Below are 72,089 nucleotides of genomic sequence, written 5' to 3'. Positions count from 1 at the left end.
AAGTGATATTAATTAGTCTTCTTTTCATCCCCAAAGAGATTTGCAATATTAGAGAGGGAAACACAGCCTTAAATAGTCTGATCACACAAAAGGAAAAATGCCTGATGACCTTTGCACATAAATCAAGGAAAAGATAGAAACTGCATCTCAGAAGGCAAATATTAATTTTCTCCTTGATCTCAGACTAGGTAAAATCTATAATACTACTTAAATCCTGTAGCAGAATAGCTACATGCATGCAACTGAACACTGTGAGAGTATTTTTAAAATACATGTACTGATTTCTTGGTTTGGTGAACATCAATATGTGTAAACCAAATAGTTACTGAGGCAACCTTTAGGCTGTTACTTACTGTGAAAGACAATCAATCTTAAAATCTGCCTTAATGTAGTAAACATTACATGGTTCCTAAGTTACTAAAAAATGTCCCAAGTACTAAATATTTCTCTAACTCCAAGTTCATTTGAGTGCTCAGTACTTATAGACCTTGTGCTGCACCAGGCATTTCACTCCCTTGCCTCTCTTTTATCTGTGCACTTGCTCAGTGAAACCAAACTTTACAAGTAGGCATTTCAGAATCCATTTCTCTGGAAGAGACATCTCAACCTCTTCTTCGGTGCTTAGCATTTGAAACAGATATACCAGTGCTGCTTTCTAATGCAAATCCAAATTCCCATAAGTGGAATGTGATTAGCCTGGGCCAGTCTCACCAGGCAGAAACTCTTTGGCCTCGAATGTTACAAAGCAGATACAGATGGCTTTTGACTGAGAAGACCAGGATGAATTTGTTAAAACGGAAAGTAGAGCACAATTAATGATGGGGTTCAAGATGTAAGACACAAAGCCAGGGCAAGGATACAGAAAAGCTCTGAAAAAGACAAACCTGTACCTGAACTTAATGGTGAGCCATGCTGTCACAGTACTGCTGCAGCAGAAGGAGAACAAAAAGTGTCTTTGCTTTCCACACAACCAGCTTCACAGAATAACTCCATCTCCAGAGTGCACTCAGTGCAGTGCAAAGCTACACCGGCAGGATACACATCAACTTTCTCCTGGGGGTTAGGAACACTGGAAGTGCAGCACGTTTTGCTCATCAGCCTATTAGCATGCCTGCTTCGAGCAAGAGCAAAAGTTTCCAGAGGCAGCTAGCCAGCCAAAGAGCTACATGCTCTGCAGCTGCCTTGCACTGGCAGCAGGTTTCCCATGCCAGCAATACAGCTGGCTAGCATGCTGCACTGGCATTTTGCTCTAAGGGTTGCATTTGTCCCTTACTTATGTTGCAGCATTTAAGTCTGTGGAAACCTGAGCAATTAGATGTAAAAGTATGGCAGTTATAAAGCCCTGAAATATAATCATACAATGAGACTGCAGGACTGACAGAACAGCCCCATTTATAACTTTGCATGTGAATGGTGCTTTGTACCATGAAACTGCTCCTCAGCCATACCGTGGCATCTGCCTAGAATGGTTTGAGGATACAGAAAACCTTTTTAATCCAAACTAAAGCAACTTTATTCATTATATAAATATATTCAGAATAAGCATGGTTCCACCAGGGCTTATGGGAGAGAGAATGGCTGCCTTGTATGGTTCCATCAAAACTACGTTATGGAAACAGAAGAGCACAAAGGGAACCAAACACATACGGTCTACAAAGAAACAGTAACAAAATAACATTATTAAGGCAGTGAATCCAAGTCCTGAAAACGTTAGGAAATACCAGATTCAGCTTGCTTGTGTGATAACAATTCATCACTGCCTCCTGAATATATGCAGTCCAGAAGAGTCTTCATGAAAGGAATATTCATTTTGTCCTAAAGGATTACTCTGTCTCCAAACAGGCAATGTTCCCTTAATAAGTAGCAATTCCATATTTTCACCTTCTGCTAGAGAGCCAGTGTGACACTCTGTGCCTTATTTACTGTGTGCTGCTCTGAAGACAAATTGTTCATTCTTTCAAAGGGTTTTCTCTGGTACTCACTATGTAGTATCTGAGAGTTTCTCAAACATTAATGACATCTGTTTGCACAACATGCCTATGAGATTATATGATGCTTGTTTTGGACTGGGCAGCAGTCAGCCTTTTAACAACCTTTCCAGCTCCAGAAAGAAAAACATGAGGTGTTCTCTATAAAGGGCTGAAAGTGTAACAGACGAGACTAGAACCTTTAGCTAGGAGAATGAGGGAAGAAGTGCCTGTACTAAGGGTGTAGAGCTGTGATAAGGAGGATGCTGCTTGAGACTTGAGTTTTGTGAAAAATTAACATTCAGCCAAAAGAAAGGAGAGTGTGAATCCTACCCGGAGCTGAGCAGGAGCCCATCTTGCTTTATAAGCAGACAGACAGGTTGTTACAGAGCACTGTCACCTCATTTTCCACATGTGGAAACCGAAACACACTGAAATAAGGACACATAGTAGCCACTGGTGTAGTGTACCCAGTTTGGCTCCTGGGTGTTGATTCTGGGGAACACCTGCTGCTTCACAAACCATTATAATATTCAGTTGTCACATCTAAACAGCTCATTTTCAACTATGAGAGTGTGGTGACTTCGCCAATCAGGCCCCAAGGTTTCAAGGCAGGCACCAGGTGGTCAGGGACAAGTGATTAAAGACCCTCTCTCAGATTTTTCATCTGATTTACATCTCTGGGAAAGGCTGGAAACTCACTCCACAGACAGCACTCAAGAACCTTGAACATCAGACAGCCCTCTAGCTGATATCCATCACTCACTACATCACCTCCAGTTCCAGCACCAGAAAAGCGCAACAATGCTGGAAAGTTTAGGCACAAATGAGGCAGGGTCCTGCCAAATAGAAGCCATGCCTACAGCATCATGTACCAGAAACTGGAGTATGTCACTAGCCAGTGTCAACAAGAAAGTCTGTCCTAAATTGTGTGCTTCAGTTGATTAACTGTCACCTTAGATTACTGTTATTTAAACTGATATTGAATTAATCCTTTAAATAAAAATATTTGATAGAGACTTGTCCCTCCAGTGTCCTGAAATGAAAACCTTTCCTAACAACGAAATGTCTTTTTATAGGAGCTCACTGTCATCATTTTCCACAGTATAGTAACAAATACCTTAGTTTGCTTCCATTTTCTTTAAAAATATAAATGTATCATTTTTTCAGTAATTATGCAGACATAATTATATCAACTAATTAGCACAGCCACCTTTGACATTTCTCATGAATAGGAGATCCCATTCTCTTGCTGAGACACAAACTACAGAAGCACCTCACCATACTCCATGAAACTGCTAAAATACTCCCAGTGTTACAAAGACCCCCAGCCTTTAAAGAAATAAAGGACGATTTCAGCCTCTGCTGCAGAACTGAAAGCCTTCTATCCTGGGGCAAACAAGTTTGATATTCAGTAGGTCACTGTATTTAGGAGGTTTTAACAGAATGGATTTAGGCTCTGCTTCCTTACATAAGTAAACAGACTGAGTACATGCAGAAGGAAAGGTATTAAAGAGAAATAGTTTGCAGCAGTCACAGCATCCCATGCTTTTCTTCATCTGTCTCAGAGACAAAGCCAGTTTCACTCTTCTGAAAAGCCACACACTCCTGCCTGGATTTGTGCTCCTCCAAGGGGAGGAATTCTCTCTGCTGCATGGGTAAATAGAGCCAGTCTGATCACATATTCATATAACTCTCTATTGAAATTTAGGAAATAGTCTTTCAGTATAAAGACAGCATAACTAATTAGAAGGTTATGTACTGTATGGTAAGGAGTAGATGTTTTTAGAGGAAGAGTGCACTTATATCAATGCTTAAACACCTGTAGCTGGGGGATGCTTTTTATATTTTTTTTATTTTTTAAAAATGAATGAGTTAAGACTGGTCACAAAAGCTGATGCATCCAGTTTTTCTCACATGGAGAAAACCAACTGAAATTAATGGGTGAGTGACCACTACTTAATTGACAAAATTCTTTTATGTACAGGGTAATATGTCAACATGAATTTCATTGCAGGTAATGGAAAATGGATGAATGAAATAATTTATAACATTATAGGGCTTTTTTCCTTTCTTAAATTTTCTTTTTTTTTAGGGATAATTTAATTTGCTTGTATTTACTTTAAATTCAGGGACCAGATTACTTATATTATGCACTCTAGTCCTCATAGTCTGGCAGGTTGCTGATTAGCAGATGTCTATATATAGTATGCAAATGTACACACACACTATACGTATAGTGTGAAAACAGATATATATTTATAGTGACAAATCTTGTATGGGAGAAGAGATGAAGAGTAGTCACTCAGGGACAAATCTGAAACTCAGAGAAGAGAACAAAATACAATAAAAAATAAACTTTACTATTGTAAAGTGTTTGTAAAAGCAGTTGAAGAACTTATTTGCATAAAAATCTTAAAGCAGCTGCTTGTAAGATGTACTCTGGATGAATAAGGACCAACAAAAGAGCCACTGAGGCAGGTTTAAGCAAGACATCACTGTTAAACTGTCTTGTTAAACAAAATACCTGTCCTGAAAGCCTTCAGCTTTGTTGACGAAAATGCTGAGAAAAATCAAAGCCCATTCGACTGGAATAATAAGCCAAGAGGACCCAGAGGAGTCCAAAGCTAGACAGGCTGATGAACAGATGCTTTGAAAAATTACATGTAGGAAATAGGTAAGTGAGAGCAAAAAGCTGTGTTGCAGTGTGAATTACAGGAACTCACCTGAACACCTTCATAAAAGCATTGCAGGCATGGTCAGTTCTGTTAATGAAGCTTTTCAGTGACCTGATATTTTAATTGTCTGTGCAAAGGCAATTTTGTTAAACAGTATAATTTGCAAGCAGATCTTGCATGCAGATTTTGCTTTTCTTTCCCATCTTTTAATTTTGTCTATAGAAGTGTTAACAGTTGTGTGACTCACTAAGTGGAAATGAATGAGAAGAGTGACCTTTTCTCCTCCAAAATGCAAACTTGGAGTAGTTATTTACGTTGGAGTAAAGAGTAGTGCTGTTTTGGACTAACCATCAGATATCAACTGTGAATTCCTTAAACAATGCTGAAGTACTGAACAATCAGGTCAGAACAGAAGCAAAGAACCGATAACCTCCCCCTTCCCCCCAAGCTTCCAAAGGTTGGGGGTACAAAGGAAAGAGATTATTTCTTATTGAAACCCTTTCTGTTGTTTTGGGGGGAATTTGGAAGGGAGTATTAGAAGTAAAATTAGGCCTCTTTTTTGTCTTATGAATGAGTGTTATCTATGCAGGTAACATTTAAAGAACTTTTTGTTCAAAAGAAAGCTATTAATCAAGAGGTTTTTCCTTCTCTGTGAAGACAAGAGAAATAAAAGATTTATCATTTCATAGCTCCCAGACATCTGAATAGGAATGCATACAGTGTTAAAAGTACCTGAAGCAGCTGGTTGGGTGCTGTGTTTCTTTATAGTCCAGCAGGATGTGAAACAGCTAATTATCCTAGGCATGAGACTTGCAATTCGGTATATTTTCAAAAGGAGAAAGCAGAAAGCATATACCCCTTTATGCTTGAAATGGTGGCATGAACTGGATCTTGAAGCATCTGGGGCTCCTAGGCTTTTGGGGTACATAATGCAGTAATCAGATAGTTTATTATGACAGGAATTACTGCTCAGGAGTTTAATGAAAAGTAATATTTTGGGCAGAATTTTTTAAAAGTAAGAATGGATGAAGAACAGTTCCCAGCTTCCCTGGTGCATCAATTTTTATTTTTTTTTGTTGTTGTTTTCTCTTCTAGAAGAGAGTGTCTTTAGGTATGGAATTATGAACAATCCCCCAGGAAGAACCATTCAGTTGAAGAGCCAAAATAGCCTTTCTCTGCATGTTAATTCCCTCTTTGAGAGGGAATGCAGGACAGGGAGAAACTTTTATTTACAAGTTCTAATAGCTTTTTACACTGATACTCAACTTGCTCAGTCTGTAAAGGGTTAATTTTTATGGACTAGGCTAAGCCTGGCAGACTGTGAACTGAGCTGTCTTCTATATATTCTGTGATGATCAATTTAGGTAACAGGAAATGTTTAACTAAGAGTAGAATAGGTGTCTGTGTAAGCAAGACAGAAAAAAGGGCTTCGGCCTAGGCCTTGTTGAAGCAAACTCTGGTAAAACACTAATAAAAGAGAAACGCTATTCATGAGTTCCAAGAAATGATTTAAATATATATATGACTTTTGCAGGAAATTCAATTAATATGTATGTATTACTGTAATATAATGCCTGCTTTTGAGAATGCCAGGCAGACACGTTTGGTGGAAGGATTCCCCTGTGTCTCCAGTGCTGCAATAAAGAATGCCTGCTTTCTAAGATCTCAACACAATCCTTAGAGAATTTTATTTGCCAACTTTTATATTATCAACATGAGGATTTCTTTCATGACACATCTCAACCAGTTCTAAAGCATCCTTACATTTTCAAATATCAAGCAAACATAGTGACAGATGCTGCAAAGAAGCTGAGGAGATAACTCCCTGTGATTGAGTTATTATGTATTCCATTAGATAGTGCAGCTCAGCTGAGCTTTTAAAGGTGGAAGGTAAGATTAACAGAGGAGGAAAGGCTTATTAATTAAAGTGATGCATTGCCAATTGTAAGGGTGATCATATATTGGTTCAGTCTTACCACTACTGCTTACTTTTAAAAGGTATATTTGCTAAAGATGACAGAACTGCCCAGAAGAGCAGAGGCTGTGTGTAAAATCTCTCACCTCATTTAAGATGAGATTTGTGCAGATTGACAAGACAAAGACTTATGAAGAAAACAGATCAACAAGTTCAAAGAGACCATGGTACGGAACCTGAAAAACAAAACTGTTACTTGAACAGTGTAACAAGGCAGTTTATAAGCACTATGCTTATTTATTGTAAATGTTGCAGCTAAGCTAATGATTTTTGTTCCAGTTGGAGTTCAGATTCTCACTTTCATCAGCGTTATCTTGCCAGATATGTTCCCAAGCTTATTTTAATTTAGGATTTGACACTAGTGATTGCCTTTTTTTCCCCTCAAAGGATGAATTAGTTCACAATAAAAAATACATATTAGGCAATTTATTATGCTAATGACTTGCAGGAAAAAGCCAAATTACCTTGATGGTGGATTATATTGAACAATAAAAAACCACAGTCATCACAATTCTCGGTGAACGCATAGTTTAGCTGTAGTTAGCTACAGGAAGTTTCCTGGTACTAGTATCTACATTAAAGATAAACAGACACGAATTAGCAGTAACTACATCCATAGTGAAACAACACAGACAGATCTCACCCAGATTTGTAATTATGTCTCATTACCCTTCAATAGTCATTTTTAGCTCAGCTCAAAAGCAAAGCTTGTCTGATCACGGCATATGGTGCATGCACTGGCATTTCCTACCTGATTATTTTAAAATCTATCATCTGATTTCAAACAAACTGAAAGAGAAGTTGAGATTCAAAAGACATTAAGGTTTTTACAAATTTTATGCGAATAGGGAGTCAGGCAGAAGAAAAAGCTGACATTATTTCTCATTATTGATATAGAAGCATGACCCAAGAATATGAATCCACAGGAAACACAGTGTCCTGCATTACTCCTGGAACCATTACTCACTTTGAAGTGTGAAACGTTTCCTATCCCATGCTGTGTGCCCAGCCACTTTTGCTGACCTCTCTCGGAACTGAGGACATAGGCATTTCAGGGCACAGGGCTGTTAGTCAACTGGAAAAGTAGGAGACAGTGTAGCTGCAGTGTAATGCAATATCTACACATGATTAAGCTTTCATCGTGATAAGGATAAAGGTGGAGAGAAGCATTTCCAATGCAACCTTGAAATGACAGATGGATTAGAATGCCTAACTTCACTAAAAGAAAAAAAATAAAATCAGATAAGACAATGAAAATTATTAAGTCGGATCAATAACAAGATTCAATCAGTCACAGAAAAAGGTGTTCTGTGATAATGGTGGGAAATAAAATAATCAGTTTTAGGTGAGGAAGAAAATAAGCAAATCAATTTAATTGGAGGAAAAATAGAAAGAGGCCCAAATACTAATGCTACAGCAACTCCATAAAACATCTGAGCAATCTAAGTGAGAGGGAGCAGCTCAAACACAGAGTCTCTCCCAGATCCAGGGCTGTTGAGCTTGGAGAGCAGAAGGCTCTGGGAGACATTAGAGCAGTCTTCCATACCTTAAGGAGGCCTACAAGAATGATGGAGGGGGACTTTTTACAAGGGTAAGCAGTGATAGGACAAGGGGGAATGGCTTTAAAACTAGAAGTAGGTTTATGACTCTGGCATAAATGCTGTGCTTGTTTTCAAATGAGTAATTACAACTCACTTTGTCTTCTGACTTCTGTAACCTGTACTTCTGAAATGAAGCTTTTATACTTTTATATATTTAATTGGCATTCATTTCCCTGTTTTCGGGGGGGGGGGGGGGGATTAAATAGGTCAAAGCCTTCATTTTCCTCCACCAGTTATTGTGCACAGATAAACCTTATCATGATGACATGGATAGGTAATGCCATCACACGAGAAGCAAGGACAGTGATCTAGAGTTGGGCTAATGACAAAGGTTTGTGTTAGCAGTGAAAGCTCATCATCACTGTAATGACATCAAAAGACGGAGCTGCAATTTACTGTTCTTGAACTAGTGTATTATGAAAATGAGCATTTTCAGTGTGTTCTGTAGCAGGAAATATTTTATCTGCTAGAAAAACAACAGCTTTTGTAAATTATTAAATTCTCAAGCTTCTTTTCAGAATTTAATAAGCTGTGAAAGTTGTTCAGTGTTGGATGTATAGCACCCTTGCTTTTATCCTCTAGTGTCGTGAAAAATATACAACTTCAATGAAACCCCCACTTCTTTTCCTGTATATCACTGTTCTGCACTTTGTTAAAGTATGCCATATGAAAAAAATAATAATAAATAAATAATTACCTAGGACCAATTTAAAGTTCAACATCAGCTTGTGAGAACAGCTACCTATTTCTTTCATGTTTATCAATGGAGAAAAGCTGAAAACACTTAGAAGAGTCGCTGCAGCATTAGCACAAGTAGGATCTGGGGAAAGCTGTTCCAAAATGCAGTCTCTGAGTAAAGCTAAGGTCTGGACTGCATGGAGTAGATACATTTTCCAACACAGAATGTGATTTAAGAGGAACAGCTTTTCATTGCCTGAACATTTTCACATCAACACAGCAGCATTCATATGGAAAGAACCTGGAGGTTTTGCTATTATGGAGAAAGTGCATCCAGTTTGGGTACACCCAAAGAAATATTTTCCAGTCTAGACAGGACCTCAGTTTTGACAAAGCTTAATTTTCTGTTTTATGATAAAAACCAATAACTGACATTTTCCTGATTTCCCTAAATCCTACTTTATCTGCCTGTTTCAATACATAATCTAGTTACTTGTGAAACAATGAGTCATTTTATTATTCATGGATGTGTGCGTATCATTCATATGGAAAACCACAACACAAGCTGAAGCAAATACTGCAAGGAAAAAACCCACAAATGATTAAATAATTCAATCAAAACCCACCCAGAAGCTGTGACTAAGACAACAGACAGAGATTCAAGCTCTCAGCTTCCTGATCTCAGTACTGCATGACACAAAGCATGTAATTTGAGAATGCTGTCCCTGGCTTCCCATCTCTAAAGCAATCACAAGCATTAAGATGTCACAATGTATGTGGAGAGATTATTGAAACCGGCTTCCTTTTCCAATGATTTCCATGGGAAATTAACTTCAAACTTGCTAATAGTGCTCACTTTGGTAAGACAAGCAAGCTCAGTGAAATAACCAAGAAAGTTTAGTCAACTGTCACTTTTCTATGCACAAAAAAAGCAGAGCATGTGGGGTTCACTCAACAAAGGGAAAAAGGCATTTCCCTGCGGCTCTGCCTTGCCCTGGGATGTGCCTGCAGGGGTGGAAAACCTCTATCACCCTTTCTCACTCATCTGCATTTTTACACCGTCTGACACTCAACTTTTCCTCATGTTGGATGAACTGCTTGCAACCCACAGCTCCTAACACTTCCTTAGATCCCTTGTTTCCAGCAGTGGAGGAGGCCAGATCCTTCTTTCGGGTACTTACAGAAAGTGCTAAGGTCTCCCCTGAGCCTTTTTTTCTTTAGACTAAACCACCCCAGTTTCCTCAGCTATTCCTCATAAGACTCATTCTCTGAACTTATTCTCCTGTCCCTCCAGTTTTCCGGCATGTGCTGTGATCTCACTCAGGATGACCTGCTCCATGACTTTCCCTGGCACTGAGATCAGTCTGACAGGCCTGTAATTACCAGGGTCCTCCTTCCTCCCCTTTTTGTAAAGAGATGTGATGCTGGCCAACCTCCAATCCTCTGGGACCTGCTCACTAGACCAGGGCTGCTGATAAATGATGAACAGTGGCTTGGTGAGCCCATCTGCCAGCTCCTTCAGCACTCTTGGGTGAAACCCATCTGGCCCCATAGACTTGTGTATATCTAAATGGAGCAGGAGGTCACTAGCCATTTCGTCCTGGATTATGAAGGCTTCAGTCAGCTCCTTATCTTTGTCACCCATTTAGTGAGGCTATGGGCCATCTAACCCAGTGGCACATTCATAAAGACCTTGAGGGATAAAAAAAAAAAAGACCACAGAGACATTTTAAGGAAATATGTGCCTGTCTTGCCTGTCCATCTGTATTTCCTCTCAGATTTTGCTTCATTCTCCTTTCAAAGGACTGGTCATTCAATTTAGGAATACCCATTAATGGTTTGATAGAGGTAGATCCATGTTAAGAAGTTCTAACTACAGCTAAAAATAGTAATATGCCACACTGTTAATTTAGTGTATCAAGTGTATGCCCTGATGGCCACTGATGAATTAGTACTTTTATTGTAAAACCAGCCCTTTATTTTACACATGCAGCAAGACTTTCTCAGGGCAGCATGCAGAGCAAGCAAGCATTTTGGAGGCAAAAGGCCTCAAAGACAGCCTTTGTCCAAGCATTTAGCCTACAGTTTAAATCATTATAACAACTACTGATAGTTTGAATTCTCTGAGCTTTCCCTCTGTCACTGCTAGGATCAGGGAAACATGAAGTTACCAACAGGAGACAAGGAGACTTTGCAAAGTGCCCCCTTCAGTAGCACTGATCTGTATGGCATATATTGCCACATGCAGAATACTGCCATATCCCCGTGGCTGCATAGCATGATTCCCCTCCCTGGCATTTAATTCAGAACAGAATCCACCTGAATCAGAGAGGTCTGTCTGCTTAAAATGAAAGATGACATTTTCATGGAACCAAATAAACCCAGGAGTGGCAGATGGTGTGTACATGCAGGGAGGGAGGTGGAGGAACGAGAGTGTGGTTTAAAAAAAGTACCTGCCCCAAATACAGTGCAAACTACAACCAAATTACAAGTACTGGTAGAGTGAAGGGAAGAGAAGGGAAAGAAATAATCCTCTGAGAAAGATATAGGGAGAATGCAGAAGTGTAATCAGTGTGATTAGGGTGTAACTCTGTGGATCCAGCAAGCAGAAAGGAATCAGATAACCAGGTGAAATGGAGTATCTAGGTATTATACACTTCATGGTTCATGTCCATCAGACAAAGCACACATGAACTGAGATCTCCAGAAAATCTCCCTTCAGATTTGCAGCAAAGTCTTCAGCAGTCCAAGTTACGCTTGATAAGCCCAGAGGCAGCAGTAAACATGACATGTATGCCTATTGAAAGCCTACACCAGACAGTTCACCTTCCTCTCTCTCTATTTAAATAACCAATTATATTTAAGCAGATGAAATCCATTGATTTACATAATGTCCAGGCTACACTCTGAAACACTGACAGTGTTCAAAGATCCTAGTAGTTGATTTTTTGGGAACATGTTATATAACCACAGCAAATCCATCACTGTCTTGGAGATCACCATAGAAACAGGCTGATAACTCTGTGCAGGAGGAAGAAGCCCTGGTCTCAGCTTGGAAAAGATGCTGATGTGACTGGTCAAACACATGTGTCTCCCTCCCATATTTCCAGCATCATGGACTTGCTCACTCTCAGTTTTTTGGCTGCAGGACTGGGTAGAAGGTTTCCTGCTCCATGTAAGGGATTTAGTAAGACAGTAAATGATTTTCTACCACAGACAGTAAGACACTGAGGCTCTATTCCAAATTAAAGATCAGAAACCAAAAATAACTAACTTGGTATTTCTGCAGGAAAAAAAAGACTGCTTTAACTATCTGAATTGCAAAACAGTGGGGTTCTTGCACACTTGAAGGTGCAATCGTAATGGATAATGGTTGCTGCCACTATCTCTTTTTTGTTGCTGCCTGGTACGTCTTCCCAATGACCTGGGCCACAAGAATAGAGGGAAATTATACAATCTACAAGGCCTGAGACTAGAAATGCTCTGCTAGAGGGGGAAGAAAGGGGCAAAAGAAGGGCTTCATCTTATTCAAGGGGAAATGTACTTACTACGGACTTCTTACGGTCTCTCCATGTCTTTATATTTGGTATCAATCTAGAAGTTTCCATGGGCTTTGTCCTTGGCTGAAGTATCTTCTTGGACAAGTACTCACTTTTCACTGGTCTTCACATAATGTGAAGTAGAAAAAGTGTGTATTTCCACATAATTCTTAAAATTGCTACACAATAAATTAATTGATTGAATTGAGAATTCACTTATACTCACTGTACTTGAATAGAGAAGTATCCAACCTTTCCCGTGTTTGTTGACCTGAAAATATGTTCCTCAGGTTAAAGTATTTCTGTAAATTTTTATTTGATGACAGTAAATCTTTTAATCACTCTTTAATAATATTATGACTTCAACTTAAGACCATTCCAATCCTTCAAAAAGAATTGACATTTAGTCAAAAAAAATGATTAATTTCTTTGCACCGCAGTAAGTGTTCATATGCTCAATTTATCTCAAGCTTAAAGATTACTTAACAAAAGCTTGTCCCAAAGTGAATTCAGTTTAAATATATATTTACACAGTTATTATGGCTCAGTACAATTTAAAATCTAGTGAAACACGGAAAAATATTGATGGATGGTGCTAACTGCTAAAACACAGTAAATTTAATTTTGTTTCATGTTGCTGTCCATGTTTCAGTGTGCTGTCGCAAGCTCAGTTTAATTATATTTCATACCACTATCCTTGCAATGTTTATTTTCTGTATATTTAGTTCCATCGTCTCAAACTTAAGCATGTTTTAGAATAGTTACTAATCCATGATAACTACAGCAGAGGTCCATAGAATTCTTCTGATTTGTTCTTTTTCCCCACATCTTTCTGTTAAATCCTATGATTTATTATCCTTTGATATTAAGAGAAAATTCTTTACCAAAAGGTTGGTTAAGCATTGGAACAGGCTGCTCAGGGAAGTGGTGGGTTCACCATCCCCGGAGGTATTTAAAAAATGTGTAGATGTAGCGCTTAGGGACATGCTTTAGTGGTGGATTTAGCAGTGCTAGGTTAATGGTTGGACTCAATCTGAAAAGTCTTTTCCAACCTAAATGATTCCATGACTCTGCGATTCTATGCTTATTGTACTTAATGATGAATTAGTGCTATAATGAAAAAACTGTGGCATATTTTACTTAAATATTTAGCTATGTTTGATTCATTTTAGTGAATTAAAGTCATTTGGGAGGGCATGCAGGTGCCAAGGGTTGAAAACCTAGTTTCTGTGGAAATGTCTGCTGAAGTGGTGGCTTTTACTGGATATACCTTTGGGGTAATCACAATATAAGTAGATGATTTTCAGTGTTTATATAATAATTCATTACTACAAAATAAGAATTCCTCTGATTCTTTCTCAAGAAAGATATGTTTTATGTGAAAATATATTAAAACCTATCCTTGTCATTGTTCCCTCACAGCTCAGAAAAACATGTCAGTATGGCAGCATATATTACTACTCTGAGCATTCATTACTGCAGTTAGGACAAAACCACATGGGCCATCTTGGCTGGATCCAATACAGCAGACCAGGTCATCTGGCCTAACCACTCATTCTTTGCTGGCTTTTTTTGTAATGGATGGCTCTGCCATAAATGAAGAACAGATAATAGGATTGACAGATCCTTTGGGGTCCTTTCTCAGGTGCTCTGTACCTCTTCCTTTCTGCATGACCAAGAAAGTGCATCTGGTAATAAAATTCAAATACTTCCTTAGAATCATAGAATCGTTAGGGTAGGAAAGGACCTTAAGATCATCTAGTTCCAACCCACCTGCCATGGGCAGGGACACCTAATGCTAAATCATATCACCCAAGGCCTCGTCCAACCTGGCCTTGAACACTGCCAGGGATGGAGCATTCACAACCTCCCTGGGCAACACATTCCAGTGCCTCACCACCCTAACAGGAAAGAATTTCCTCCTTATATCCAACCTGAACTTCCCCTGCTTAAGTTTTAACCCGTTACCCCTTGTCCTGTCACTACAGTCCCTAATGAAGAGTCCATCCCCAGCATCCCTATAGGCCCCCTTCAGATACTGGAAGGCTGCTATGAGGTCTCCACGCAGCCTTCTCTTCTCCAGCCTGAACAGCCCCAACTTCCTCAGCCTATCTTCATACGGGAGGTGCCCCAGTCCCCTGATCATCCTCGTAGCCCTCCTCTGGACTTGTTCCAATAGTTCCATGTCCTTTTTATGTTGAGGACACCAGAACTGCACACAATACTCCAGGTGAGGTCTCACAAGAGCAGAGTAGAGGGGCAGGATCACCTCCTTCGACCTGCTGGTCACAATCCTTTTGATGCAGCTCAGGATACGGTTGGCTTTCTGGGCTGTGAGCTCACACTGAACCCAGCTCATGTTCATTTTCTCATCGACCAACACCCCCAAGTCCTTCTCCACAGGGCTGCTCTGAATCTCTTCTCTGCCCAACCTGTAGCTGTGCCTGGGATTGCTCTGACCCAGGTGTAGGACCTTGCACTTGGCATGGTTAAACTTCATAAGGTTGGCATCAGCCCACCTCACAAGTGTGTCAATGTCCCTCTGGATGGCATTCCTTCCCTCCAGGGCATCAACCGAACCACACAGCTTGGTGTCATTGGCAAACTTGCTGAGGGTGCACTCAATCCCACTGTCCATGTCAGCGACAAAGATGTTAAACAAGACCGGTCCCAACACCGATCCCTGAGGAACACCACTCGTTACTGGTCTCCAGCTGGACATTGAGCCATTGATCACAACTCTTTGTGTGCGGCCATCCAGCCAGTCCTTGTCATAACAGAAAGTACACCTGTGCACATCTAGTTCATCAACAAGACACTTCTGTGTTCCATGACATGACCAGATGCAAGAGGAGATTTAGGCATTTTCGCCTAATGAAGGGCAATCCTTCTGCCATATGAACAGAACTGTCCTTTGTTGTATGACTGAACACATACTTCACAACTGGCAGGGAAGAACTGCATTTTTGTAGGACAAAACACTTACAATCACATGATACAGGAAAAACTTGCAGCTTCTTTGAGAAACAATCTCCTTTTCAGAGGGTATAGAGATGTGAAAAAAATGGTGAGAACAGAAAAAAATGGGGAATGTGTAATGTTTCCTATAGAAACAGATGGAAAAATGTATTTGATGGCAATTGCGGCAAGAAACTTATGGTATACTACATTCAATTTGATTCTCTATATGTCTTAATAGACAGGACTATGAATATCATTACTGGCCATAAAAATTACACTAGTCTTTTCCTAAGAAGAGCAATAATATCCAGCTATAATGTTCATCTTCCACCCTGTGTGGCTGTGAATTTTGCAAGTTGATTATACGTACTCTAATGAAACACTTTTTCAATTTGTCTTATTTTATTTGCCATCAATTACACTGAATTATAACTGATTCTTTTAATACAGGTTCGGGGGTTTTTTCTTTCATTCTGTTTAAGACTTGCAAGAAGTGCTCACAAGCAGTTCAAAACAAAACATTGGCCTTGCTGTCCTCTGGATCTTTTCAAAATTATTTCTGGTGGGTTTTTTTTTTAATTTTGGAATTCACATTCCAATCAAAGGTTCATGACTGTTACTGACAATAAAATCTTAACTTTCTCTGCATTGCTTTCTATTTCTGTAACGAATTGAAGATCTAATTTTTGCTTTTTCCTACTGTTGATGTATTCTGGAGAGATTTTTACTTTGCAACTGACAATGAGAATTCCTTTTTCTCAGAGGGATGGGAAAGTTTAAAACTCAGCAGCATGAGAGGTTTGGATTGTTTTTGCCAGCACACCTTACCCCTTTAAATTTATGCAAGCTGAACCTCATATGCCAAGGTTTTAAAATTAATCTGGAGTCTCTCACAAACCCCTATGGTTTTCACAAACAGAAAAATTTATGGACCAAAATGTTGAAAAATGCCACTGGATTTGTTTTCTGCTTTGGCACATGCTAAAAGCATCTGCAGATACCAACCATTTTGTTTCAAAATCAGTACGCTCACCTTCCTTTGTGTGCGGCAACTGTGAGAAGCCATGGAGTTTTAACTGAGCCAAGGAGTTTAAATACTGGCAAGTTATAATCCACCTCCAAACATGTCATCACTCTCTAAAGCAGAAGTATCTCACATAGTGTACTTGTTTCTTTGGTAGGGAGGTCAATGGCTGAAATATAAGTAGGGGGCCTGGCAGATTGATTACATCATGCTCCTAGAAACCTGCCAAGGCAAGTGCCATGTACTTACAATGGTAGAAGCAATCACTGGATGGCTGGAAACCCATGCACTATGCTACCACCCAGAACTATCTTGGGTCTTGAAAAATAAGTCATATGATGACCTGGTACCCCAGAAATAACTGAGACAAAGGGACTCATTTCCAGAATAACCTCATAGAAATCTGGGCCAAAGAGCATGGCATTGAGTGAGTATATCGCATCCCCAGTCATGCACCAACCTCCAGGAAAACTGAACAGTACAATGGACTGTTTCAAAAGTTTTAATGGACTACACCAAGAGCAATTGTGGTGGTACCTTCAAACATTTAGCTACAGCTACGTGGTTAACCAACACTAGGGGATCTGCCACCAGGGCTGGCCCAGCCCAATCAAACTTCTACATACCACAGAAGGGGATAAAGATCCTGTAGTACTTATGCTAAAGACTATGCTAGCGAAAACAGTCTGGGTTATTACTGCCTCAGGCAAAGGCAAACCCATTTTGCTCAAGAACCTGGGTGTACTTGGTGGGTAATGTTGGAGGATGGGGGAATTTGGTGTGTATCTCAAGGAGATTTGACTTTGGGTCAGAATAGCCAATTAATTAAATTGTACGTTGTTAACTGCTATGTAAAACTGCTGTGCCAACTAGATGCCCATCACCACACTGGGAACCTTGCGGCACCCATCTGTGCCACTCTGGATCAGGGGCCTGAACCTGACTGCCTTTCAATAATTATATTAACGAAGAAAGAACTTTGATGAAGTCATAAAAGTGGTGACGAATTCAGAACTGACTTCAGCATGCAACAATCCAAAACCACACAGCATCTCTCCTGCCCTAAAAGACTGTTAGGACAGATGATGCCCAAAGTCATGGGTTGAATGAACTCAACAATGGTGAGTTGGGATGGTCCAAAGACTAAGAAAATTATACCTGTATGTGTGTGTTCATACATGTGTATACACATCTAACAGGAAATTTGTAATTTGTCTAATGTAAGAATAACACTTTGCAGGGTACGATTTGCATAGATTTTTATGTAAATATCTGTAAGTGTTTAAGCCTTCAAAACACTCCCACATTCCAGGTTATCATTTTTTCACTTAATAAATACTCTCTGTTGGACTATTTAGAGATCCGCTACAAGCATCTTTGATTACAGAGTGAGTTAATTAATACAGTTAATACAGCAGGACACAGGGATGAAACTTTTTTTATGCTCTCCAAACACATACAAGAGTCAGTTGGTGTGAAATGGTGTGACGTGGCTGAAAACCAAGGCAACTTTGTTGACAAAGTAGCTAAGGTTCGTAATGAATCTCCAGCAAATTTTCAGTGAACTTGGGACGATATAATATTTCCTTCTAAGCAATATGAAAACAGCCACTTTGAATTCCTTTAAACTATGACTATGTGAATAAATGATTTTTACAGTTTACCTGTAGTGAAGAATATTCCAGGTTTACATTAAAAAAAACAGACCTACATTAGAAAGAGTAGATTAGCCAGTCCTCCCCTGTCTTGCTTCAAGACCTGTTTTATTTCAATTCCATGCATTTTAATCACAGAAATAAACATACTGAAAGAAAAGGCCTGATGGAAAGGAAACTTCAACATTTTCCATAGGACTAACGACATCTAGGTCATAAAACAAACTCCTGGTTCAAATGCCCTCTTAAGGCTTTGGAACAAGATTTTAAACACCATTCTTCTGCTTGTCAGGGCCCTAACTGTTTGGCTATAACTTACACTGGAGAAGGACTCTCAATTTGTCTTGTCAAAGTTGCTCCAAGATTAAGCTATGATAAACAGGCGCAGTAACGTTGTAACATAGTAATATAATAATGACTGTATGACAGTCAGTACACCCAATTAGGATAGTGATATCTTGATTATAGCCCCTGTTCCACTGACTAATCCTTTATAGGTAGTTAGAGCAATTGGTAAACAAAGAAAGAAATAAAATAATGATACTAGGGGAATTCACACTGAGTTATTTGTAGTTCAGCCTGATACAGCTAACAAAATTAGAGAAAACAGTATTGATCATCAATTCACTCAGGGCTTTATTCCATATACCAAACACAAAACCAATTCCAGACACCTTGAACTCATTAATGGCAATTTTCTTAAGGCTCTTTGGCCACTTGCTGCAGTGTAGCTTATTTGTAGTGTGAGTGTAATACATACCTGATATACACTTAGTTAATTAGTATAAGTTGGAAATGCAGTTTTGCATTTCTTCCTCTCCTGCCAGTCTGAACACTGGTACGTGTTAAGACTGGAGAACATTGTGATGAAGTACAAGGAAAATGACTGTGCAAGCAGTCTACAGTTCCAGCAATGCTACTTGACAGGGCAGCAACACCTCTTACAGTTTCAATCCATACAATCTCATTAGCTTCTCTGACAAAAACTATTAGAGGTAACATTTTCTTGGCCTCACAATACAATTAAGGTGGGAGGAGACCTCCAGAACAGTCCAAGAAACATTCTCTTTAAAGAGGCATAGGCAAAGAACCCATGGGAGTAATGCTCCCTGTAAAACCTCCCTTAATATGCAAAAAAGGAGAAATATTTCCATAATGCTGCAGGCCATACCAGTTTCTTCACAGTTAAGGGAAATTCACTTCGAAGGATATGGATTGTAGGCAGCCATCCAAAACCACATACAGAAACATTTGATATAAGTCTGAGCTGCAAGACCAAATATTCTTTTAAACTAAGAAAGCTCAACATTGTTTTGGTTGAGTACAGAAAGGAAAAAAAAACAAACAAACAACAATCAAAAAGTCCCCCAAAAACCCTCCCAACAAATTAGGTGCTGATACTGAAACTCAATAAATACCCTAATTTCACAGTATCACAGTATGTTAGAGATTGGAAGGGACCTCGAAAGATCATCTAGTCCAATCCCCCTGCCGGAGCAGGAACACCTAGATAATGTTACACAGGAATGCGTCCAGGCGGGTTTTGAATGTCTCCAGGGAAGGAGACTCCACAACCTCCCTGGGCAGCCTGTTCCAGTGTTCCGTCACCCTCACTGAGAAGAAGTTTCTTCTCAAGTTTAAGTGGAACCTCTTGTGTTCCAGTTTGTACCCATTACCCCTTGTCCTATCATTGTTTGCCACTGAGTAGAGCCTGGCTCCATCCTCGTGACACTCCCCCTTTATATATTTATAGACACTTATAAGGTCACCCCTCAGTCTCCTCTTCTCCAAACTATAGAGACCCAGCTCCCTCAGTCTTTCCTCATAAGGGAGATGCTCCACTCCCTTAATCATCTTCGTTGCCCTGCGCTGGACTCTCTCCAGCAGCTCCCTGTCCTTCTTGAACTGAGGGGCCCAGAACTGGACACAATACTCCAGATGCGGTCTCACCAGGGCAGAGTAGAGGGGAAGGAGGACCTCTCTCAACCTACTAACCACCCCCCTTCTAATACACCCCAGCATGCCATTGGCCTTCTTAGCCACAAGGGCACAGTGTTGGCTCACGGTCATCCTGTTGTCCACTAGGACCCCCAGGTCTCTCTCCCCTACACTGCTCTCTAACAGGTCGTTCCCCAACCTATACTGGAACCTGGGGTTGTTCCTGCCCAGATGCAGGACTCTACACTTTCCCTTGTTATATTTCATCAAGTTACTCCCTGCCCAACTCTCCAGCCTGTCCAGGTCTCGCTGGATGGCAGCACAGCCTTCTGGCGTGTCAGCCACTCCTCCCAGCTTAGTGTCATCAGCAAACTTGCTGACAGTACACTCAATTCCCTCATCTAAATCATTGATGAATATATTAAATAATACCGGTCCCAGTACTGACCTTGAGACACTCCACTAGTTACAGGCCTCCAACTAGACTCAGCCTCATAGACTACAACTCTCTGGCTTCTCTCCTTCAGCCAGTTCGCAGTCCACCTCACTACCTGATCATCCAGACCACACTTCCTCATTTTAGCCGTGAGGATGCTGTGGGAGACTGTGTCAAATGCTTTGCTGAAGTCAAGGTAGACCACATCCACCGCTCTGCCATCATCCATCCACCATGTTATTTCCTCATAAAAGGCTAAGAGATTGGTCAAACATGATTTCCCCCTGGTGAAGCCATGTTGACTGCCCCTCATAACCTTCTTATCCTTGATATGCCTTAAGATGGTACCAAGGATAAGGTGTTCCATCACTTTCCCAGGGATGGAGGTGAGGCTGACCGGTCTATAGTTACCCAGGTCCTCCTTCTTGCCCTTTTTGAAGACTGGAGTGACATTTGCTTTCCTCCAGTCCTCAGGCACCTCTCCCGTTTCCCAAGACTTGGCAAAGATGATGGAGAGTGGTCTAGCAATGACTTCCGCCAGTTCCCTCAGCACCCGCAGGTGCATCCCATCTGGACCCATGGATTTATGGATGTCCAGATTGATCAACTGTTCTCTAACCCATTCCTCATCGACTAAGGCAAACCGCTCCGTCAACCTGACTTCATCTAAGGTCTCAGGGGTACAGGGCTCTTCAGGACTGCCCGCAGCAGAGTAGACAGAGACAAAGAAGGCATTCAGTAACTCTGCCATCTCTTTATCTTCTGTCACCAGGGCACCCATCTCGTTCATCAGTGGGCCTACATTGCCTCTGGTGTTAGTTTTGTCTGCCATGTATTTGAAAAAGCTCTTTTTGCTGTCCTTGACCTTTCTTGCCAGGTTTAATTCTAAGGATGCCTTAGTCCTCCTAGCTGCCTTCCTACATCCTCTAGCAGCAGCCTTATATTCCTCCCAAGTGGCCAGCCCCTCCTTCCATGACCTGTAAACTCTCCTCTTCCACTTGAGCATACCCAGCAATTCCCTATTTAGCCACGCAGGTCTCTTGGCCCTCTTCCTTGACTTCCTACGTGTCGGGATGCTCCGATCTTGAGCACGGAAAAAGCAGTCCTTGAATGTCAACCAACTATCTTGGGCCCCTTTACCTTCAAGCAGCCCTGCCCATGGGATTTCCCCTAGCAATTGCTTGAAAAGGCCAAAGTTTGCCCTTCTAAAGTCCAGGGTTGCAATTCTACTTGGTATTCTACTAGTCCTGCCACACAAGATCCTGAACTCCACCATCTCGTGGTCGCTGCAACCAAGGCAGCCCTCAACCCTTACTGCTTCGACCAGATCCTCCTTGTTAGTGAGGATGAGATCCAGCAGCGCTCCTCTCCTGGTCGGTTCATCCACCATTTGCAGGAGGAAGTTATCATCCATACGCTGGAGGAACCTCCTGGACTGCGGCTGGGTTGCCGAGTGGTCCTTCCAGCAAACATCAGGGAAGTTAAAATCCCCCACGACGACCACGGCCTGTGACTGTGAGGCCGCTCTCAGCTGCCTGTAGAAGGCCTCGTCAACATCCTCACCCTGATCCGGTGGTCTGTAACAGACACCTACAACAGTATCCCCCCTGCCAGCCTGCCCCTTAATTCTCACCCACAGACTCTCAACTTGCTCATCATCTGTCCCTGGACAGAATTCGGTGCATTGTAGTTCCTCCCGCACATAAAGAGCAACCCCACCACCCCGCCTGGCTGGCCTGTCTTTCCTGAAAAGAACATAGCCCTCCATGACTATATTCCAGTCATGTGAGCTGTCCCACCACGTCTCTGTAATTGCCACCAGATCATAATCTCCTGACTTAACACAGGTTTCCAACTCCTCCTGCTTATTTCCCATGCTGCGCGCATTGGTGTACAGGCATTTCAGGGAGCGAGCTGAGCACACCGATTTCACCCTAGGATTATAGGAGGCCTCCCAGTCTTCATTAATTCTGGAGAGCTGCCCCACTGGGGCAAGCCCAGCTACAAGCCCATCCCCCTTCGAATCTAGTTTAAAGCTCTCCAAATGAGCCCTGCTAATTCGTGCCCCAGCATCCTTTTCCCTCTGTGAGACAAACCTTTCTCACTTGTCATTGTCCAGACTGGTGCCCTATAAAACCAACCGTTATCAAAGAATCCAAAGCCCTGCCTGTAGCACCAGTCTCGAAGCCAATTGTTCATGAACTGAATCTTCCCATTCCTTCCCACATCAGTTCATTTATAAAGTGAAATGGCATCTAAAAAACAACTCCATTACAATTTGCTGAGGATGTGGGAAACATTTTTTACTGTTTTGCCCAATGTGAACAAAGTTTTACCTGCTTCTGTCCTTATCTGTTATAAAGGGCTTTCATCTGCAGTGAGGTCAACACAAGGAATGGCTCCCTTGCAGTTTGTGGTGTTTGTTACCACTGAAACCTCTCATGAGAGTCCTTTGTAAAACAGGAAAGTGAGCAAAGGGAGCTCATAATAAATATAAAATAACAAAGCCCTTACATAAATAACAGAATGAACAAATAAGTGAACGACTTGTTATGGTAAATACAAAATATTTGAATACTGAATGCTTACACTGAAAACAATTCCAAAAGAAACAATTTATTTTACTGTTACAGTTCGTACTTACCTCAAAAAAAATCAAAAGGTTAGCATTGTTGGAAACTGGAAACACTTTTTGCAGATCCTCATAGATGTCTACATAAACCGACATATGAAAATTGAAAAACCAAGATTATTTTTTTCCTTTTTTTTTGACTGATTTTTCAAGTTGCGAGTGGGCATATCTTAATCCCATAATGGTTTCTGAGATAATGACTCACTAGATTGAATCTTTGTTTTCAGTGCACTAAAATGGCAAATATTTGGTCTAATGACTTTTAATCATACAGGGATCACTAGACATTCCTTCATGGTATCTGAATTATTGAACTCTATTTATCTAGAAAAAAACAGTATGAGTTCAGACTGTATTGCTGTTTCACTACCAAAAAACAAAACAAACAAAAAAAAAAGAAAAAAGTCATCAAAAAGCAAAATAATTGTTTTTGAACTAAAAGCCATGTAAGCCGAATCTGTCTGTGTTCCCCATCCTGCAGCCCTTTACACAGCAGCTGCTTTAGCTGTGGATGAGCACACACAGACCCACAGAGCACACAATGGGAGAGCACACCCAGATATAAACACACACACAAAAACATAATGTATCCCACAGAAGTATATTAAATCCTGACTTTACCAAAAAGGGGATCATTCTGTATCCTAACAACCACTGTCAAAATGGTTTAGGTGAAATAAAGACTTCTGAATTGCTCTAAAACCCATTCAGTGCCATTGCAGGCAGGACACCTTACCAGCTACTGAGGGCCACTGGGGCCGTGGGAAGGCAGGAAGCCCTTAAGGCTAGCAGCACTGAAGGTTAATTTTATTATCACCCTGAAAGCAGTTAGCTTTCCCAGGGAAATAATATAACTTTCCTTGTATTGAATATTTAAAATGTGATTTAAATGCTAATAATTAATGTCAGTTTATTTTTAATTTCTATCAGTGAAAGCATACGCTGCAGTCTATTCCATTTCCAGTGGGAAGAAAACTGTGGGAACTGTAATCTTTTGTTATTAAAGCATTACAGTAGCAGCGTGACTCTGCACAAACGTTAATTTGTCACAATTTTCTTGTAGCACAATATTTACAGTATTTCAGAGTGTGTGTACGTATGTGTTGAGCATTTTGTAGCCATTTGGCAGGTGTATCTGAAAATCTGCTTTCAGGGATTATATTCACAAAGGTCTGGGGTTTTTTTTGGTACTGATGTGGCATAAAGACTAAAAAAGCTGCAGCACAGTGCTAGTGTTATGGATGTGTCACATTTACTGTTCACAGTCACACAAGCAACTTCCACAATGTTTGTTCTTTATGACCTATATAACATTGCAACTCAGAGTGTAATAAAGTCCTTGGGCAAGCCAAGATCTTTAGTAATGATGGTCATCGCTGTTTTCTAAAAAACTTTTTAAGACATATCAAAGCTGAGGGGGAGAAAGATGAATGAAGAGAAATAGTCAAAAGAAAGTCTCAAAGAGCTGGGGCAAATGGCTATACTGCATCAGGCACTGGCTTTCTTCTTCTCCTTCCCTTCTCTGAAATCCAATGGAGTTGAAAACAGTGTGCATACCCATCAGAAGAAAAGAAAAGTTCACACATGGAAAAAAGAAACAAAAAAACCTTCCCAAATAAAGCTTCCAAAGAAAAATGATTAAAAATCCCACACCTTTTAGAAACACTTAGAAATTTTGATATAACATAAAAGAAACTGACAAAATACATTTCAAAGAGCACAGAAAAGAAAAAAGAACAACTCATCTTGCACTATCATAAAAAGTGAAAAAAAAATATTCACTCTAACAGACAAATTTATACTTTTACAAAAGAGAGATGAAAGGACATGATCATATGGATTTTAGAGTAAGATATATATAGTATATGCATATATATACACAGTATATATATATATTTGAAAATTAGTGTCTCTTCAACTAAAAGGGATAGGTGCTTGAACAGCCAATTGACTGTTTTGAGACTGGACTGATCGCAATCAAAATGACTCCTGGGGAATGTTTGTCTATCCTGTTCCTAAAAATCTTGATGAAGACATTTTTCTTAGTGAAGTAGTAAGGGAGATCTCACCAAGCCCTTTCAAGACTGCTCCAGTGTTACATTACTCTTTGTCTCTCAAAGTTTTTTCCTAATGTCAAACTTGTATTGACTTTGCTGCATTTTAAACTCTTGATTACTGATCTGATGTACTGTGGAAAGCGAGAACAGAGTATCATTTAGACTAAGATTTTACACAGTTGATGGCTTATAATGATGTTTGTCAGCCCACTCCTGACTAAACAAACTGCTTTTTCAAACTTGTTGCCTTTCTAGTCGTTCTCATCTGTGTTTTCCAAATGCCCCACTTTCCCTGGTGTGCAGCACCCAAAACAAAGTGCCACATTCCAGCTGTTGTCTTACGAACACTGAGCAACACAAAAAGATCATGTCACTTGTCTTGCAGATTATGCTGTCCTGTCTGGGCCTTCCATTGTGATGTTTGCCTTTCCTGAAAAAGGCTGACATTGCTGAGTTTATGATTCATAATACCTTCAAATTCTTTCTTGCGTGTTTGTAGCTTACTGTTTTTCCCCTTGCCTGAATTTGAGCAGATGATTACGCCTGCTCAAGTATAACAGCTTACACTTCTCACTGAATCCTATTCTCATTTAAGGTCAGACAGTTTTTCAAACTTGTCAACTTCATTCCGAATTTTCATCTTGTAGCCACCTTATAGCACTATCTTCAACTGCATAAATATGCTGTCTATTCTAGCATACTTATCATTCATGAAAATGATCCAAGGCTAAACCTGGGAGGAATCATGCTTATGAGAGGCCTTGAATTTCAGAAGAGAGCCACAGACAGTTGCTTCAAGTATAGACACTACATTCATCTCATGTTAACATATCTATGTTCTTTTATTTTCATTATGGGAATGCCATATGCAAAACTGCCAAAAGCTTCACCGTTACTGGAATTTAAGCATAGGGCTTTATCTGCTTTTTCTTGAAGAAGGTTTTCTGTGTTATCACCAAAAGAAAACAGATGCTGTGATTTAATTTGCTTTTGACAAAATGGTGCTGCTTCTTACTGATCACCCATCAGAGGTTAATTGCCTTAGATGTTCCCACAAATAGTTTATTTATGCCAATATTTTTTCAGTAATTGCAGTTAAGCAGACTGGCCTGAATTTTCTCCTGCTCACCCATCCCCTCTTTTTATGATGGTCACTAGACTACCAATGTATTTATTTACTGGGTCCCACTTATCCTTTTTAAGATTTCAAATAAATTTACTAATGGATCTGGGACTGCTTTAGTCATTTTAAGAAATTGTCTCTGATTAAAGCCTAAAGGCCCAATTAATTTCAGATCATTCAACCCAGCTACATTTTTTCCACCTCCATAGCTCAGCTCTGATAGTCAGCAATTAGGCCCTTTTGCAATGGTGTCCATATGTGTTTTTCTCTTTGAAGTAAAGATGTACATGCACAGGAGAATGACAATACTGCCTTTTTGTTTTTCCTCATCCTGAACAGACATCAAAGTAGCCTCTAAACAAACCAGCCTAGCAGAAGGTGAGAAAATCAGCATAATTTTTTTAAAAAGACCCTTTGATTTTGTCAGAGGGCTACACGTGCTCCAGCTAAGAGATTACAGCAGGATTTTTCAATTTGGAACCAAATTCATTTCTGAATTTGCCTTCAAATCAGTTAAGTTTACACAACCACATTCAGCTGAGATTTCAGAAATGTGTAGTAAGAAAACCTGTCCATCAGATGCTTTGAGAAAAGCAAAAAATCAAATAATCATTTACAGAAAACTTATGCTGCCCGAGACTTTTAACAAAAAATTAACCTGTACCAGTGGCCAGAAAAAAAGGAAGGAAGCAGCTGCAGGCAGCTGAAGAAAAATGCACTCCTGATGCTGCATTCATCAAAGTGATACTTGACAACACAAGTTGGAGCAAAAATCTGACCAATTTCCCAAAACTTTGACAAAATTATAGACTTGCTGTGAAACCAGCTAGCATGTACCAGGGGAGCCTGTGTGCTACTGAAAAGGATTTCCTTAGCTGATAGCTGGGAAATGAAATGTCCACCCTTAGACCCTGAGAACATAGACTGCAGACACACCAGAAACACAGCATCAAAAAGGAACCGGGTTCTGGCTAACTGATTATCTTTTTGTTGGAACTGACATGTGTGCTGGTAGGTGGTTTATCTCCTGTCATTTGTATTTCATAACACAGCCTTTAAACAAATCACCTTCCTCGCACATCCAGCAAGACGGAGTGCCAAAATAAGTTTTGGGAAAGCAGCTTCACAGCATTATTACACAGAACATGAAACCTTTTGAGACTGCTTTGTATGCAACTATGCCACACATCATAAAACAAATCAGTAATTCCCATCTCTGAGAAAAAAAAAAAAGTATCTCTAATCCAACATTTACCTCAATAAAGGATAATACTGCAACTACACAACTATGAAGTCAATGTGCTATAAATCACTACTAGAGCTTTCCCTTTTCAAAGAGAAAAAATAATTTATGTATGAATTAATTTAAGAGAAATACAGACTTAATGGGTGAATCATACTTATCTGTTGACTTAAAATAATTTCAAGTATGTCAGGGATCCCTGAGTATCTTAAGTAAGGTAAAATTTTACTTCATAATCTGCACAGAGTTATCTAATATTGACAGAAGGCTTGAAATACTTATATTTGAGTAAAAGGTTAGAAGGTTGGTTGAATTATCTGAAGTCAGATGTAATGCTCAGCCTTGTTAGAGGTTTTGAAGTTTTCTGCATGCTGAGGAACGCACTTTCCTCTGCAGCCTCTTGCTCAGTTGAAATAACTGGAAGAAGCTTAGACTAATTACCAGAGGTGAGCTTGGATCTCTGCTCCAGGAAAAATGTTAAGCCATCTCTACCACTGCTTATACATTATGCTTCACTTCTTCTAACATCAGTGAGAGATGTGCTGGACTCACATCTTTGGATGACAGACTGACAAGCCACAGGGAAACTTGCACTATAGTAACACCATGGGCTGGATTAAAAAGCTTTCTGAAATAGCAGCAGTAGCCTTCTATTCAATGCAATTTAACAGCAAAATCCACAAAGCATTTCATGCAGTCTCCAATACATGGAAATTCAGTATATAAATGACTATAAAATACCACCTGCTTCCTGCATGGTAGACTAATACAGACATGTAGTTTGAAAAGAAAAAAAAAATCATATTCAAATTTGTCTTTGGTGTTCTGAAACCTGTCATGGCACTTGAGGAAACAGCCTGCCTCCAATATTTTAGTTCAGCATATCACCTATACCACCAAATCTGAGACATGCACATATGAGGATACAGGATGGAACTATCAGGACAAACCATCCTATCTCTAGAAAGAAATGCACCATCATGACAAACACAGGTAATAAGGATAGATTTCTTCCTACAGCAACTTCCAGAGCATGACACTGATAAGAATAACAATGAAATATTTCAGCATTATACAGCTCCAATTCAATGTCATTTGAGCATGATGATAGATTTTTTTGCAAAAATTATGAAGCACTGAACCTGTATATGAGCCAGGCCAATTCCAGTTCTAAAACATTATTTTGGGCAGCTCTCTTACATGCAAGAAGAGGAATAAACTGGCTTTTGTAGCTAACGAAATGAAACAATAAATAGGGGCAGGAGAAAAAGAACAAATTTTCACATTGTTCATGTATACTGCAGAAAGAAAGGGCTGTGCAGAAACGATCTGTGCCCCCAGATGAGTGTTCTTTAAAGTCACAGGTAAGAATCAGCCACACAATGCAGGGTAGGGAGGGAGGAGGAATACATTAGAAATGTAGTCTTTAATGCATGAGTAAAAATGCCACCTTACATATGTCAGATTTATACTGTATTTTCATTATGACAAAGAATAAAAACAAATGCATTAAAGTCCTTAGCAAAGTCAAGTCTGCATAAGACTCAAAGATTGAATGCAAAGACTGCCTCAGAGAGTCCTCAAAATAGGAAGTAAATGCTGAAAATATCCAAAATACCTAGTGTTTTGGGGATGAATTCTTGGGTAAGATTGCAGGTTGGTGACTCAGTCTACTCCTTGTGGAGGAAAAAGTGTGGTTAGAGGACATAAGACAGACACAAATCAGAACAATTCTCTTGACTCAGCAGGTTTGACACCTGGGCACAGGCTCCTTGTACCGTCTCAGAGAATCCCAGCTCCCAAGGCCAAAGGCTTTCAGATTTTTCTTTGTATGAATGCTCAGTTTGCATAGCAAACGTCTCCCTCCTCCCTCTGGAACAGCAGTGTAACAATGATCTATGCCTTAACATTTTGTCATTTTAGTATCTTTGTTTCACATTTCCTCCTTTGACACCCAGTTTTTTTCTGGTTTAGTCATAGTAGTACCAACAGAGCAAGACAGCCTTAGTGGCATTCACAAAATCAACAGAGGGATGTTTAAAAGAATGTAATATACAAAGATGTTAGGGTTAGAGACCAGTTGAGCAATCTGGACATCCATAAATCCATGGGTCCAGATGGGATGCACCCGCGGGTGCTGAGGGAACTGGCGGAAGTCATTGCTAGACCACTCTCCATCATCTTTACCAAGTCTTGGGAAATGGGAGAGGTGCCTGAGGACTGGAGGAAAGCAAATGTCACTCCAGTCTTCAAAAAGGGCAAGAAGGAGGACCCGGGTAACTATAGACCGGTCAGCCTCACCTCCATCCCTGGGAAAGTGATGGAACACCTTATCCTTGGTACCATCTTAAGGCATATCAAGGATAAGAGGGTTATGAGGGGCAGTCAACATGGCTTCACCAAGAGGAAATCATGTTTGACCAATCTCTTAACCTTTTATGAGGAAATAACACGGTGGATGGATGATGGCAGAGCGGTGGATGTGGTCTACCTTGACTTCAGCAAAGCATTTGACACAGCCTCCCACAGCATCCTCACAGCTAAATTGAGGAAGTGTGGTCTGGATGATCAGGTAGTGAGGTGGACTGTGAACTGGCTGAAGGAGAGAAGCCAGAGTTGTAGTCTATGGGGCGGAGTCTAGTTGGAGGCCTGTAACTAGTGGAGTGCCTCAAGGGTCAGTACTGGGACCAGTATTATTTAATATATTCACCAACGATTTAGATGAGGGAATTGAGTGTACTATCAGCAAGTTTGCTGATGACACTAAGCTGGGAGGAGTGGCTGACACGCCAGAAGGCTGTGCTGCCATCCAGCGAGACCTGGACAGGCTGGAGAGTTGGGCAGGGAATAACTTGATGAAATATAACAAGGGAAAGTGTAGAGTCCTGCATCTGGGCAGGAACAAACCCAGGTTCCAGTATAGGTTGGGGAACGATCTGTTAGAGAGCAGTGTAGGGGAGAGGGACCTGGGGGTCCTAGTGGACGACAGGATGACCGTGAGCCAACACTGTGCCCTTGTGGCTAAGAAGGCCAATGGCATGCTGGGGTGTATTAGAAGGGGGGTGGTAACTAGGTTGAGAGAGGTCCTCCTTCCCCTCTACTCTGCCCTGGTGAGACCGCATCTGGAATATTGTGACCAGTTCTGGGCCCCTCAGTTCGAGAAGGACAGGGAGCTGCTGGAGAGAGTCCAGCGCAGGGCAACTAAGATGATTAAGGGAGTGGAGCATCTCCCTTATGAGGAAAGACTGAGGGAGCTGGGTCTCTATAGTTTGGAGAAGAGGAGACTGAGGGGTGACCTTATTAGTGTATATAAATATATAAAGGGGGAGTGTCACGAGGATGGAGCCAGGCTCTACTCAGTGGCAAACAATGATAGGACAAGGGGTAATGGGTACAAACTGGAACACAAGAGGTTCCACTTAAACTTGAGAAGAAACTTCTTCTCAGTGAGGGTGACGGAACACTGGAACAGGCTGCCCAGGGAGGTTGTGGAGTCTCCTTCCCTGGAGACATTCAAAACCCGCCTGGACACATTCCTGTGTAACATTATCTAGGTGTTCCCGCTCCGGCAGGGGGATTGGTCTAGATGACCTTTTGAGGTCCCTTCCAATCTCTAACATACTGTGATACTGTGATGTGTGTATCTATTCAGTGATTTATAATAACCATATATCATAAATGATGATCTTTTAGTCAGAAATCAATATGTCTCTCCCTCTTATCATTACTCAGGAGGCCTAGACTCAAGTTTAGGCTTCACGCCTTATTTCTGTATACATAAACTACAATTTCCCACCTATTTCAGAATGTCTAAACAGACTTTTCCATGTAGGAAGTACATGATCATTCTTCCTTCCTCTAGGAAAGCGCTCAATCCAGCGCGGAGTACTTCAAGGTAGGGGGTTTCTGCTGATCACAATCCAGCCAATGAAATTCTCCATTAAAGCATTTATGATGAGAAATTGTAGGCAAGAAAGAAAGTTATAAGATGAAGCACGACTTGCAGTCTTAGAGAATTCCACTTTTTTCGCTGGATCAATGGTTGATTTGGCTAGTTAGCAAACATGTAGATGTCTGATTACTACCCAGATATTCTGCGGTACGTCAGAAGCAGGCAGAATGTCAGGATGCTTGATGTTGACATTATCTATGTGTGACATCTTCAACAATGAGACATTAGCTGGGGAGGGAGACACCATGTACATCTGTTCGTCAATTCTGATTAAAACAGGAATCCTCAGAAATAGTAATGGAACTCATAAATAACCTGAGAACGAAACAGAAACCCATTCTGGATTTCCAAACTCTAAACAGGCCTACCAGATTTGACACCAGGTCTAGTACAAAAGAATACAAAGCTCATAAAAGCTCATGCATAGGTACTTAATTACAACTTAGATTTTTTTCTGACACCATCCACTTCAGCAGTACAGCATCATACTTGGTTGGAATTTGTCAATAAGTAAAGTGTAATGTTAAAAAGTTTGTTAGCTATTTTCTTCCTATTAAATCAAATTTCTCCCTGTCCCTCTTTTACCCCTTAATTATTTTCGCCTGTGAATCTTTTTTTTCAGTGTTATAACATGCTGAATTTGCATAATAAATTTTACATCACTCCTACTCCTTCTAGAATTTTTCTTGCCCTTAATAATACCATATAACAATGAAACAATTACATGCCTCAACCTTTGGAAAATGAATTTAAAGCATTTTGCGCAACTCACAAAATTTAAAGCATTCTGTACAGCTCCCTTGCGTACCTAAAAGCCTGAAATTAGAGGCCCCTCTCTGTGAGGGGCAGACACATTTGTTAGATAACTTTTTCCAGTAACTATAAGATTAGTTATTAACATCCCATGTAACTAGAAAAAGAGTAGGCTGGAAGATATTTGTGGGGCAAAGTATTTGTCTACTTATTTGTCTATCTTATATATGCATCTGAAAATACCGTGGGGGATTTGAATCATCTGCTAGCAGCAAGTATTCTGAATAAGAAAATGTTTTCCCCCTACCATATCTCACTATCTGCCATACCTTTTTATTGGCTTTTCCTCTTAACTAGGCTGCAGCTCAAAGTGTAAGGATAAATTTGGCACTACATTCTAGACAAATTTCAGAGGCTCTAATCTATTTTGGCAGCACATATGAAAACTTTTGTCTTAGTTCTGAAGGAAGCCCTATCTCCTGTTGTTCAGAGAACCTTTCCTAAAAGATTTGACTTCACCACTTCAACATAACTCAGGTGCTGAAGGGGAAGGGAGGAACAAGGACCAGAGAGATGCTACTGTTTCATTAGCACTGTGGAGTTTGGTGATAACCTGAAATGTGAAGGGTTTAACTTCATGCATTAACTAACTGGAGAGAAATGAAGCTGTCATGGACCGAGCACTACCCAAAATTCATGCTGCTGTTTCTGATTGCTTTCTCTCTTATGGAAATGAAGAACAAAGAAGAAAGATGTCTTAAAATAGATGAGGAGGGTTATGCAATCTCTGATGAGAAATCAAAAGGAAGATTGTGTTCATACTTTCTGTGGTATGGAGTCATGTAAAGCGTGACTCAAGTAATTTAATCTTGCTTTTGTAACAGTCAACAATACTTTGGTAATTAGATGAGGTTGTATCAAATATATGCACTGGAAAATTAAGTCTTAAGTTTAAAGTCTTCTATAAAAGGGCTTTTTAAATGTTCCCTCCTCCCTTACAAAGTGAATTTTTATCAGCTAAACAAACAACATGTAGCCGAGTGAAATTAGTGTGCTGCTCATTAAGAAAATCTAACCTGAAACAGCTTTTCAGCAATGTCTTAAAATCAATCCATTTAAATACACAATTCCCAAACTCTTAGATTGACTTTTTAGATCTCCATCTACACTGCACAAGCTACAGATATTTCCAGACACTTTGGCATTTTCTTAAACCTAAATGGCAAAACAAATGATCCACAAACATAGAATCATAGAGTAGTTAGGCTGGAAAGGACCTTAAACATCTGCAATGCCAGTGTTTCTCTCCTGTTCTACATACTCTGAAACAGCAAATTAAGCGGGAAAAATTCAGAATTCAGAAAACTCTAACAAATCCTAGGTCTGTACTTTTTGCGTGAGCTATGGCAAAAGCTGAATATTAGAGCTATGTACCTTCAACAAAAGTGGGTCAGTCTTTATGTGTAATATTAAAGGAAATTTTGAGCATATCAGCTGATTTCAGTTGTTTTTACAGAACACTAGGAAAGAGCCAATATTTGAAATAACCACACCAAAGCTGTGCGGTGCTTTAGAAAAAAAGGACATGTTAAATATATCCTGAAATGATGAGGAAACTACTATATTCTGTGGCCTCCACTCTGGATCAGGATTAAACTATTAATCTGGTTCTGAGGTGGCTGGCTGGGATATGAGGCAATTTTATGTTTTGTACTTAGAATAGATTTCCCAATGAGGTCTTCAACATACCTATATTAAACCACATTCAGTGGGTAAACAGTTTATTCTTCATAGCTGGCTGTCATGCTACTGCCATCATAACTAGATAGAGATATATTTAGTAAATGGAGGATGTCACAGAAAGAACACAAACTTTTATAATGTAAATTTTAAGGGTGACATTGGTATACTGAGAGTTTAAGTACCCTAGAGACATACGAACAATATTTACCAAAACCAAAACCTTGCACATGCTGGGTTTTGCCTCTGTTTTCTTGCATAAATCTATTGGAAATGGATAAGTCAAATTGCACAATACTTAATGCACCTCAGTATGGAAAGAAGATAAAACAATAAATAAGGATCAAGACCTACAGAAAGTTTGTGCACCTGAAGGAGAATGGCGTACTGACAGCTATTACATCTAGTACTCTAAAAGCAACAGCTCCAGGGACAACTGCAGTTCTGATGACCAGAAACTAGAAAGAAGCATCAGGAAAGCGCTGCTTCATACTTGCCCTACCCTTATATTCTTTAAGGCTCTTCAGAAGAGGTAGAGCCTCAGTTAAAGAAAACACCCCCAGCTCCACACAAGTTGGAATAAATGAAAACTTCATTCCCTATTGGTCTGCTCCCTTTTATGCAAATTACATTCATTTTAAAATTACAAAGGGGAAAAAAAATAAGTGAATTAAATCCCATCATATTACAAGAAGTTTAATTCTTTTTCAGATCAATGTTGTCACATACAAGAACAGAAAATGCACTCCTGGCACATGCTGGGAAACACTCAGATTTTCCAGTAGTGTATTGACTGGCAGATACATTATAATTAAATTAATCAAAATACAAGGTCCCAAAGTAATAAGAAACCTTTTCTCTATACAGCACCCATGACTTTTCAAAACATTTGTCAAGACTTTTCCACAAGCTGTGTTCCCCACACTTTTTGGATAATACCATAGTGCATGAGGGAAGTAGATATTCTTTTGTGTCTAATCTGAAGGGCAAGTTTCCCTCCCCCCCCACCTGACAACATCTATGAAAACTATACTGGCTTTGGGAGATTATATTTTCCCCCTTAAACAGTCAAGATAAACTGTATTCTTTCACAGGTGGTAGCTGAATCTCAGATTTCTATCTGCATTTAGTGTGTCTATTTTTAAGCCAAGAATGAATCACCAGCAGGAGGACAAGACAAAACACTGAAGCATGCATTCTAGGTAGCTGAACTATAGAACAATCTCTATTCTGTAATTTGGTTATTTCTGGAAGAAATGAACCACATAAGCAGCAGGTGCATATGCTAATCGAATGACTTTGTGTTTTAATTAAGCAGTATTTCCCTACAGACTAATTACATATGTAGTTTACTCAACTTTTTTAAAGACTGCTAAAAAAAACCCAACCTGTGAACTTTTTTCTTTCGCAGGCTACAAATTAAAGAACTCAAGAACCTTAAACAGGAAAAAAAAAGAAAAAAAAGAAAAAATTAGCAAGCATACTTAGTAGATCCTATACATCCACAATAAACACTTGCTGGGTACAATTTCATAAAGGAGCTTCCGTAACAGATGGTGTTATCTGAACTCCCATCAAAAACTGTTTAGACTCAGATAATGCCACTGATTCTACTGAGTGTAAAGAGTGATGAGAAATTTTACATTCACTGTCATGGCTGTAAGAAAACTAATCTAACCCAGTAAATATTGTAAAGTACAATTTGAAATAGAGACTACAGAGACTAAAGAAGAAAATAGATTTAATGAAACTTTGACTTCCTAAGCTTGAGCAACAACTACAAAATTTTCCTCAAAGGATTTACAGTCGCTAGACCCTCTGACTGCCATGCATCACGCTAAAGGTAGTCTAATAACAGATGAGATCTGCTGCTGCACAACTGGTCTCACTTCTGCCTTGGGTACCCCATAGCTACAACTGCTATTGCTGTTATTCAGTGATTGACCAATTATTCCACATTACTTGGTACTAGTTTCTGCTGCGAAAAAATGTTACTATGTTGGCAATATGAAGTTAATATTGCAGAAACGAAAATAATAATGCAGCTAAAATATATTTGCTATTTCTTTAAGTATATTCACATATTTATCATTGAGTTTTGCACATTCACTCCAGTTGAAGAGAAAGAACTGGAGGAGAAATAAATCAGTTCCCAGACAGTAGAGAAACCCTTTAGGCCTGAAGGCAGTTTAGGCAAATACAACACAGACTTTTAGAAATATAGACACAGAAACAAACAGCCACATTCAGAAACAATGAGTGTGGATGCAACTTTGTTAAGACCTCTTCTACAAACTGAGCTCAGGCAGTGCTTGGAGTTTCCTCCAAAGAACAAAATATGCTCTCTACAATAGATACTGCTATAAATTCCATGTTTGAAAAAGAGACTTGTTTTGTGCTTAAAAAGAATAATGCACACCAAGAGATGTTTAACAAAAGGAATTTTAAGCAGCCTTTTCAATCCTTTTTCATGCAAAATTACACAAATCGAGATTCTGTTGCATCTGTCATAAATGAAACTCCACTAGAAAGAAATATTACCCAGAAAATAAAGATGGGAAATCATCCTGTATTACAGGAGAGAGTTGTCAAATGCCTGTCACATAGCTATTAAATTGAAAGATGGTACTCACAGGAAAATTTGAGGATGTTTTTGAGTGCTAAAAGCCTCATTTTTACTTACTTCTCTTGTACAGGCATACATAATATTTTAATACAGATTTTATTTTTTTCAAGATTCTTTCTGTCCATCATCCATATGAAATTTGTGATTTTCTGTCCATGCAGCACTTCTACTTCATCCTGGAAAAGCTATTTCAGCAACTTTCTCAGAAATGAGGAGTTTGAATGAATCAAGGTTTGTAAAGAATAGCTAGCAAATACAGCTTACACTCCAGATGCTCAACTGTCTGTAATATTAAAAATAAATAAATAATATGGCCAAAGCACCTGGTTTATCCTGAAACAACTAGAAAGCAGGAAAACAGAGTAAGAAGTGGTTTGGGTGTTGGGCTTTTTGGTTTTCTTTTCCTTAAAGCAAAGATCTGGTTTTAGAGGGACACTTATAAAAGCCATTTACTTTGAATCTAACTTACCCAATGAATTTTCCCAGTTTTATTTGAATCTTAAACCTGAAGACTCAGAACACAGAAGACTTTGATAACAAACCTATTGAAATCACAATTGACTTCACAGGGCGCTTTCAGTCCAAGGAGCCTATAAATAGAGCAGGGAAGAAAAATTGTCACTTTTGAAAAGAATACTGTTTAGAAAGACCCTAACAATCACAATATACCATTTGAAACGTTAGCTAAACAGAAGATACACTACTCCAAGAGAATAACCACCATCAAATATCTGTGATCCAGCTGTGTAAGAGATGGAATATGAGCTTTTCAGAAAAGTATTACTTTTACTGCAGTACTACTTTTAGGTTTATCGCATATTTAATCAGTCAACTTCAAGCAAAATTGCTTGAACAATTTCAAATGTTTTGAATGCTATGATGGGATGTCATCTACATGGACTTGTGCAGAGCATCTGACACTGTCTCACATGACATTCTTTTTGCTAAACTGGAGAGACATGGATTTGATGGTTGGATCACTTCATGGATAAAGAATTGGATGGATGGTTATACTTGAAGAGTTGAGGTTAACAGCTCCATGTCCAAGTGGAGACCAATCATGAGTGGCGTTCCTCAGGGGTCAGTACTGGGACCAGCACTGTTCAGCATCTACGTCAACAACATAGACAGTGGACTTGAGTGCACCCTCAGCAAGTCTGCCAATGACACGAAGCTGTGTGGTGCAGTCAACGCACTAGAGGGAAGGGATGCCAGCCAGAGGGACCCTGACAGGCTTGAAAAGTGGGCCAGTGCAAACTTCATGAAGTTCAACAAGGCCAAGTGGAAGGTCCTGCACCTGGGTCAGAACAATTCCAAGCACAAATACAGGCTGGGAGAAGAATGGATTGAGAGCAGCCCTGAGGAGAAGGACTTGAGGGTTGTCCTGGGTTCAGCAGTAGCAGTTATGTTTCAGATTAGAAATTAGGAAAAAATTCTTTATTGAGAGTGCTGAGACACTGGCACGAGTTGTGCAGAGAAGCTGTGGCTGCCCCATCCCTGGCAGTGTTCAAGGCCAGGTTGGATGGAGCTAAAGGTTTCCCTGCCCATGGCAATGGGGCTGCAACTAGATGATCTTTAAGTTCCCTTCTAACCCTAACCATTCTGTGTTTCTCCCATATCCTTCTCTTTTTTTTCTATTTGATATTAATATATTTTTTACAGCTAATTCTCTTGTCAAGACTCCTCAAGATTTCTGATTTGAACTCAATAATTGATCATTTTGAATTTTATAAATTAAGTGATCCTCATATTCCATAATCAACACTGACAGCCAAAAGATGTAGAATATTAGTCAAGAGGAAGGCAGGCACAGTTTAGCACCTCTGACCACACAGACTTTCTCAGAAAATATATTCAGCAAGTCACAAATTTTGCCTACCATCAATTATTGTTTTGCATGAACTCTAAAGTCTAGTTATATAGAAGACTTAACAGGATTGTAACAAGAACTTTTTTTGTCTTTATAATCTCTCAGGAGAGTTACATGGCTAAATTACCCTTGGCACTGTGTAATTTTGCTCTGAGAGTTAAGTGAAAAACAAAACAACACAGATCTTAAATTCTAGCCAAAATCAACTTATTCTCAGCTGAAATGTTATTTCTGTTGAAACGTGAAATATGCAAACCACAACACAAGTATTATGCACTTTTGCTTGTTTCTTTCATATTCAGCCTTCCAGAGCAATGGCATCAGTTCTTAAGGGTATTTAGCTAGATGACAGTTGAAGAAATTATGACACTGACTTTTATTTCCTAACTGAGACAAAATTCTGCAAGAAAATAAAGATTGTAAAAGCAGGATTTCCAAAAAAATTTGAGAACTTACAAAATTAGCGAGTTTTTTTTGTTTGGGAAGACAAAAAAAAAAAATTAAAAGCAGCAGTATCAAGCTCCTTGGTAGCTTCAAGCAACCAAGACATTGAAGACTATGCCAGTAGAAGACAATTTTAGCTTTTAGTATAGAACCCTCAACTTACTACAACCTTAACATACACACATGTATACATGATGAGACATATGAAATACATATAAACTGAATTCCAAAGAAAAATTTAGTGAAAAAGAAACAGAACTGTGAAGTATGTCACTGAACATACACCTAAAGTGCTAGCTACTCAGGAAATGCTTCTGTGTGCAAGTTACCTAGTATCCTACCTTTGTAAGATTAACAGTTTTGCTTCCATATCAGAAAAGGAAGCTGTAAATCTGATAAAACTTACTGTGCAGCTTCTGTGGAAAAGCACCAAATTCAGTCTTCTTTTTTTCCCTCTCCCCTGGTATTTACTTGGAATATATGTCTGACAAGTTTGGTAGCTAATCCTCCTCCTCTTAGAATCATAGAATCGTTAGGGTTGGAAAGGATCTTAAGATCATCTCGTTCCAACCTCCCTGCCATGGGCAGGGACACCTCACACTAAACCATATCACCCAAGGCCTCGTCCAACCTGGTCTTGAACACTGACAGGGATGGAGCAAGTCACTTAAACATTACAAACTAATATATGATTATACATCCTAGTGAAAATATGCAGAATTTGAATGCTGTGCTGCTCAGTAGAAAATTCACTGTACACAGATTGGGGTTTTATGATCCTCTAAGTCCAAATTTACAAAGCCCAATGATGCCACTAAGAAATATATGAGCTTGCTGATGGCAGATTTTTATTTTATGAAACACAATTCCTTCCTTTTGCTATTTGGATGATATACAGTACACTGTAGATTTGTTTTTGCTGGAAAAAAATAATTCTTGAAATATACAGGATTTGTCATATCAGTCTCAGGATTTTCTTGCAATCATATTTTTTGCGAGTATTATTTTACCTGTGGTAAAATAACAGTCAGAATTTTTTTGGGAAGAAGGTTTGAAAAACCTTTCTAGGAGAAGTAGATATATTCCAGCTTAAGACATTTAGTATTACTCAGATATTCTGAATCAGACAGGTGTAATTTCATTTACTGTTTATGCTTTGCAGCAGGATAATGTCAAGCACAAAAAAAAAAAAGAGAAAAAGAAGGTTTATAATGTAATGCACATGGAAATAAAATGCATTTAGAAATCTGATTTTATTATTCCAGTCCAGGTAAATTCAGAAACATCAAGACACACAAGTAGGAACTGATTGCTGTGGTACATGGCAATATTTGATGATAAAAATCTACCTCAGGGACTATATAACTTCTTCTGGCTGACTTTTATGTGCATGCCCTGTTTTCAAAATCTGCAAGAAAACCCAGAGTGAGAAAAATCTCATCTGAGAATATTTGTCCCTCCTATGTGGTGAAAACAAATTACCTGAACAAACCTTCGAAACACAGTCTAGCAGAAACACAACTGATGTTTATCTTTTTCAATACTGATTTGGTTCACAACATTTACAGCAGGTCACTGAAAACAATTAACAATGTTCTAGTGGACACCTTACTGTGGGCAGAGACTATACCCTTCCAAGTTAACTCTCATGGACAGTGAAACATGAACGCTACGCTCTTTCACAAATCTTTTGGGAGCTGCATCAAAGAGAAGGATGACAGAAAATGTAAGGTACAGGGAACAAAACACCTTTTCATACCTCTTCCTTACTAGCCCCCACTACACTTCAGGCTGTAAGTTACTCAACATCAGTGGCTGCTCCAGCCTGTGGGAGTTTCCCCACAGATACTTGTGGTGTCCCTGTGATTTGGACAGAAGACAAAAAGCTACTTCCCTCAACCCTCTGCCCTGCACTTCACATGTCCTTATAAGAGCAGTGACAAAGGGTTCTGTATGGTCTGTTCCATCCTGAAGGATAAGCACAACACTCTCAACTCAATGACCATGCAAGAGGCGCTCAGCCAAACCAGCTTTCTACATAGGTGATAGGCTAACATGTCCAGCAAGGCAATGCAGACTATAACTTAGGCAGTTGAATGTCCTCTTGTGATAACTCTTCTGCTGATTCTCGTGGAATGCAGATTGCTGGTTTAGAACAAGCATCTAACTTTCAAACACCTACAATTAAGTGGGATAAATTCACCTGCAGTATTAGGGAAGAGGGTCAGTTTGATCCAAAAGCTGCAATAGTAGCTTTTAAACACAGTCCACTAGAAATGAAAGAGTCCAGGAGGAGGAAGAAAGAAGCAAATCACATCAACTGAAGCAGCAAAGCAGAGGCTGGCTGAGTGAAGACGTGAAGTTACACCGTAACTTGTTGACATGCAAAAGAAATCTATTCTAAAATTTAGGACTAATGAGGGGGAAGCTGATGCAACTGTGGAGCTTTGTGGTGGTGTCTGTTTTCTCTCTCTACCTCAGTATCTCAGGATTTGAACTGGAATATTGTATCCTCCCTTTTCATCCCCCCTGAAGGTCTGGGGAGCAGCTGCAACGATGCAGGGCCCTGCTTTCAGATCTCAAGTGAATGCTAACGCACAGTAAGCTCGAAGACCTGAGCAGAACCTGGCAGTACCCAGAGCTGGAAGCAGAAGACTAAAAGACTTATGCAAGAGGCCATTGGAACCCATTGGTGAGCTACAGAAAAGGTGATTTTTCCACAATGTGGAGAAATCAGACACTGTAGGAAGCAGACCTCTTGTAACATTACCTGAGAGCGGGATTCATCTCTTTAACCACCCATTTTAAGCCAGTCATTTGGACTCTTGCTATAATTGATGGAAAGAGATAAATACCACCAGAGGTGATTCAGCCCACCAATTTTAGATAATTACCTTAGGATGATATAAGCCATCCTCTGGAGGTGCTTATTCTTTTCTATTGATTATTGAGTGAACCCAGGGCACTTGGCAAGGCCAGCTGCTGGATGATAATTAGGTTAGGTGAGACTGAACAAGCAATTACAGAAAACACATTGGAGACTTATATAGTTTAGGAATTAGTCCCACTGCCTTTTCAGAGATGTAGGAAGTATTGACAAATATATTCCACACAGAGCTTTCTTCTTGCTGAAATAAGTCCCATATTTTCTTTTTCCTTGCAGCAAAGCAGAAGCAAGGTCATAGGAAATGCATGTCTATGTACTTCTTCAAAAGACAGAGAAAACCAGACTGATGGGAGAGGAATCATGACTCCAGAATATTTTTGAAAAACTTTTGCAGGGCCTTCCATATTGTGATGTTGTTTTCCTACATTCTCTGGTCAAGGTTTATGGATATGTCTGTACGTGTGTGTGTTGGGCTTGATTAACTAACCCATGGTTTTCAGCTATGAAGGTTAGCTTGTGCAGTGAATTTTCTCAAAGTGCAATCTAGAAATATCACATGGAGGCATTAAAAGCAACTTGGTTTGCTCTCTTACCCTGCGCTCACTTTGTACCAAATGTAACTGCTTCCTGCTTTTTGTGATAGTTGTGCCCGGAAAGCCTAACCCTTATCTCTTCCTGTAAATTCATCTTCCACATGCCTGTATCCAATATATGAGCAATGTGAAATTGTGAAATGTTTTGTTGGTTTTTTTTGCTTTTTTAGGCCTGATTACAAACATAGGGGCTAATATATTATTATGCTTAGGAAACCAAAAAACTAAAATGGGAAGAAGAGTCGTCATACAAGAGGTAAAAGAATGAAAGGCAACGAAAAAGGCAAAACAAAGGAAAAAGATCTATCCAACCAAATACGGCAGCATGCCAACAGCACAGCATAGTTTGAGCAGAACTTTAAATATTTGAGTTGCCAGAAGTCAAGAGCTTATATGATTTGCAGGACAGGGAGCTAAATAAACCAGGATATTATTTCATTTTAAAACAGATTTGTTCTATAAGGCATTCCTATGAAAGAGTCTAGATCTTGAGTCCATACAAGCCCAAATTGATTTTCCTATCAATGAAAACCAAGTGAGAAAATATGCAGTGAAATTAGAGAGATCATCCAAATGATTCATGACTTATGCAGTGATTTTAGTTATTTATAAACTATTTGAAAGTTTTTTCTGGAATGACTTTGTTCCTAGTTCTTACTGCAGGCTGCCCGACCAGTATGGACATCATAAAAAGTAATTTCAGTCTAAATCACTGGCAGAAGTCATGCCAGAGAACAGAAAGCATCATTATTTCACCACCACACTTCCTCCCATATTTTAATGATACCCTTTATTTTTCTACCCTGCTTCCATGAAGCATGTACACCTCATTCCTCTGTGCTGAGCATAGCAGACAATGGGCTGACAGCGTTCACCCTGTGAAAACCCCATTAAAAAAGCATTAAGATTGTGACACAGAACAATAAAAGCAATGGAGAGCTCAGTTCTTTGAGAAATGTACCGTATGTCATCTCACACTCAGCGAACACAAGAGATTATGCAGTTGGGGTGTCTAATTATGCTGAGGTGTTGGAAAACATAGATATGCAAGGATAGACTGGGAAGAGCAGAAATTAAAATAGGTATTATTCACACATTTGTTGCTATTATGTGTCAGCTGCACGAGTAAAGCAGGATAATCTGTGAAGCATTTAAAATTAAAAATACAAAACTTGTCTTTTGTAGTATTTAAACTACCTGTATAGTGAGACAATGTTTAACACTAGTAGTTCCCTGAGAAACAGATTTTTTTTGTTCGTATTTTCCCTTTCCTCTCCACTTTCCTACTTTTTATTAATTTCCCCCAAGAAGAGTGTGTGTTTGTGTGTATATATATATATATATATGAAATAAAGAATGCAACTGCCAACACAGGCTTTGGTGAAGTTGAAGGAACCTTAGTGGGTACTGACTCTTCAGATGCTGACTGACCTATCTGAAAAACTGCATCACTCTTGAAAATGCAAACACCACAACAGTTAGCGACCTACATCTTTCATCAAAATTCTGCCTTCCTGTGGCCTGCTTGCTGAGACAAGCAGCTTGTGACAGTGCTTACAGCAAACTTTTGAGAGCACTTAATCAGAAATTTGGGCTCTAATATTCAGTCTGAATTTCTCCTCCTTTTAGTATAATAGTTAGCAAAGTTGGAAAAATACATATTGTAAATAAATCTTGTAATGTAGATAGTCCTCTCTTTAGTCTTTGAGACGCCTTTAATCTACATTTTAATCTTAAGAAATTGCTAAAGCTATCAGAAAAATATTGTTAAGGCTATGCATTTGCTTCTGCTCCTGCTGTGTGCGAAGATTGTTCAATTCCAAATGGAACAAAGCTGATTTACTGAAGTAAAAATAGATAGGGCTTGAAAGCATCACCAGCACTCACTGCCACTGACCTCAGTGGGCTTGCAGCAGGCCATTAAAAAACCTCAGCTCTGCAAACATGAAAAAAGGTCTTAAGTCTCAACACAGAGCTCAGGAGGAAAAGCCACAAACCCAGACCATACTAGTGAACCAAGGAGCCTCACCTTATCAAGGTCCTACTTAAATAATCTTGATGTATCACTGCTTTTCATGTGGATGAAAGAAAGACTATGGCTGGCATTTTCTAACTCCCAATGTTTTGTCCTAAGAAATGCTTTAAAAAGTATGCCCTAACTACATAAAATAATAAGCCAGGAACACCTCAAAAATATACACCATGTGGATTGATTTGTACTTGTCACATTAAGTGATGTAAATTACAGACCCATGGTTTTGTAAGAGAAAAATTACAACATCTCAAAGTACATTTAATCTGTAGATTTCAGACTGTTCTAAGGAAGTCAGTAAGCGGGCATGTTGGCTCTGCAAAGGGAAACATGGTGTAGAGGCAAAGGAGCCAGCAGCAACTTTGCTGGTGTCATGACTTGGCACAGGGCTGCTGTGTGCTGCACAGCCCACCCTGCCATTCCAGCAAATGGGCACTGTCTGAGATCTGAGCCAGTGCCCACCAAGTAGGTGCCTGTCTCTGCCTCAGTCCAGAGCATCTGCATGGGCTCCCATCAGCTCACAACACTTCCCTGCTCCAAAAATAGCATCAAGCTGAGGAGTGTCATGTCTAAGGCTTCACAGTAGACCAGTAAGTCAAGTCATTCAAAGAGTGCCATGAGGAAAGCAAGAAGAATCAGTGAGCTAGAAATCATGAGCTAGAAGACTGAAGGTTATGTGATTTTTTTTAATTTAAAATGATGTGACCCCTCCATGATAAGCTTTCAACTATGCAAAAGGTTGCTGTCAAAGGAAAGGTATAAAATTATTCTTCACTGGATAGGACAAGAAGGGTTAAACTGCAGCAAAGGAAATTTAGTTTAGGCATTAGGGAAATCTTTCTAGCTGCCCAGATAGTTCAGCGCTGAAATCAGCCACCAAGGGAAAGTGGAATCTAAATCACAGGAGGGTTTTAAGAGCAGCTTAGCTAATTAACTGCCAGACATGGTTTAGGTATAATTGCTCCTGCTGTAGCAGGCAGCTGAGCCACTTGACCTCCTGAGGCTTCATCCAGCTTCACCTGCATTGATCATAGGATCTCCAGAGTATCAGAATAATCCATGTCCTCATAAATGAGATATAGGCAGAATATAAAAAAAAACAACAAGCTTAAAAGTTAATTACAGGTGCTTAAGACATCTAATGTTATGTTGCTGGTGTCTAATTATAGAATTAAATCCATAATATTACATCAGGAGCAATAATATACTACAAACATTTTAATCTTATACAACTATAGATTCTTGAGTCTTACACTGTAAAGCACATCAGACTTATTTTTATATTCCATACAGTATTCAAACCTTTCATTCACAGTATACTGTGATCATATTTTTGTAGCAACTCTAGCAGGACCTGTGTGCTGCACATGCACATTATCCATGTATGTATATATAACTGCATGAAAGCACAGAGGGGAAAAAAAAAATGATGAAAGACAGTAAGACTCCATTCTGCTAATCACACATGGAAAACATCTAGCTATAATGTGGTATCTCAGGGAGATAACTCCTGACCAAAGCACTCCTGAACAGCTTCAGCTCTGTTTCCAAGCAGCAGATTGAAAGAAATGTTCATGAAGGATACTTCTTCCATTACTCCATTGTTCTACATAAATGAAAGTTCAAATTCATGCAATTGAGACTAATTTGACACAATCCCCTTCTTTACTCCATCTGTAATTAGCATCACTGTCATGCTGCTACATTCCACTGCTTTTTGTCTTGCAGAAAACTGTTCAAATTTTTATTTCATTTATTCCTCATAGCTAAATGGTTAAGAGGCAAAAAGAAATTAGTGCCTTTACTTTAGGAAAACACATTCTCTTTGTTAATTGGAACTGCAAAGGAAAAACTATTTAATAAAATTAGTTTTAAAAACCTGTTTAAATTGAAGCATGCAAGAATGTCAATCTTTCTATGAGAACATGGAAAATATTTGTAAGACTTCTGCACAGATTTCTGTGGTTAATTCAACAACCAGAGGGGCCGATAAAAGTTCACAGTTTAGTGAAAGTGGGCATTATCGGAAGAACTGTTTAAACTCATTTTATAATTAGAAAACATTCAATATAAACAATAAAGTTGCAAGAAAATAAGTTACACAGCTGGAAATAACGGAGTGAATGGTAAAATTATGCTATGACTCAGGCCATAGTGAGGAACTTGCAATATTTTCACTGAGAATAAGAAAGTCCTTTAGTCCTGTCTAGAATACTACTTCTACTAATGAATCTCTCACTTCATTGAGAGCTTATGAAGCCAGCCCCTGCAGGGGGACTCAGACATTTTGCTAAAACCTGGATTACCATGTGCTATGGATCCAGTCAAACATCTACAATATTTTCTACAAAACAACCATTATTTGCAATCATGCCTTACACATGACTAGCATGTGGTACGCCCACATTTATCTCCATTCCCACATACCATGACCACCAGGGAAAGACAGGCAAATGATCATACAGATTAAACATAATTTATGGGAACATCAATAATTTTGCATACAACAAAGTATCTTTGAGTGTGGCCCCATAATTGTGTTATTATGTGTATCTGTATTGAAGGGGTTCATCATCACCAGTCAATGGTAGGCAGTGCTGCTGTACTCAGATACGGAGACATTTAGGAATGATGTTACACACAAGTGTAGATAAGTAGTAGCTAGATCTTAGGAAGCCTGAGTTCAATTGTGGCAGAGACAGACACACCATGGCGTTTACACAAACAGTACTTTGTGAGCTGCTAGACCCCACAGTCAAAGATACAAATGTACATATTTCCCCCCCTTATGACAGCCAATTTTGTTGACTGTCCCCACAGGACGAGCTGTGCTTGCGAGACTGAAGCTTCACCTTGTGGTGAGTCTCATGCCAAGTCACAGTGTCAATCTCAATGTGCTACCACACTCAGTGGCACCTAAGAAACCAGACTGGAAAAAAGTCAGGTCCCCACTTTTAAGCCTCTATTGAATCATCCTGCATAGCGGGGAGAGCCAGACCTCTCCAGGAGGGTTACACAGAGATCCAAGGCAAGTCTTTGCTAGGCTCCTAACTGGTTTCTTTAAATCATCTGGAAGCACCTGTTCCCATGAATTATAACAGGCTCTACAGAAAAGGCAGACTGATAACTTTGGGTAAACAAAGTTATGTAGCAGGAATGTCTTTCTACCCAGGGAATCCCTAAGTGCATAAAGAAATTATCCAGATTTCACATGCTTCAAATTATATGCATCTTGTAATACCATTACTTCTCTGCAGTTACTTTTTCATTTCCCTCATTATATTGGGTAATAACAGTTCATATTTTTTTTATCGCTTCCATTTAGTCCTTTAATATTACAGTCATAATGCTGAGCCCAAAATGATTTTGTATTGGGGTTCCCCCCCCGTTTTTCATTGTAAAATACCGATTACAGGATAAAACACTCTTTTGAGTAAAATAAAGCTCTTTGTTTTTCTTTTTACAATAAAATGAAGCATAGAGTAATACATCAACACACAAACTGTAAAATATTTGAATTGGGTATTGAAACTTGCAGAAAAATATACTTATACTACTAATATAGCAAAGTCTGGAAATTCAATAAAGTAACAAGGGAAAACTAGAATCAAATTTAGCCAAATCCCAAATCACTATAATCTTTAGTACATGCATTGCTAACCAGTGGCTGCATCTTTATTGTGTTATCTTTTCCGGTTGAGACTCTGGGTACCAAAACAGAATATTTCACAAACTCTGGATGCTGTTTTTCTTTTTACTGTACCACTCTGTTCTATATTGTTAATTTGTTAAAGCTACACAGCTTTTTTCTCGCATTACAACAGCAATTCTTCTGAAGGCTACTGATCACTCAGTGAATACCAGACGTGAAATATGCTGGAGAGCAACATGTGTCAGTGAAATCCCCATAGCCTTTTATTTATCTGAGAAAGATTTTTTTTTCAGTATTTCAAATAACAATATATGAAGACATTTTGAATATGGAATCCTTATGCCGTAAACAACATTTTTTAAAATTTGAAAGTAAATATTTGGTTTATTAACTAAATAATGTACTTTCAGAAATTGCTTTTCTTTCCCAGGTTGTTTTAAAAAAAAAAAACCACCAGATTTTCTTAGCTATTAATCTCCACCATTTTGCTCATAAGTTGTTGCCAAAACAGCAGTATCCATTAAATATGTACCTACCACTTACCATGTTAATATATAAACATGCACTTACTATACTTCTAAATGTGGACATTTCAGAACTTCTGTACCATTACAAATAAGGAAGATACAAAAACATCCATTTGGAGTTACAGGTTCCCAATATTATGACCAAAACATTTCATATTGTACACCACCATTATGTAATGGACACAATAAAAAGAACTTGAGTATTTACTACCTTACTAATGAAGGAAAAATTAACTGGCCAGTTGTTAAACCTAAGACAGCATTTATTAACTTGTTATTATGTGCTTCTATATGAAACACAGCAGTACTACTGCTGTACAGTACTGACATAAGATATTTTATCTAAGACTATGCTAAATTACCTCTGTGGGTTCTGTCCATGATAAATGTTTGTCATCTTAAGGGTGGGAGACCATAAAAAAATCATTCTTACTCAGTTTTTAAAGCTTCAGATATATTTATCTAAGTGCTACAATGGCAAGTCACTGGAAAAAGAGAATTTCAGACAGGAAATATACCATTTATTCTGCTCTTTTGTGACCATGAGGATAGATACAATGATCTGAATTAAATAAGAATAACTGTTTTCATTGAGACCTTGTATGTAACTGTGTAGTCAGTCTGGACTTTTATTTTCTTAGGTCTCTTAGATGTGGCTAGGTTAAACATGACAGAGAAGAGAGAAACCCTGCGAAAAGCCATTTCCACAGCATCCCTTAACCAGGAGCTACTGCAAGTAGTTGTAGGAAACGCTGTTCTTACAACCCAGCACATGGAGTCTTGCACGACACCACACTTGGGGAAAAAAAAAAAAAAAATCACTAAGCAACTTGTAAAAATTAGTAAATGCAGTCTTTTAGTTTCAGTAGTTACACACAGTATATTTGATGAAATGTTGATGAAAGCTTTCTAGACTAACAGAATGGCATGTCTCTAAATCCTTTAGTTTATAGCCTTTTAAACAATTTTAACAAGTTAGTCTGTCAATCCATTTGTTTCTCTGCAAAGCAGCACTAGCAAATTTACTAAATTTTCCTTTACATAAAGTATATTTGAGAAAAACAAATAAATTATATTTCTCACTTTCTCACTCACTTTTAATGAATGAGAGATTAACTTTCCAGAATCCAATATCTGACATAACAGAGTTCAATTCTGAGGGTTAAAAAAAAAAAGTACTGTAGAATTGGCAAAGCTTGAGCATCTGAAACTCACATTAGTGTCTTTATAAACCTAGAATTGAAATTATTTCTGGCAATAATTTTAAGACTTGGCAAGAAAAATATATCACTATACTAAATTGGGTTAGAAAAGCTAAAGCCCTGACAGAATTGTATGTGCCCAGGGACATTAACAGCAACAAGAAAAGCTTCTATAGGTACATCAGGCATAAAAGATAGACAAGGGAAAATGTGGCCCTCTTCAGAAGGAGATGGGAGAGCTGACTATCTGGGACATGGCAAAGGCTGAGATACTCAATAACTTTTTTGCTTCAGTCTTCACTGATGTCGTGGTTTAAGGCCAGCCGGCAACCCAGAAGCACACAGCCACTTGCTCACTCCCCCCGCTTCCTCCCAGAGGGATGGGCAGGAGAATCAAAAGAATGTAACTCCCACGGGTTGAGATAAGAACAGTCCAGTAACTAAGGTATAACACAAACCACTACTGCTACTACTGATAATAATAATAAGGGAAATAACAAAGGAAAAGAATACAGCCACTCACCATCCACCAACCGATACCCAGCCCTACCCGAGCAGTGATCTAGCCCTTCTGGGTATCTGCCTCCAGTTTATACACTGGGCATGATGTGCTGTGGTATGGAATACCTCTTTGGCTAGTTTGGGTCAGGTGTCCTGGCTCTGCTTCCTCCTGGCTTCTCCTCCTCCCTGGCACTGCATGAGACTCAGAAAGTCCTCGGTCAGAGTAAACATCACTTAGCAACAACTAAAACCATTGGTGTTATCAGTGCTGTTCCCAGGCTGAAAGTCAAAACCACAGCACTGCACCAGCTACTGAGTAGGAGAAAAATGACTGTTACTGCTGAACCCAGGACAACCGGCAAGAGCTCCAGCCACACCACTCATGGCAGGGGTGTTGGAAGTAGACAATCTTTAAGGTCCCTTCAACCTAAACCATTCTGTGATTCTATGAAATTGCCAAAACACTGAACTGAGGTCTATGAGATAAAATAGAACATGAAGAGTCTCTTGTCACATCAGCCTTGTTTGACTGAAGTCTATACTTTTTTTATTCCAAAAGTCTTGCTCAAAAGAGGGTTATTTGTTTATCTTTTTCCATCTTTAACTGATCTTTACTAAATGTGGTCAGGCTATGCTTCCCAACAATTTATGGTACTATGTCTCCTCCAGAAATTCAACTGTCCTGCTAAGCATTCTTCTATAAACTAAGCCTTGAGCAAGTCCACAATTATAATTTTTATCAAGTTCACAACCACTTTACCCAACATATGCTCATAACCTCAGAATAGTTTTGTCCTTTCTGGGCATTCCAGGTTACTGAGCATATCTTTAGCTTCTGGATTTGTAACCTTCAAAGTCTTACCATGTAGTTAGGGACTTTAAGTGCTACCATAATTACATATGTTCTCTAATCTCCAGTTAGCTCTACAAATATTTATTTCCCTATTCTTGCTGTGCCGCCAATGCTATGCACAACCGATAAGTGTTTGCTTTAAGAGAAAGCATGAAGCTCAGTGTCTAGTTTGTTAATCCAGATTAAGTACTAGACAAACACATACTGAAGAGCAATACTTCACCAGTGGCTAAAATAGCTCTCCCTGAGGGAAGAATCCTGCAGGATAGGGCTGCACTACATTCACTACCGCTGCCATAGGCTACCTGCCTGAAGTCAAAGGCTGATTACTTACATCAAAATGAAATTATTATTTTACAAAACGCTCAGTGAATATTCATATTGATAAAAATAAACACATGAATACACTGGACTCAGACATGATTAAATAAATGGTCTTTCACCTGGTGTTTCTTAACAGCTGATAGGCCAGCAGCTGCTTGTAGCTGCAGGATATTTATTTAAAATACAGAACACAGATTAGTTTATTATATCAAAATCAGTGTAGTTGAAAAGAATTTACTGAAATATGTTACAAACTTAGCAATTAAGATAGCTGTCTATTAGCTTCTGTTATAGAATCAAAACAAACAAAAAGGGTTTGATTCCATAAATATAAATCCCTGCCTTCCCCACTCACTCCAGCTGTGCTGAGATTATTTATTACAGGCATGTGCTATAAATCAGATAATAACTAAATTCATGGGAGCAGATGTCATATTCTGCAAAGACTAGTAGATGGATAAGCCTAAACTAAATGTATTAAGGTAGCTATCTGAAAGCCAGTCAACAGAAACTTGTATCTCCCACTGTTTAACACTGAATCAGCCACACAATAGAGAAACTACAGGTATCAGAAAAGACAGGAACATCTCTGAGCCCCAAACTGTGCACCATACTGGTGAGATGTGTAAAGAAAACAATAAATGGATGGGTAGCAGGGACTTACATTACTCTGAGCTGAGCATATAGCTGAGACAAAAAGCAGTCTGCAAATTATAAAGCTAAATTATCACTTATAGAACATATTAACTGCATAATGGCTTTTCCATAGAAGGAACAACCCTGAAAATTTTATAAATCAATATTTACTTGATTTATATTGATCACATCAGGGTGATATATTACTACAGCTCAAGATAAACTGAATGGTTATGACTGCAAATGGTTGTAAGATCCACTTAAAACCATTTAACAGACATTTAGTTCAGAAAAATTAGCAGAATGTGCCTCCACCCTACCTACAGTGGTTGAAAAACTGCTCTCCAAATCCCTGTTGGGAGACCAGGAAAGATCACAGGCCTCATCAGGTCCTAAGGCCCTGACACAGCAAGAGTTTTTCAGATGAAACTTCTAGATGCCCCTAGGAAACAGGCCATTCCCCAGACTACAGAGCAAGGGAAAATCCCAAGTGGCCCCTGCCAAAGGTGATGCGAGAGAAATGCAGCAGTGAGTATAAAAACCAGTTGTTCTGTGGAGGCAGACCTATGGGGATTTTGTACCAGCAAGGTTACTACACATTCAAATATTGTTTAAATGCAGCTAAGATCAGAAAAGCCTCAAAGTTACTGATGACTACTGTCTTCAGCTGTGGAAAGTTACTAATTGCACTCCATTTCCTCTGAAATAGCAAGCTACATCCTGCCAATTAAGAAGCTTTAAACCACAGCTTCAAATTCATTTAAAAAAAAGGTGTTTAAATGACATTGGGCTTTTTAACATTGCTTTTTTTACATTTGATCAAGAACAGGAGAATCGCCCTCATTTCTAAACAGTTTGTGGGATGTCTTCCCTACCTTTGCACGAGTTCTTTTTTCATTCTTTTTCCAGTGTCGCATCTGCCTCCCACTTCTGCTTTGCCTGTATCATTTACTCTCACTGTAATTGAAAAAATAATTTTATTACTGTCACTAATTGATTATCATACATATTTGCATTCAGATTAAATTCCTTATCCACATTATGACAAGTATGAGTCTCCAATTTCAGATTGAGAACATTTGCAGTCATGGTCTGGCTCATAATCTGTCAAATCTTTTGATTCCTGACCTGTAGTGTACTGTAGCGAAAGAACACAGCACTAGTGATGTTTATTTCACAATTCTTCAGACTGTTCTCTCTCTGAATTAATGATTTTCATATGACATAATTATCTCTGACCACCTTAGATTTCATTGTGCACACCCAAGATGAAAATGTACATTCAAGCACTTTCATTCAACATGGATATACTCTTAACCACTCCAGTCTGGGGCTCTTTCACAGCATTAGATGCCAAAACATTTACACTCACTTCATAAACACCAGCAGTCACTGGTGTTTGAAAGCACTGATAAAATGTATTAACAATATCCATCCTACTTCTGGAAAGCTGTGGGCTGGTTTTGCTTTTCTGTTCTAAACAGCACACACTCTTTAACCTGAACATGCTTTGCAAGTACTATGCATCTGTGGTGAGTTGACGTTGGCTGGCTGGGCAGCTCACAAGAGAGGGGGACAAAATTAGCTCATGGGTCAAGACACAGCCATGGAGATCACTTACCAATTACTCACCAATCACTATCATGGGCAAAATTGACCTGACTCAGTGAAAATTAATTTATTTCCAATTAACACAGAGTTTGATGGTGAGAAACAAAAACACTTTACTCGCCTCCACCTTTCCCAAGCTCAACTTCACTCCATTCCTAACCCGTCTTCCCTCAGAAGGGGATCAAAGAAAAGGGGTTAGGTTAGTCTACAACAGCCCCACTCTTTCCTCTCCACACCCTTCCACTGCTCCACCACAGTCATCCCAAAGGCCCCATTGCTTGGGCACCTGGAGCACCTCCTCCCTCAGTGCTCACAGAGCTGTTCCTCACCTTTTCCTCCTCATTCCTCTCCTTTCCTGCATTTTCCCCTTTTGTGAATCAATTTCTCCAGGGGCAGCACCAGGACTGAGGGGCTGGCCTATGACTACCCACAGGGCAACTGGAACCAGCCATGTAGCAGCCCTGGTCTCTCCTCACAGAGACCTGCTAGGCAAAGCTGCTCTTATTTAAATAGGAGAGTAATTACGCACTCAGGTGTTGCAGGGAGTGATCACGCTTCCCCCATCCCATCTTCCCTAACTGCAGTAGCCAGGATAGTATATTGCCATTAAGCAGCTGAGATCTTTTCCTTTTGAACTAAACATTTTAAAGGAGCACATCCTTCATTAGCAGATGTTAAATTTGCATACAGCAGAAGACATCCACTGCACTCTTCTGCCACTGAAGATCTGAAGCTCTTCAAAGAAATGACAGGACAAGGGAGCCATCAGCTGCTGCTGCAGGGCTGAGCATTGTTGAGTGATGGGGATGTTATTCAGCTGAGGTTGCAGATAGCTTTATCTTAACCTTATTTCAAACACTATTCGTAAGCTTGAATATCTTCAAACATGTCAAAGATACATGGGAAAAATATACAGTCAGGATGCTGAGTGGTGTGTGTGTGAAGTACATAAAAGTGACTGGGCAGCTAATTAGCAGCATCCCATTCAAGGTGTCGAAGTGCACCTCTTACATGAGAGAGTCCTCACCAAGAGTCTCAACTAGTGACCGGCCAGGTGCTGCTCATCTCTTTCAGTCAGTGGTATGCTTGGCATTGAACTGTTCTGCTGCTTATGTTAAGGACACTGAGAGAGACAGGTACTGGGGGAGGGTACAATGTAACCTTCTTGAAAGACAAGAACTTTCAGGCATGTCGACTGTCCCAGGGCTGGTGCTCTCTTCTAACCTTATGGAGGAGGACAGAACAGGCAGGCACAGAGCACAGACTAACTGCTACCATTGCAATCCCTGATTGCTCTGGGAGAAGGGTGAAATAAATAAGATGTTTTAGTCTAGAAAAGGTGAAGCTGAGGTGTGGAAGACTTGGCCGTTGTCTTGGTCTGAGAGAGATCAGAAGGGTGGCAAGAAGGAAGGAGATAAGGGAGATGGCAGGGAGTGCCCAGCTAGTCACCAAGGTGTCTAACTCTGGTTCACATAGGTGATGACACTACATCATTCTGCTTGCTTTCTGGCTCAATGACATTACCTTCACTTGAAGGAAAATGAATCACATGAGAACATTAATATAAAAGCCATCCTAGAAGAGGTTATAAGGGAGGTTTGGAGTTCCCTTCCACAGAAGGAACAGGTTAGACAAAGTTAAACAAATGTCTCTATTTGAATTTGACTCTGCAGACAGGAGCAGCTCTTTTCTTGAGATGTCTTTTTCTACAATTCTACTCTTATTTACATGTATTCTGTATAACCATGTTAACCAAACCCAGGTTCTGAAATGCAAATTTCATCTTCATTGGAATGGATTTTCATATATCCTAAATTCAATGAAAACAGTAGACAAAGCTATATAAGAATAGAAAAAAAGCTTCTGTTTGCTTAACAGTTTTTTTTTTCCCCTAAACTGCATTACCAAGGATATAGTGTATGCAATAATTATATAATTAACTCTTCTAAGACAATTTTCTGCTTAAATGACCGTGCATTATATGTAACAGTGTTCTGTGTTTTGCTTAGAGGTGAAAAAAACAAATCTAGAAGAAAAAACATCTTAAGAAGAACAAGATAACATAGTTAGTACCATCTGTATGGATCTTGTAGCCTCATAAAGGGTTTTACTGAAAATAAATAGTAATGAAATATTATTCTAGCATTTTGGTTTTTAAAGGCTGATTCAACTGGGCAATATCACCAGCTTTTATAGACCAGTATTGCTCCACAGACATCAATGGAAACATATTTACTCTATTCCTAAAATAAAAGCAGTGGTAACACCAAGAACCTACAATAGTTTTTATTTGAAGTGAATGCCAACTTTTCTATTAACTTCACAGAATGACTTCAAACGTTAATTTAAATTTAAAGGGATTATAATACAGGTTTCAGGGTTCATTAAGAAAATTTCACAAACACTATTAGTGATATTGACAGTGTATATTCAGTTTAATATTTTGTTAATTTAAATAAAACAGGTGTTTGCGGTCAATACTGGAAAGCTTTCATATTTTTTTCTAAGCTGATTCTTCCAGATGAATTTTATAAATACATAAAGCCACGTGGATTTAAAACCCTTTGGAAAAGATAATCAGTTTGTTTTTAACCACCTTTAGATAAAATTTACCTCCTCCAAAGACCTCAGATAGAGTGATTCATGGAAAATTTTATTTCATAGCCTATGATGGGATACATGTCAAAGTAATTGTAGCCTAGGAAGCCTTCCTTTTCTTGTATCCATTTAAGTCTAAAAAATAATTCCAAAGTTATCACATCCCTAGCTTATGCAAACAGAAAGAGAAATCAAGAAGCAGAGTTCTTTTTTACTAATGAAAGAAAAAAAAAACCCAAATCAATGTGCTTCGGTCTCCCAAAATATCACTGTAAGTTCCAACTTCTTTAAATGTGCTTTTCAATAGTTATTCTGTATACGTTGCCCATTAAGTTTACAACCATTTCTTAACCTCACTGGCTACTATGATACTACTTTCCATTCTGAATCACCATGGTTATAGTATAATTATAAACTATCCTGCCACATCATTAACACCAAATGTTCCAGTTCAGCAAAATTACTTTGTCTATAGTCTTATGTTTTAATCAACAAACAAGGTCAGCTCAACCTGAGGTAACTGAAGTCCTTCAGAGTATCTACCAACCCATAATGCAATTCACTTGAATCAAGCAATATTAAGTTTAAATTTTCTCTTTTGCAAATCTAAAACTCGTCCATGGGAGTCACCGAGTTGATTACTGCACTCTGTGCAACATATGCATAACATGCAGCAGCTTTAGAGTTTGTTTTGTTTTCAGTCCCATTTTTCCTATTAAATGAAACACCTGTGTTGTTTGCTAGAGTATATAATACGATTCTTTTTGTGACATTAAATTCTACTGGTCTGTTTTCTCTTTCTGTGTGTGGGGCTGAAGGGTAAGATAGTTTTGCTGTTTCAAGCACCATGAAGTACTTTGCATTGTCAAGCAACAGGTCTTGGTCAGGAATAAAAAAGGGTATTTTGAACATGCTCAACATCATTGTTTTACTGCCAAATATAAGGATTACATACTTCTCTAATTTTTTTACTGTGGAATGCTAATATTTCTCATAAGCAAATGGAGTTGATGCCATTGAAAAGTGATTGCAGCAAGAAGGACAAACTCTTCAGGTCTATTTTTAAGCACATGTTTGTAAACCCAAAGTTAGCCAGAACAATTTTTTTGAAGCTAGGAACTTTTAATTGTTGAAGTCCTTTAAAAAAAGTCCTTCCTAAAAATAATATTTTTAAAACTTTGGCACAATAACATTTCCTAAATATGGAAGGCATGGGAATTACTATATACAATTACAGACTTATCTGGGTGACATACTTCTAAGCTTTAGGTTTACTGGCATAAATGTTTGTGTGCTACAAGCCAACCTTCCGAAGAGCTCAGGAAGGAGCCCTAGGTCCTTAAGGGACTGGACAACACAGGCAGAAAGAGCCACAGTGTCCCTGCAGAACAACCAGAATGAATGTGTTTAGGGCACTCAAAGGACATGAGAGAATCTCCAATTAAAAAAAAACAAATTAGTGGTCTGGAACTAAGCAGGAGTTTTCCCTGGCTTGTCAGGCTACCTTATTGCAAGATTACAACACACATGATTGTTTTATCAAATTGAGCTACTTCACCCAGCATAATTACCCTTTTTTGCTCTTGCTTTTGTGGTTAGAAAGCTGTTCTGGGATCCCAGTGCTCTAAGGTACAGAAATGGTCACAAAGCTCACTCTGACATCCAGCTTAATGTAGTCAACATCCGTTTGAGGCATTTTGTACTTGCACCAGTACTAGCTTTCAGTTTGAAAGGCTCTTTTCTCACCCTGCAATCATATCCATGCTTAAGCTAATGAGATCTAACCACATGTTACCACATCTTTGGTCATGTTTGACAGGGCTCCTAGGATTCATTTACATTTTTCAGTTTTGTATCTCATGAGTGACTCACAGTCACCACGCACTAGGACTTGTTCATTTGAATTTTGCTCCTCCTCCTTCATCACTTCTAAATTGCATATACAATTATTTTTATTCCGTAAATTAACAACTTTGAATTGTGTACTACTGAACTACTTCCTATTCCAATTATTGCAGTCATTCAATTTTACTAATTTTCTTCTCAGAAAAGGTTAGCAGCACAATCTTACTCCCCATCACAGTTATTCATTAAACTATGACACAGAGCTTGTTAACCAGAAGTTAAATGTTTTGTCTTCTGTCTCAGTTTCTGTGTATCTCTTGAGTTTTTAAATCTCTCCCAAACAGGGACTTAGGTTGTGATCTAAGTCACAATCAAATACAGTTGCAAATTCCTCAGAACTGGGTTTTTATTCACACAACATGAGAAATTTTAAACCTGAAGGGAGCTTTTGGAAGAGTGGTATCAGCAATTAAAAATACATGTTCAAAGTGCCACCTCTGCTTTAATTACAACATTATTACTTTGATGCTACACTTGGTTGGGTAGTGTCACAAAGCTATGTTTTAAGTCTTAGTAGCAGCAATGCCAGACTCAGTTATACAGGGTGATTTTACACCTGTAGCATACAGAGGTTGTATGACTTTTTCTTAGCATTCTGTACTTGAAACAAAAATTAAAAGGTCATCTTTTCAATTTCGCTGTGGAAAGACTGATCACATTAGGACTTGGGGCATCCCGAAATAAAATAGGAGGAACTTAATGTTGACAAGTTCATTTAACTTTTGATAAATTCTATCAATGAAAATGTTAACAATAAAGGTGATTGTGGATGGAAAGTAAGTGTTCATATTTTGCTTTTCAGCCAGGATGAATTTTTGTTTGTACCCATGACAGTACAGAATTTAAATGCCAACTGAGATGTCCAATTTTAGCTGTGAAAAACACAGAGTTAAACCATTTAAGAATCTGAAAAAAAAAAGCATTTCTTCCTTGCCCATTGTGTTTTGAAAGAAAATTATGTACCATTGCCAAATTCATTGTAAAACAAAAATTATACCAGTTTTATGATTAACATCACTAATAGATTCAATTGTAATTCAAACTTATTTTGTGATATGAAGTTACTTGCTTAACTCCTGTTTACTCTTGTACTGGATTTGCTCTGTAGTGTGAAGTATGATTATTCCAGGGTCAGGAGAATAATGTTTCTTAAAACTTCAGATAAAAGCATTTTCTAAACAATTAGCTGGATGCATTCCCAACAAGATTTACGACTTAGATGTTTATCAATGATTAAAAAAACAAACCCCACAAACAATAAATTAAAATAATATGAATTCACACTACACATTCCTAGGTTACAGTAATTGCTCTTTACCTGTAGAACACTTGTAAAATATGAGCAAATCTTTAAAAAAAAAATCTTTACTAATTCTTAAAAAATCTTTTAAATGCCCCTATAAATAATTTGGCATTTTTCTGTTTAATTATACTTCATTTCCATTTCTGATGTTTATATGGGTTTGCAAAATGCATGCCTGTCACAAGCAACACAAATGCAAAGCAGACTCAGAATTACTCAAAAAGAGCCTGTATTGCTAAAGAAAGTCTAACATGCCATTCCACTGGCAAGTTAGACTTTCTGAAGAAACTGGAATATCGAGCTGTCTCACTAGGAAAAAGGAAGATGGATGACTCTTCCAGAATTCGGTATTTGAAACTTACTTCTGATCAAAAGAGAATATAATCAATTTGGGAAGGAGTTGAGTCTAACACTTGGAATGACTTATCGTAAACAGTAGAATGCATTTAAACTTTGAGTGTTTTAAAGGTATTATTACAGCTTAGGCTTCAAAGTGAGTAACAGCTTATTTGTGCAGTTACTCACTGAAATGGGCTAAGATACCCAGTTTAGGAAATATTCTACCCTGTTCTTTGCATCCTACTTTTCATATTTATCATTAGCCCAGTTTATTTGTTCTTATTTAGGTTCAGAAACAACAGATTTAATACCTTGCATTGGCATCTGAAGGGCATGCTGCAAACACGAGCTCAGACCATCCTCTTCAGGTAAAAAGCTACAAATGGGCTCTCTCAAGCAGCCACTTGGTTTAGCTTCAGACCTTGCTCTGCTCATATATGACCTTCTAGAAGGAAGCAGGGTACTCCAGCGCACAGCTTTAAAGGTCATACCCTGGGAGAAGGGATTCTATAATATAACAAGATAATTAATCCTAACTCTCCAGGTGATGACTCCTGAAGGCTCAGAACCACTTCCACTCTTCATAAATTAAATTAATTAAGGTCTGGCATGAAGCCTTTTCAGCAAGGAAACCTGAATCTGGGATATCAGATACAAAAGGGGAAGTTTCAACAATGAAGTTACAAGTAGCCCATCACACAAGTAGCTACATGTAACTGTTTCGGAGTTTTTTTCAACTAATGTGTAGAACTGGCCAGAACATGATATACATGAATCACAGATAACTGTTGTTACTCTTAGTGTTTTCTGGAAGAATTTACATTCTGCTGCAAGCATCCTATCTGAAAAATTCTATGCAAATTATATCCAGTATTCACACAAAAATGTCTTTAATACTGTTTTTTTTCTATAGAAGGAAAGTTATTAAATCATGTCTGACAAAAAAACATACCTAAAATCTGGTGCCATTTTAATGACTATTTGAAAAATTCAGCAATCATACAGGCCCTGGATTTAATGCATATACAGCCTGCATTTGATTCACTAACAACATTAATTATTTGAAAAAAAAATTGTATAGCTGTTCTTACACAAAAACAGACACTCACTTCCATTTTGAAGCTGGCTTGTATGCATTTCTTTCCTTCAAAATCTTGTGCCTTAGTTCTGTCTTTGAGGAACAGATATGTAGATCAGGAGATTCAAGTTTTTTTACAGAGCAACAAATATCAAGTTACTAAAATTACTAAATATTTTTTCGTTTTCTATTACTTTTAAATATATGCTCAGTATAAGGCAGAACTCAACTAAATTATTTTAAAAACATTTATGTTTGATTTTTATGAAACTAGCATTGGTGCTGTAAATCCATATAAATGACAGGAATATAAGTCATGCAGGAGAAAAATGAAGAAAGAAGTTAAGGTTAACAAGCTTTCAAGGACTGTTTTTGTTCACTAAATGTACTGAAATACTTCACTAAATAATGCAGTGATGAATTGTGAATTTCTCTAATAGTATAATATGGCAGAATTTCTAGGGCTGATAAATGTTGAAGTACTATATGTTATTTAAAATATAATCAATTTGTTCTGAAATGCCATGCAAAAATGCTTGATTTAACTATAGACATGATTCAACAGAATTCAAGTGAAGGAGACAAAGTTAAACAAAAATCCAATTTTGGGATATGGTTTTTATGAAATGTACTAATAGATAAAGAAGATGCATACCTCTCCAAGCTGAGACCTCTGCCCTATCATCCATGAGGCTGTCTGTAAGGGATGTGCTCTCTTTGCCTTTACCCATAGCCCCTCTAGGAAGGTCTCCACTAGTCCAGTGCCACAGTGGTGCCATATTAGAATATATGTCAGAATAACAGCACAGAAACCACCTCAACTATGGATAACCGTACGCAGAACTGGCAGAGTTTTGTTCTTTTTTTTTCTTGTGGCATACAACACACCAGCAGCACCAGCCAACACTGCAAGTTTGGTGCCATTCCTTGTATTTCATACATGGAAATAGCTAAGGATAACCCGTCTTACAAATTACTACCTTAATGCAATGCGTTTGTTATCCAATACTATATGCAAGGTACAGAATTTAAAACAGTACATACAATGTACTGTAGCCTATTGATGTATCCAAAACTGAAGCAGCTTTTTAGGGAACCATACTGTGAAACAAAGATGACTAAATGCATTGGGCATTATTACATCTTCAAGCATTTAATCAGTTTTCAAAAACCAAAACAATTAACAACCTTTTTTCTTCAAAATATTTCATGTCTCTTCCTTTGAGCATATTCTTCTGAACTTTATTTAAATATGCAGCTACCAAGTAAGAGTTGCTCGTGCAGAAGGATGCATCAGGGACTGCTTTCCTAGAATTTCCCTGCATAAAAATGTAGGCAGGAGCAGAATGGAGAATCGCAAGAATGGTAGGAGTAAGTTCTGTAACCTGCTCCCAGCTAGCCTGAATTGTTGGTTAGCGTAAAAGAGTTACTTACCTGTTCAGGATGGGATGATCTCTAGGCTACTGTGCAGAATTGCCACAGGCTTAGGCAGGATCATCTATCTTTCAATAGTTTTAAGGTCACAACATTTTGAAGACCAAAATGTTTACAACCTTTTGAAAAAGAAAAAAAAAAAGATATTATTTCGTTACAATTGTCAAGCATTAGAAATACCTGAGCACAATAAAGACCCATGACAAGAGGATAAGCTTACAGCCTCTGTGAGGAAGAAATGGGTTATAGCATACCTAGTTTTAAGTTTTCAAAACAGTAGGGCATGATAACCTTTCTCCTACATACTTAAAAGGCTGGCTAGACTAATCCAGTCTTTCTAGAGGACTCCTGGGAGATTAACAGAATGCCAGGAGACTGAAAACAACACCCACAAAATCAAAATCTCTTGAAAAATGAAAAGCTGGATGAAAAAATGAACATGGAAGTTCATTATCAATAATACCCTATAAAAGAGGAGAGATGGCTCTAACAGAGTTCTGCAGGATCCTTCCTATGATCAGCACTAGTCAATACTTAACAATTGGGATGTTAGTAGCTTGGATCACAGCTTTAAGCAAATAGCTGCAAGAAAGCAGAATTATAGAGCTCTGTGGAAAGGCAGCTGTTCCTGACTTTACCATCTCAGGCTGAGGAACAACTAGTTAGAGTACAGGTTCTGGGGAATTACTGTGGATCTCAAAGTGAGGAAGACTCAGCAGTGCCATACTGAAAAAGAAAAACCCCATGCAGTAAGTATAAGAGCAAGCACTGCTAAACACGTGTAGTTCTTTTCTGTTCCACTCACCAAGGACATCTCGGCTAAAGCACTGCATCCAGCCTGGGCACAATCCTCTGAAAAAGACGCAGGTTAACCAAAGCATAGAAAATGTGACAGACAAAAAAAAAAAAAAAGGTGGAAAGGAACAGGTCTGCCTAAGCCTACAGACTAGGAAGGGGAGCACTATTTTCAAATACGTGAAAGGCCACTACAAAGACAACAGAAATAGTCTGATCTCCACTTGATACAACAAGAGACTGTGGATGGAAAGTACAGAAAAGAAGGTTCAACCTGGACCTTGGCATATGGCCCTTGAGAGGATCTTTAATGACAGGCTAGAGAAACAACTGTCAAGATTATTTTAAGAAGCTGTCCTTTCCCATCCTACAACTCTGAGCTAAGGAGCAACGTTAAGATATGATAAATAATATAACTAACTCAATGCTGTTATTGTGAACTTGATAGACACATAAGTGAAAAATAACATTAGCTGGTTGCAGTATAGCACTCTAACACATAATATGGTTTTTTTTTAAATGTATTTTGGAAATAATCATGAAAAATATCATGACAAGAAGTTAAAATGAAGGGTGAAAAACTGACAGGCTAGATAAAGATGTTTTCTGGAGACTGATAAGAATTTTCCCAATACAAAAAAACAATCGAAGTATTCAGATCCAGATGCACTATGTCTTACATTTTCTATTTTGATTGATTGACATTTTGATTTTTAAAACATTTTCTAATGCTAGGTCATTTTTCTGTTTTTCTAAATCATAACAGTGACTTGACAGGAGCTTTTACCTCACTCCTAAAGATTACAGACTTCATGGAGATTTATTCTTAAGAACAATGCTTTATTTAGGGTGAAAATTCATCCTCCTCTTCTGTTGAACAGACTGCAATATTCTACACAGTATTCACCATCTATACAGCAATGGTAGGAGGATCCTTCCCACTTTCATAATTGAAGATGTTGCTAAAATGCAGAATTCCCCTGTCCAATTCATGTTGTTTGTTGTTGCTTTTTTTTTGTAGGAATGGCCCTCTGGACACCTCTGACTTGCTATGAATACTAAGGATATCCACTGCTGCCACATCCCACCATTTTAAGGTAGTGCTGCTGAAACTGTTATTACACACACAGTGTGCTTAAATCTGTCCTCTAAAGGGTCAAGGTGAGAAAAACTGGCTGAAGAGAATTCCCTGAAAGTTTCAGAGGCAGAAAAGACTTCCTCGCACCTTTTTAACAACAGCAGGGATACTCCAAGAGATAATTATGGAATATATGTAATCCATTCTTTCCAGATGACAGTCTGAAGCTGGGTAACTGCAGAACCCCTTCACACCAGTACTCTGAGACAGAAAGTCTGTCCCTTTATGTCTTGTATGAGTATTTCAAGTGAGCCACATAGCAACTGTGAGCTGATTGGAGTGAGGAGGTGATAACATTCATCATTACAAAAGTGTTACAGTGTGGTAGTGGGAAAAGGGGAAATAACACATCCCTGAAAATCCAGCTGAGGCAGTATAACAAAATGACATTACTGTATTAGAAAAATGCCTAAAATGAGTTATGGAACTAATTAAGGAAATACAAAAACCACGGATAAAAAATTCCTTGTTGAGTATAATTGATAGTACAACTCTAATTTGAAAGGTTAACAAGCTCTTGAAAATTGTTGAATCAAGTACAGACTGATGTTTTTAATGTAATTATACACAGCTAGCTGATGGTATAGTCCTTTTTATTATATTACCAGCTACTAGAATTTCATTTTTAAAGCAAATACTGAATTATACTAAAGATATATATGGTTATTTTAAAAGATTTCTTGGTTTTCTAAGGGCTGTACATACTGATCAAATTCATAATATTTGCCATTTATAAAAATCTGAAAGACAAGATTTAAATAAGAAATTCACAGTATTTCACTGTCTTCTAAAAACATTTATTTTAGATCTTCCTAACTAAAAGCTCAATTGTCTTAATGGATGACAGCATTTTAGATGTGTGAATATCTTTTCAGAGCAACTGAGGATTAGAAGTAGTTTAGGAAAACAAAGCCGCAGAAAAAATTACAATTAATGTAAGAATTCTAGATCCAAAAAGCCACTGAAAACATAAATAAGCCAGATGATACAGCAGATCAACCAATTCAGAAAGATAAGGAGGGGCAAACTAAAAAAAAACCAAAGGAACAAACCCCCATATATTCCTATCTATGCATACAGTCGAAGTTCTCATTATACCATGTCTTCAGGTTTGCAGCAGTCTTTCACCTTGGTAAAAGCAATCCTGATGTCTTGATATCTGTCTAGAACATCTTTATGAAGCCCCGCTCTCCACTTGCTACTGGGACCATGTTAAAACTCATCACAATCCTTTCCCTTCCCTGACTCCTTTCTGCACCACATCCAGCACAAGCCAGCTGTCTTCAGTGCCAAAACCTCTGCTGGCTGGTTCCCCACTGAGGAGCCTCCCCCTTCCAGCTTCCCATCTTTCACCTCTGATCCTGTATCAGAAGGTCAGCAGTTGCACTGGATGTTCCACACTGGATGGCCCACAATTCCTCCACTGCTCACTTGTGACTTCAAGCAAAGGCTTTGAGCTCCCCATGTGCATTTGTGATACAGAAGAGTTTCCAAAATAGCTCCTGCAAAGCCAAGTTCTCCTCCTCCTCCATGAATGTCTTTAAAATTGCTTTTTTATTCAGCACTCACCAAACAAAAACCTCAAAGGGCAATCATTAGGCAATTTGACTGTTGTCTGTTATGCTAAGTTATCTCATTCTCATGCTCTCCAGACTGCCAGTGTGTATCTGATTGTCACTTTATGCACGTTCTGAAACTCTGTAAGTAGTAACATTTAATTCAGTGTTTTTATAACAGAATCTTCATCTAAGACTCAGACTTCTGGCTCCTATTGTGCTACCTTTACTACTAAACAACACAGTCTAACAGTCATCTTATATATCAAACTGAAATTCTGAGGAGTTCAGGATTCATAGATGGATTATTACAATAACAGGAAACTTTTATCATTATGGACAATGAGATTTTCTAAGAAAGGGAGTGCTCTAATTCATTCTTATAGGTATCAGGCAAAATTGATTTAGTCTAAACTGAATTTGGAATTTACAGCAAGCAATGTTAAATTGAAATCCTTATGAAGGTAAGAAGTTAGATATGAATTACAGCCTTTGTACTAGTACTCGTCTTACCTAAAAGTAGCCATCTAAAAGATAAGCATCTACTTCTTAAGATTCCTGTATAATCACAGGGGCTGACTGTCAGAAATATGTCACTTTAAAGGTGCCTGTTTGCATTCATCAGCCATAGAAGAAATCCAAACACCTACTGAAGAGAATAAGACAGTTAAGTTAGACAGAAAAAGGTGGATCCTATACAAACCTAAGAATAGCCTCACTAAGTTACAACAAACGTCCACCTAGTCTCCAAGTCTATTCCCCAAACAGTTACCTTGTGAAGGGAACCAGGGATAGCAGAAAGCAACGCTTCCCTATATACCTACCTGGCTGTGCTTTCGTTACAAATTTTGCAGTCTAACACTCATCCCTAACAATAACCTAAACCTCTGCTGGCATAGCATGTGAAGAATCCAGAGGCGGCTGTCAACGAGGCCATAAAAATAGATAGACTGAACTTGATGGCTCTTGAAATAATCACACTATATCACTCCTTCAGTTGGTATAGGAAATTAAGTATAGGAAATGCTTATTCTGTGAGCTATGAGTGAATAACTGACCTGGACAAGTTCGGACATTCTGCAGTTTCAGCTTAATAAATTCACTGGACTCTTGACTACAGTAAAACAAATAAAACATTACACTTTCTCACTTGCAACTTGCTGTAAAATAGTCACAAAAAATCTATAAGGTCACTTGAAGGAAACTAAAAGTCATCTAAAACTTCATGGGTGTTAACCAGCTGATTATAATCTAAAAGCTGTAACAACAACAGATTAAATTGTACTATTTCCCACGCTTATAGTTATTGTCAAAAATACTGAATTTATGCAGGACTTTCTGTCCTTGTTACAATCTTGGCCATTAGAATGAGACACTGCAATTTTATAGACTTACGTGTTCTCCGAAAAATAACAATAAACGATATTTTCTTGACCTTTTCAAGGTTCTGTAATTTTACTGAATGGTCCTTTTTATTCTTCCTTTTAAATTTTCAGCACTGATGAAAAAGTGATGAAATGACCAACAGAATAAAATTAAGAACTGTTAAAAGGTTAAAGTAGTGAGCCTGACTACTGTCTCTCATACAGCAGACAGGGCATAAAGATTTTTGTTTCATTTTCGGTCATTCTTGTCATAAATTTCTTGTGAAGTAACAACATAACAAGCTCCTGCAGAAACTACAGAACATATCAAACATCACCACTTTTCAGCCTAAATAGTAGGCTCATTTGAGTTGATTCCATGTCCTTTAAAAATGCTTAGCAAGGTATACATGCTTCTTTCTCTTTCTGTGCAGATATATGTAGGAATGGATCAAGATAAATCCAAAATAAACTACTCCTTTGCAAACAGTCCTCCTCCTGAAGAGAAGACAAAAGAGCCAACATGCGACAGATGTTTGTCATGCTGCTTAATAGAATACTGGAAGGGACACGAGTCTGCAGTAATGGGGATAATATAAGAAACTATACTGCAGAGCATTAATGGTGCTTTAATAAAAACTTAAATGGAATAAGCCAGTAAGTTCTCCATGGGGAAAACAAGATGCAGTGCAGTTATCCTTGCATGTAAGCATGAACAAGCTCTCCAACTGATCTACCATGTGATTCCTCTCATCTCAAACTGGAGGCAACATAATCACAGGGAAAGAATTAGTGTGAAATAGGTACAGTGCAGACAGAATAAAGAATAAGGAAGACCAGAGACTACTGCACCACTAATGTAGGATAATTTCCTATGCTTCACCTGCAGTTTCATTTCTGTCTTATGCAGTATACCTGCATACATAGTATTTTTCAATGAGAAATATACATTAGCTATTGTAAACAAAGGAAAGGAAATGACACAATTAACGCTTTTCTGGTATTCAAATTAGTTCTTCAAATTAATATTAATTTTAATGTTTTCCATAAATGCAAAAATTTCAGGTCAGTCTTTAAAGTGTTTTATGTCGGCAACAGCTCCAGAGACATACTTGAATGAAAGTCTAAACTTTCTACATCTGAAGATGTGAACCTGGGGAAGGACTGAAAAAGATGGGAACAAGAAGACTTGCAACATTGCAGAGTCCCATTCTGACTGGTTCCTCATTTGTTTGGAAACTGTCCTGATCACTGATCACTCTATCTTCCTCCTCACACCCTTCTGGATGCAGTGCATTCACGCTGGAACCTGTCTCCTCTCCTTATTCACCTTACAGGAACAAACACATACATAGAGTGACAAAGAGACATTACCGTTCTGTTTCATGTTCTTATCTTGAAAATTCATGATGTGCAAAGATTTAAGGTTTCTGACATTTGATACAGAGCCTGTACCAAATGGGAACCCAACAAGGGATTTTGCTAGTGGCTTGCATCTTCCAGTCTCATTTCTGTTGCTAGTTGGGAATCCACTATGTACTCAACAGTGATAATCTCCTCCATGGTAGTAAGTTTTTGAGCCTTGGCTAAGTAAAAGGTAGAAAATTCTCCCTCAAGGACAAAATCCAACAAAGTATTTAAGCACATTCATGACATTCAAGGGAAGAATATTAACTACTTTGCTGAATTGTCATCTAAAATGCTGATTAATATTATCTATTTATCTAAAATGTCATAATCTAATAACAAGCAAACTAAGAGGGTACAGAGACATTTCTCCTATAAACCCCTACTTTAGTACTTTGTTGAAATGTGATCTTCCCACCTACAAAACCCCAACACTTACAAATAGCTGAAAAATAGCTAAAAATTGCTAACAAGGGAGTTTTCTTCTTTTTTAATTGAGTGTTATCCACCTTGCTGTTCCTTTGAAGCTCTCACAAACACTGAATTTTATATAGCAATACAAGTAAATGTAAAAGGTTCAAATAAATATATTGAAATAAATACACAGGCTAATACTAAGTAGCTTTTTAGATACTGTCCAATCACATTTTCCTTTTATAAAAGTTCAAGATAGGTTGATATATATTATTGTGTGAAATGTGGCCTGACTATGCTCACAGAAGAATCAGAGGAGTTTGGATGCAGCTGGTGGCCAAATACTCCAAACATAAAAGAACATGAAAGACAGCAGGTAATTCAAGAATTGGAAACACCTTTTGACCAAGAAAAATTGGAGGGGAAGTATGATCTCACAGACAAAAATGAATCAGATTATTTTCAATTAAACTGTTCTCGTGCCTAGAGAGTGACAAACTTGGCTTCAAGCTATCACAGATCAACAGATAGCTCACACTTGTTTCTGCAAGGATCCTTCCAAGATGTCCAGGCAAGAAAGAGGACTCCAGCTGGCAGACTTCCCACAACTACCAGTGTCTTACCCCTCTGAAATCAAAGCTGGCAGAGTGGAAAACAAGAACATTAATCTATAAATTATGTGAGTGATTTTTTAAATTCCTTTTAAATGGAAGAAGATACTCAGATAATGCAAGAATATACAGGATATTAACATCAAAGGACAAGGGGAAAGAGAGAGAGAAAGCATTAATAGAAATCAAAGTAAAAAGAAGGTGACAATGAGATTACGTCAGGGTTTAGGCTCAATTTAGCTAATACATTGGGCAAGGCTTAAAAAGACCATAATTTTTGTAATACAACACAGTGCACTTCAGGCATAGAAAAGAGGAACTAGAAGTAAAACATAGGATGGAAAAACAGATAACTGAAAGATAGCAGCTATCATGATGGGATCTGAAAATAGAAAGGAGAAAACAGATGGTGGTGGTGTGTAGCATTTTACATATATTACTGGGTAGGCTATGAAGAAATATATACGAAAACAGACAGAACACTGGCTGGGAAGAGACACTCTCCTACAAGACCACTATAAATCTTATGGGATACAGGCTGAGGTCACTAATGTTACTCAGGAGACACATTCCAATCCAGACAATCTAAAGCAACAAGAGACCAGTGGCCTGCTGCTGTGTTGCTCCTGTTGCTTTTATCAAGTGGATTATACAGCATATTGCAGACATACTGCTCAGGGGAAGAAGCAGTTATTGCTCTTGTAAGGTCCTGCTGCACACCAGCAATGGGCTCCTGCATTGCCATAGAAGGCAGTAGCTTCCCTGGCTTACACTGGAGAAATAGGTCCATAATAACAGTAGGGTTTGGTTATTTCCTGGATTACTGGTAGGGCCTCATTATTTCCTTAGATAATTCAAGGGCTTTGACACAACAAAACATATATTACACAATATATAGACCATCAAAATACTAAACACAATATATACACAGATTGAAATATATATTAAGACAATAATAATAATACTATTTTGGTTAAACTATCAGTTATTAATGTTATTCCCATGGAAAATATCTGACGATCAGTTGGTTCCCCTTAGGGATAGTTGAAATACAAACAAAAACAGATTGTAAAGAAAGGTTTTAAATTAAAAAAAAATAAAATCAATTGAACAAAAAACCCATCACACAACAAAAACCCCTGAAAAATTAAGAGCACTAGTACCTGAAATGAACTGAAGAGCCTAAGGACTTAAACTAACTCAAAAACTCAAAATAATCTAAAATCTTTTTTTAAAGAAAAGGAAACAACTTCTTCAGAAGGTATCCAGCCCTAAGAGGTTGATAATCATCCCTAAAGAGATATTAGATACACACTAGAAGATATATAGGCAGCATGAGAAAGCTACATCTTAGAGATAAAAGTGTGAGAATAATTTGACAACCACCCTAAATCAAAAGTTTTCTACATAGTAAAAATTTCTTCAGTCTTGTAACAGAGAACATAAAAAGAAGAAAATACATTAAGATGCTGTAAGAATGGAATTAAGATTATTGTTTAGTTTTTTTTTAATTAATAACTTTGGTTTTCAATAAGAAAAAAAATGAAGAGTCTAAGGCAAAACCCACGCTGTCTAATGGGAATAAAGTACTGAAACGGAGGTTGTCAGTGTCAAAAAAGAAACAGATCAAAGGATTTAAATGTGCTTACACTGTGAGGACCAGATAGTCTCCATTCCAGAATATATGAAAGCATACAGAGATGAAGTGTAAGTGAAATCAGACAGGCCTCTATCAAATGGAGGTGAGGCACTGCCTGACCAAAAAGGAGCTGAAATCTTACTTACACTTCAGAGAGAGAGCAAAAGTTGAGCCAAGCAGCAGCAGATCCATTAGTTTTATCTCAATGATACTCAAGGCTCTTGAACACATTCTGTAGAAAAGCGTAACTGAAAATATGGTGGTGAACAGTGAGATTCAGTGTGAGAGGTTGTGCCAAGCTCCATAGGCAACTTGCTGTGCTGTGCCAACTGTATTGTTTTGGCTTGCAATTCAGGCAAAGGAAATGTGATAGACCTAACTAATTTGCACCTGTATGAAGCATTCAAAATAATACCACTGAAAAGATACCTAAACCAAATAATATGGAGATCAGGTAAATTGGCAAAACACATAAGGAACTGGCTAAGAGGAGAGAGGGAGAAGGATAGAGAATAATATAAAATGAAAAGTCAGACATTCATTGACTAATCAGAGGAACCCTTGTGAAATGCTGGGGTCTTGGAACCTGGAAATTAAAACAGAGCACACTGCCAAGGCCTCTTCTAGAACACAGCTGCAAAGCTACTTCTCACATCTCAGTTAGGAGCAGATCCAGAGCAGGCAAGAAGGTGATTAGAGATTGTCCTCCAAGAAGAGATGGAAAAAGATTAATAGAATTTCTTGTTTAGCCCAACAAATTGCCAGCTACAAAGAAATACATCTGTGTTCAATATACAC

The sequence above is a fragment of the Pezoporus wallicus genome, unplaced genomic scaffold (assembly GCF_028554395.1).
Source record: "Pezoporus wallicus isolate ANWC-B61680 ecotype Strahan unplaced genomic scaffold, APGP_CSIRO_Pwel_v1 contig_4264, whole genome shotgun sequence".
Taxonomy (NCBI): Eukaryota; Metazoa; Chordata; class Aves; order Psittaciformes; family Psittacidae; genus Pezoporus; species Pezoporus wallicus.
The sequence above is the reverse complement of the archived record's forward strand: the minus strand, read 5'-3'. Positions refer to the sequence as shown.